Source organism: Uloborus diversus, unplaced genomic scaffold (assembly GCF_026930045.1).
Source record: "Uloborus diversus isolate 005 unplaced genomic scaffold, Udiv.v.3.1 scaffold_12, whole genome shotgun sequence".
Lineage (NCBI taxonomy): Eukaryota > Metazoa > Arthropoda > Arachnida > Araneae > Uloboridae > Uloborus > Uloborus diversus.
The window spans coordinates 2165750-2237838 of record NW_026557876.1 but is presented as its reverse complement, the minus strand read 5'-3'; positions in this window follow the sequence as shown (position 1 = coordinate 2237838).

The window sequence follows — 72089 nt, the reverse complement described above, 5'->3', positions numbered from 1 at the left end:
TTGAATATAGAAAAAAAAATACCCTTTTAAGCGGTTTTTGTCTTTTCCGCCCCACTGTGCGACGCCTTGTGTAATAATCGGTATCTTGAGTTTAAATTTCAGGTGAAAATCTTACCATTTTCCGATTCTTTCTGGGCGTTTGCATCTTTTGACTTCATGAAGAGTTATTGAAATTGACTAAAAAATTCACAGTACTTACTATCAAACGAAAAAAAAATCAATATACTAACAAATATTTACAAATTCAAGGAACAAGCTTTAAAAATCGGACTGTATTGAAAAATCATCTTCGGTGTTCTAACGATTCTATTTTTTTTTTTTTTATCTCAATCAGTTCACTTCGAATCAGAAAAGCGGTGGGCGGAAGGAAAAGTTCAAAAAATGAAAGTTCAAGGCTAACCTTGATCGCGACACCTTGTGTTGCTAGTACGAAGGGACTGGCAACTTGCGAGCTGAGACTAGGTTTTGGAGCAGGCGTTGATCTAGAGTTGAAAATGGGGGGGGGGGGGAGAGAAAATACATGCAAAAAAAGTTTCTCCTAGATAACAGGACACACCTCAATAATTGTAGACTTGTGGATAGTAATATGCTGAAAGAATTTTAGCTTCCTATTTCAAATGAAGGAGGGTACTCAACCGCCTCCCCCAAACGTCATAAGCATGGGGAGGGGGGGGGGGTAAAAAATACATGGAACTGAAAAAACTAAGCTGCATATTATAATATACAAGAGTAATATGGATATACATTGCAATAAAATAAATACTTACAAAAAAAAACAAGTGGGGAAATTGAGTGTTTCTAAATGTGCGGCATTTTCTCTGCTTCTGCTCATGTTAAATGAAGGGGTCATTGTTGACCCTCTTAAAATTGGAGTCAGAAGCTAAAACTTTTGCAGCATAATACTATTAGTAAGTCTAAAAAAAAGTTTCTCCTAGATAACAGGACACCCCTCAGTATTTTTCGACTTGTGGAGGGTAATATACTAGAAGAATTTCAGCTTCCTATTTTAACTGTAAGAGGGTGCTCAACAGCCTCCCCCAAACATCATAAGCATGGGGAGGGGGTGGGGAGTTTAAAAAAATACATTGAACTGCTTGAAACATTGAAAAACAAAGCTGCATATTATAATATACACGATTAAAATGTGAATATGCATTACAATAAAATAAATATTTACAAAAAAAAAAAAAAAAAAAAAAAACAGGTGGAGAAATTGAACGTTTCTAAATGTGCGGCATTTTCTATGCTATGGCTAATGCTAAATGCATACTTCATAGGATCATTTCTACTGTAGGATTAGCGACAGGGGTGCCCATCCCCCCCAAGTTCAATGGCGCAAATCCCCCCCCCCCCCAAATTTCTCTCAACCATCTTTCCTTTTTTCTATGTTTTGGCTCTCTTTTTTTTAATTTTTATTTTTTTTTATTATTTTTTATTTAATTTCTTTAAAAAAAAAATTTTTTACTTTATTTTTTTAAACATTTTTTATTTAATTAATTTTTTTTAAATAGTTTTTTTATTTATTTACTTTGAATTATTATTATTATTGTTATTTTATTTGAAAAGTTCTGTGCGAAAAAGACACATACACACACAAAAATGGGGAAAAATTGAAAGTTTATGAAAAAGTGATAACAATAAACGAAGACGCTGATTACAATATCCCACTTTTTAAACGTGTGTTAACACACAAGTGTTCCGGGACTTTGATTCTGATAACATTAAGCGAATGATAACATTAACCGTGATCACATTAAGCGGCGCCTACTGTACCTGATTTTTTGATTATGAAGGTTACTAATTGCTATCTTTTGCGCATGCGCAATGAAAAAATAAGTGCTTTAAACGTTCATATTTCATTAAATTTTCAATATTTTTACTTCAAATTTTGTTATTGTGTTTCTCTAATATGCATGGCTTACCCGAGCACGGACCATATACAGCAAACCCTTATTAATCCGACCCCCATTAGACCGGACTTCACTCAATCCGAACAGTCCTTAATGCTTACACTGTGTTCATTAACCCTTTCAGACGTGGCGTCCGGCATACCGGACATGAACTTTAAACAGCTGCTAATCATTTATTGATTGATTAAATTTTTCGATTTTTATCGTATTTAACTCTTTACAGTCTGCTTATTATTATCTGTGCAAGAATTTTTCATTTTGGGATTGACAACATTAAGATATAGGGATGGGAGAATGGGACTGTGGCTCATTTTCCCAAACCACGGATTCTCGTTGCAAAAGTGGGTTTTTTTTTTGAGCAATCACGATTGCTTATTGCTTTCATTTGACTGTTTTGATGTGCTATCATTTTATTATTTTCCCGCCAGCACCCTCTGCAGCATCACCGTCGGCCGGCTCCTCGCGATGCTGCTCCTATAGCGGAAGCCGTCTCCAGGTTGCGTCCATATCATACACACACGCGCATGCTCACACACGCCTCTACACACGCATACACACACTCATGCCTGTGCACAGACACAAACACACATTCCTACACACACACACATACACACCCTCATGCCTGCACACAGACACAAACACATATGCCTACATACATACACACACGAACGCCTACACACACAGCACTGCATACACAACAAGCACACACATGCATACATACACACATACACGCACCCACATACATGCGCTTACACAAACACACACGCGCATTCGTACACACACACGCTCGTGATTGCGAAAAACATAATTTGAATTCAAGATGCCAAAAATTCAAATTAATATATATATATATATATTATATATTATATATATATATATATATATATATATATATATATATATATATATATATATATATATATATATATATATATTGTTTTGCTTCCTCAAACCTATCCGCCTCCTTTTTTTTTATTTTTTAAAAATATATAATCTTTTATTAATCATTTCAAATGCTAATATTATGTTTTATTCTTGTTTAGAGAATATTTTGCAATGAAGTTTGATGTTTCATCGTTTTTTTTTATCTGAAATATGCATTTCAATAATATTTGTCCGGGCGTGTCATAACTCTTTTAATTTTTCACTTATTAACTTGAAATTTTGTCTATAAGATGCTGTTAACCACTACACTATCTACCAAATAAAAAGATTTTTGGTTAAGTACTGTTTGACCGCGGATTGTATGTAATTTGGCAATCTGCCAAGCAAAGACGATTCCATCTGAAGGAATCTAGCAGGGGAGAAGGGAAAATAACGATGGGATTTTGATGCACGCGTTTTATAATGTCACTAGTGCCTTACTCATTTATTGCATTCTCTAAAATAAAATAAAGGAAGTCAAAAATGGTTACCATGGAATCAACAAAAAGAAAATACAATATTTTCATTTCGTTCAGCAACGTAAAAGCAAAATAGTAAGCTCAAAACTTTGTTGTGAATAAATAAATCAATTCATTTTTGCCATGAGAATAGAGATCGAATATACTTCAGATTAAAAAAATGTTGCTGAGACAAATTTTAATTTTTACAAAACTGTGGCTAAATAATAGAGAGGCAAAAGTGCACATTTGTAGCAAATCAACTACCACCCCTATAAACTAATAGATACGTCCATTTCCGCCTATAAACCGGATATTAGTCTTTCCATGTAATCGATGTACTGTATTTCAAAATTCCGTCTGAAAAGGATTAACGGCGAGTCAGCGAAGTAACGTATTTTTGTAGGCCGAATTTTGTTTTTTTGTAATGTGATTTTGTAATTTTCTCTATAAATAAACAGCTATGAAAAATATTTTATAGCTTTGACACAAGATCTTTCATTTGCTCATAGGCCTTAAATTGGGCTAAACCCTCCTGAAATTTGAAGCCCAATTTAAGGCGCATGCGCGAACTAAAGATCTTATGCCAAAGCTATAAAATATTTTTTTAGGTTCAAACTACGTTATATACTGACAATTTACGGCCTGTTGCATTATGAAAAAATACAAAATAACTGATTTTATTATTTTTTGAAAGATTCAATTTTTAGCGTGGATTTTTTAAACTTTTCAGTCTTATGCGCGAACTGAAGATGTCAACTTAGAATTTTTTTTAAAATTATATTTCCCCAATTGAGAATACCAAACTAAAACTTTTGGGAGGTGACGCGATTCCGAAATTAAGAAATCGTTTTTTACTTCCTTTTACAAAAAAGGTAGTAAAAAACGCCATTCGCGAAAAAATTTTCACTCAAAAATCGGCTTTCATTTCCATTTTTCTCACCCCCGAATGAATGTCGAGTTTTTTTTTTCGACCCGACCACACGTGGATATATGCCTAGCAACCTACAGACACCCGAAATATCCATTTTGACGACCACCGAGTTAATTACAACGAATTTTCTCGTGACGTCCGTATGTGTGTATGTATCTCGCATAACTCAAAAACGGTATGTCCTAGAAAGTTGAAATTTGGTACGTAGACTCCTAGCGGGACCTAGTTGTTCACATTCAATTCTGGTTGCATTCGAATGTTTTTAAGGGGATCTTTTGCCCCTTTTTGGGGGGAAATCATTGTTAATTTCAATGTAAACTCAATGGTGTTATAATTTGTCGGACACTTGGCAATATATCGCCAGTCTTTAGGTCGCCAAACTTTGTCGCCAAGTTGGCGACAAATTTGGCGATTTTTTTTAAATTCTAAATTTGATTTTAATTTGGCCACTGTTGGTGATATTTAGAAAGTAAACAATTGAATCCCATTAAAACTGCCAATAGTGAGAAAATGACATTAAATTGGAGTAAAAGGAAGTCATGTGATGTACACATCAGCTCTTTTTCGAACCACTCCAATGTAAATCCTTTCATGGAAAATCTCGCCACTAAATGGGCTTGATACCAGTGGCTCTGTTATCCGGCACAGCCCATTCCGCAGTGGGGCAGCGGTCAGAACGCGTGGGAGGACACGTGCCCCCTCCGCGGCCCCCTCGAAGGAAGGTCCTTGCCCCTGCCTAACCAGGTGTGCCCTCGGGGGCACGGGAGAGGGGTTAAAAAAACGACCACTTCACGGAGAAGGGGTCGCGTTAGAACGGGGATCCTTTCTTTTTTTATCTGGCTGCGAGTTCGTTGGCCCGGGAGACAAAAAAAAATGGCGGTTCGGGGGGTGAATGAAGGGATGGGTTTTCTTTTTTTCTGTCTTCCTTCCGAACGGGGTGGCCCGAGGAAGCGGGTTCGTGAGAAGGGGTTTTTTTAGGCAGGCGATTTTTTTTTCTCTCCCCGCCACTGGGAAAGGGTAGCACCTGACGGCGATCCGGTTATCTGGGTCAGAGGAACGAACGGTTCGGGATTGTGTTCCGAGTTCCGAACGTTCGCCGCAATTAATAATCTTCACTAATAAGCAGAGCCGAAAGTCTGTGTGTCTGGATGTCTGTGACGGGCATAGCGCCTAGACCGTTCGGCCGATTTTCATGAAATTGGGCACAGAATTAGTTTGTAGCTTAGGGGGGAGCACCTCGAAGCGATTTTTCGAAAATTCGATTCTCCTTTTTTTCAATTCCAATTTTAAGAGCATTTTACCGAGCAAGTGATCACAACGTGGACGAGTCAATGACCAAATTATCATACCTTGGAACCAGGCTTGGAGTCAATTACGAGGGAATGTAATCGATTACGATTATGATTACGGGCCCAAAAAAAGAGGGATTACAATTACGATTACGAATATAATCCTCTGGCAAAACGTAATTACGATTACAGCAACTATCCGATTATGTAGAAAATGTAATCGATTACGATTATAATATGCCGATTACGATTTTGATTACGATTACAGGCTAATATTATAATGTATATATATCACTCATTTGCAATCAACATTGTGATAGTTGAAAATTATGATTTTTGAATATTAAAGAGATAATTGCAACTACCGTGTAGTATTAACTTAAAAATTATTTATTTTGTATTATTGAGCTGTTGCAGGAAAGGAGCCTTATATGAAAGATAAAAAAAAACAACATCTAGAAAATTCAAATTGTGTACATTACATAATGCTACAACGACTGTACAGGTATAGGCACACTCTTATTCAAATGTATACACACTGCTTATTGTTTTTGACTCGGCTGTTCATTATTATTTTGCCATTGCAGTAGTTCTGCCTTAGCCCTGGCTTAAGGGCAATGGCTTACTGCTAAACTGCTCAACATTTTAGAGCTTTTTATTTCTGAAAATTGCGTGGTATATTTCAGCATTGTATTCTCAATTATTTAGTATATTATCTGTTACTTTAAAATGCAGCTATTTAAAAAAAAAGAACCTTATATGGGGCAATGTTATAAAATACTCAGAAAGTGTAATAACTAAAAAGATACGGAACTAAACAATTGAAAATTAAAAAAAAAGGATAAATGCATTTAAGTGTAATTAATACTTCAAAGATGTCTTTTTTTTTTAAATTTATTAATTTTTTTTTCTCTCTCATTCTTTGAGAAGTGAAAAAATTTCCAGCAATGATAAACAATCATTGAACTGGAACAGATGACGCAGAAGTGAAAAAATACTTGGGTAGTATTATTTTTAGCAAAAAGGATACTTATGAGTGTTAGACCCCTACAACTCTTACAGGATCAATTTTATGATCATTTGATAAGCTATTTGCATATACTTTGATTTCATTCTTGATTCAATCACGCATTAAAGAAATTGCACTTTTACAAGTACTAAAAGGTTTCAACTTAACACTCAAAAAAATATAAGATTGGGCATAACATGTTTTGCTATGATTTCCACTTTTTTGTCATACACCTTTTTTTTTGCATAAATGAGTATTTTATAATAATATTTATACATCGCAGTTTTAATGCAGCAGTGAAGTTCAATTTTTCTCACTTTAAAAATGTGGCTTAAAAAATAATAAAATTTCAAAATTTGTGTTAATTCCTTGATACAATAAAACGTAAACAAACTTTATAAAATCTGTCAATGCAAACTTTTTACTTTCATACATACGGATCAATTAGAGATAATATCAGTTGTAAACATATAAACATACATTTAAGATGAAACTATGCGAGGAATTATTTTGAAAACATACAAAAAAAAATCTCATTCACCAGGGTTTGGATTAGATGTCATGTTGCAAAAAATAAATGCAATACGTGTAAAAGGCAAGAGAGTTTAAAGAATCACTGAGAAACAAATGCAAATTCGATTTTCTTTTGACAAAATCTTTTTTCAGTCTCATTGACTATTTTCTCATGAAAGTATGTATAAAAAAACCAAAGCTTTTTGTTGCGCAAAACTTAGTTGTACTTTTGATATCATTGTACTTTTTCTGCTAAAATACGATTTTGAGGCGGCAATGTGCTTCGCTTGATTGTCTAACATTGACAGATGAAAGGGAAACTGATGAATGATCAATTGGAAGGATTTGGGAAGACGTTCCCAGGAAGCCCTGAAACGCAAAAAGGCCCACAGGGTACTAATTGTACTAAACACTTAAAATAGGGCTCGATTTATAACTCTCGTTTGCAAACAGGGACGAGTGGGAACGAGCACTGAATAGGCCATTAAAGAAGTCGTTTTCTATGTTACTATTGAACTATGTTATCTTTTTATACATTAGTAAAAGCGCAGCTTTAATGTTTTCACTTTTAGAAAGTCAAGATTACAAGGGGAAATTACGGATTATTTTACTTAGATTACAGTTGCGATTACGCATGAAAATCCTGATTATGATTTTGATTACGATTACGGCATTATCCCATCGACAGATTACGATTATGATTATGATTACGCAAAAACGTAATCGATTACTCAGATTACGATTACGTAATCGGCGATTACGCCAAGCCTGCTTGGAACCGTATCACAGGCGAGCGAATGGGCGAGAAATTCATCATAAATTATTTGTATATATACAGGTGAATCAAATGACCTCTTAGTTTTCTGCTAAGGGCAAAGCCGTGCGGGTACCGCTAGTTATTGTATAAACCGATACAGAACTTGATAAATATAAAGAGCAATAAGTAAGTAAATATCGACATTCAGATAGGTATAGAGAATAGAGACATCGATGAATATTGATACAGGGATTGATATTTACCGAAGTAGAAATGGAAATTATTTTCTTGAAATTAATATTGAAGGAGGCAGATAATGATTGATAAAGGGAGAGAGAGAAGTGGGCGGGCAAACGGCAGTATCTGCAGAAATGAGAAACGCGTTTTGGATTCTATACTAAAAACAGGGAAATGTTGGAATGAGACGTTTTTTCGAAGGAAGCCATTTTAGCGAGCTTATATACCACTAGCGCAGCCAGAAATACCTTCTGGAGGGTTTTTTTAAAATTAAAAGTACCTTCTGGAGGGGGGTTTTGATCAAAAATACCTTGGGGGGGGGGGGGTAATCGAAACAATGTGTTCTGAAGGGGATTTTTTGATCAAAAGTACCTTCTGGTAGGTTTTTTTTTTAACCAAAAGTACCTTCTGGAGGGGGTTTTGATCAAAAATACCTTGGGGGGGGGGGGTAATCGAAAAATGTTTGTTTGTGTGTGGGGGGGGTATGTGTATGTAGGCATGTGTGTGTGGGTAGTTGTATGTTTGCGTGTGGGGGGTGTATGTGTAGGTGTGTGTATGTGCAGGTGTCTGTATGTATGCGTGTGTATGTGTAGGTGTCTGTATGTATACGTGTGTGTATGTGTTTGTGTGTGTAGGTGTATGTATATATATATATATATATGTGTGTGTGTGTGTGTAGGTGCGTGTATGTATGCGTGTAAGTGTAGGATATGGATGCAACCTGGAGACGGCTTTCGCTCTTGGAGCAGCATCGTGAGGAGCCGGTCGACGGCGCTGCTGCAGAGGGTGGCGGGAGGAAAATAAAATCATAGGACATCAAAACAATCAAATAAAAGCAATAAGCAATCGTGATTGCTCAAAAAAAAAAAAAAAAAAAAAAGTGAGAAAAATCCTCGATACCCCCCTGCACGAGTGTAACTGCTGGGCATTCAAATAAAGAGATCAGCAAAGATGGAATGGAAGACAAAAAAAAAAAAAAAGAAAGGGGAAAAAAACCCCTGCCTAACCCTTAAAGCTTTACCCCTACCCCATCCTTTTGCAACTTTCTCATGGCCTTGTGGGCCAAAAAATCGTCTGCCAGGAAATTCCTTTTTGCTGCCGGAACTCGGGGAAGGGCGTCCACCCCGACGGCCCCTACCCCTTCCACGTCAAGGGCAGAGGAAGGAGGGAAAAAAAATCCCCTACCCCTCAGAGACGACAGCTGATTTTTTTTAGACTGGGGATGAAGACTTTTCGTCTTTTAATAAGAATCCTCGATCGTGGGTCACCGGAGCGTCTGGCAGGGTTTGCCGATTATCGGATATCATGATATATATCACGATATACATCTGATATTTATTTTGAAAATATCATGATGTATTTTGATATTTTCGATATTTATTTGAAAATATCTTCATGTACTTTGATATTTTCGAAATTTATTTTTTCAACTAGGGTATTTTCAATATAAAAATTACATTAATTTGAATTTTTGGCATCTTAAATTCAAATTATGTTTTTCGCAATCACGAGCGTGTGTGTGTATGAATGCGCGTGTGTGATTGTGCAGGCGCATGTGTGTGTGTGTTTGTGTAGGCGCATGTGTGTGTGTGTTTGTGTAGGCGCATGTGTGTGTGTGTTTGTGTAGGCGCATGTGTGTGGGTGTTTGTGTAGGCGCATGTGTGTGGGTGCGCGTGTGTGTGAGTGTTGTGTATGCAGTGCTGTGCGTGTAGGCGTTCGTGTGTATATGTGTATGTAGGCATAAGTGTTTGTGTCTGTGTGCGGGCTTGAGTGTGTGTATGTGTGTGTGTGTGCAGGAGTGTGTGATTGTGTCTGTGCGCAGGCATGAGTGTGTGTATGTGTGCGTAGGCGTGTATGTGTTGGATATGGACGCAGCCTGGAGGCGGCTTTCGCCAGAGGTGCAGCATCGTGAGGCCGGTCGACGCGACGGTGATGATGCAGAGGGTGCTGGTGGGAAAATAAAATGATAGGAATTCAAAACAATCAAATGAGAACAATATGCAATCATAATTGCAATATTGATTTAAAAATTTGCCTTTTCGGTTAGTTTTCTGCAATCTGCCGGGAAATTTTACCGAAATTTTTTAAATACCTTTTTTGTTCAAGCCTGATTGTTGAACACGCATCGCTTAACATAACTTTTATTTTCGAAGTAGGCCGAGCAGAGCCGGGAAATGCAGTTAGTATGTTTATACAATAGAGATATGCTAATAAATTCTAATTCCTTGAAGGGTACCGTGAATCGGAAAAGTTTGGGAACCCCTCTTTCCAGATCGCCGAAGGAACCCGCCATCAAAATGTTCTCCCGCCACTATCCTGCAGAACAATGAAAACAAAAACCAGATTCGGGAGGAAGTGTATGTGTGTGTGGGGGGGGGCAACAAACGGGAATCCTCGCTCATTAATAGCGAACATCATTTCGGGGAAGCCCAATTCATTTGCGGAACAAGCCTCCACCTTGCGTAGGCCCCCACGAAACACTGTAGAACAAATGGAAGGAATTGAGAATCGAATCTCGATGACCCCGAGTCGACGTTCGCGATGTGGACCGTTTTCAGAAAGTTTTATCATAAAAGGGTTATTGTTGACAACAGTGGTGCAGCAGGGTGGAGGGGGGGGGGGGTGAAAATGCCCCCCGAGCCATTGGTTTTAACATAAATGCAAATTCTAATACAGTAGTTTATTCATATGAAAGGGCTGTTTTGATCAAAAAATCCCCTCCAAAAGGTTTTTTGATCAAAAAATCCCCTCCAAAAGGTTTTTTGATCAAAAAATCCCCTCCAATAGGTTTTTTGATCAAAAAATACCCTCCAAAAGGTTTTTTGATCAAAAAATCCCCTCCTAAAGGTTTTTTGATCAAAAAACCCCCTCTAAAAGGTTTTTTTTTTATCGAAAAATCCCCTCCAAAAGGTTTTTGATCAAAAAATCCCCTCCAAAAAGTTTTTTGTTCGGAAAATCCCTTCTAAAAGGTTTTTTTTATCAAAAAAATCCCCTCCAAAAGGTTTTTTGTTCAAAAAAATCCCCTCCAAAAGCTTTTTTTGATCAAAAAATCCCCTCCAAAAAGTTTTTTGTTCAGAAAATCCCCTCCAAAAGATTTTTTGATCGAAAAATCCCCTCCAAAAGGTTTTTTAATCAAAAAATCCAATTCAGAAGTTATATTTGAACAATAAAAGCCCTCCAGTAGGTATTTTTCATCAAAAATCCCCTTCAGAAGGTATATTTGATCAATAAAACCCCTCTAGAAGGTATTTTTAATCAAAAAAACCCCCTCCAGAAGGTATTTCTGACTGCGCTAGTGTTTGACAATAATGGCGCACACTTCAAGAGTTTTTCAAGGAGGGGGTCGTGAGTCGAAAGCTGCCCATTCTCGTACTCAGTGGCGCCCACAGGAAATTTTCCAGAATTAAAGGTCCACTATTCTTATACCATACCGCAACATGCATCCATCCATGTTCGTTTTATTACATCGATTGTGTACAAAAAACATAAAGAAAAAAAAATAAATACTGAATCAGTGCCGTATATATATATATATATATATATATATATATATATATATATATATATATATATATATATATATATATATATATATATATATATATATAACTAGAAAATAATTTCGGGGACGGTTTTAAAACTTTTAATCGGAGCTTTGTGCTAATGTTCAAGTCGTCGGGTTATCTGTTATGAAAGCGTTTTTGCAATTAATATACATATGAAAAACATTTGAGTTTTGGAACAATATTTTTTCGACATTTTTTTTTTTTTTGCAATAACAAAAAAAAAAAAAAAACCTTCCAAAATACTGAATTTGATATTAAATAATAGCAAGACATGAAACATATGAGTCACAAAAATTCGTCTTGAGAAATATGCTACAAAAGCGCGAGAATCATGATTTTTGCATTTTTTAAGCAGGATGTAGGGCTCGGCCCTCGGGGAGTCCCCGGCTCGAAATCGGCATAGTGTATGTTTTATAGAACTTTCCAGACTCGGAAAGATACAGAAATTAATAGAACATTCGAGAAATTACGAGAAACAGTAGAAATGAAATTTTAGTAAAATTCACTTTGTCCTAGTCGGGATTTGAACCCGGGTCGCTCGCGTGGGAGGCGAGAATTCTACCACTGAGCCGCCGTTATCCATGGATGGAAAGTGCGAATTTCGCTATACAATATTAAAGGATAATATTCAGTCAGAAATAGTGAGTGTCGGAGGGTTACCTCCTGGAGTTTTTTCAAAATTGAAGATATGAAAACGCAGTTTTAGACTGTATTTTAAGTTGGGGAGGAAGGAGAGAGGAGGTCCAGGAAAGTAAAGATGAGACGGGCTCAGCCCGGGCTCGAAGCGGGCTCGGGGCTCTAGAACTGTTTCGTAATTGAAGCACTAAAAGCGGGATTTATGACGTTTATCGATGGTGTTGGCGAGAGAGAGGAGTTTTCTCTCGAAAAATTTTCGATCTGTAGAAAAGGCAGTTTTAGAAGATTTTTGGTAATGTTAATAGGTGGAGAGATTCGGAGTCCAACACCTGGCAAATTTTCAAAATTGAAATTCAGTTAACGCAATCGTGGGCAATTTTCAATACTGTTAGAATAGTAGGGGGTTTAAGAGATCTCCCCCGAAAAATTTTCTGAAATAAAGCCTTAACAATGAAATTTTTGAGGAACTTCGGTAATATTAGGAGGAGGACAAGTTCGGGAGACCTTAGGATGTTTTTTTTAATTAAAGTCCAAAAGACGGAATTTATTCCATCTTGAATAATGATGAATGAGTAATTGAGAGAGTTTTTATCAGGGGTTACGTTGGGAGCACTCTCAAGGTTTTTCGATATTGCAGTCCTAAATACTCATGTGTAGTAGGCCATCTTTAATGACGTTAGGCCTGGGTGGTGTTTGAAAACGCTTTCCTGGAATTTTTTAAAAACCTAAGTTTTAAAACTCCCATCCTTTGGGCTTTGGGGCTTTTTTTTTGGCTTTGGGGACGTAAAAAGAAATGTTTGGAGTTCATCGCTCTTCCCTCATTTTGCTATATCCCAATCTTCATTTTAAATTTTAATTATTGATAAAAATATTGTATCAAGACTTTCTTTCAATTTTCCTTCGCCGAAAACGATTTTTTGCTTCAATTTTCCGTAGTAAAATTTTCAACTTACAGCCTAATAATTTTGTTTCCTTGAAATACCTGAGTCTGCGGCCCCAGAAAAAGAACTTTTAACATTTTGAACGGATGTGGTAATTTTTTGCGATGCCTTAGGCCTTTATTCCACTTCATTTTATTTTAAATATGACTCCTGCATCTCTTGATTAAGCTTTGATTTGCTTACGATTTTTACATTCAAGCATTTAGAACTTCTAGTGGGAGTATTCATTGCAATACTTTTAATCTCTCTCTGCATTAACTGTTTTTTTTTTTTTCTATTGAAATATATTTCGGCGACCCATGCATTTTTCTCCACTTAACAACGATTTGCAGGACATATTTTTCATCAAAAAAATTACATATGGGAATGCTTCGGCGGCCCCAATGAAACTACCCTATTTATTTATCTTTTTTTCAATGAAAACTGAAAAACCTTGGTTTTGTATAACCAGGGCCGCCGAGAGACAAAGCATGAACCACGTTAGTTTTGTCGCCGATCCTCCCTCTCATTATGCTAATTTTACTCTATGCACTATACTTTAATTTGGGTCGGGCCCATAGTTTCCGACTAGCCGGACATACCCACTCTGCGGCCGCAGCCTAGTGAATAGTGCCCTGAATACTTTTTTTGAGTTAAAAAATGTTCGAAGCGTACATTTCTGCGGCCCTTAGATACTCTTAATAAAAGTGGTTTCATAAATATTCCTAAATTGTATTTTAAGATGACATTTTCTATTCAAATTTTCATAAAAAATGCTTTTTGTCACTATTATTTTAATTGTTTAGTTATAATTATTATATATTTTTAAACAACGAAGAGTTTCCCTTTTTCTTTGTTTTTTGCATTGCAAAAATGAAATTGGCGGCCCCACCTCTGAAAAACTGGGAGGGTGCAGCCCCCCCCCCCCACACACACCCTTGGCGTGGGCCCTGCCCTCAACCCCAGAATCCTTATGCATTTCGTAGCAACCTTTAGTGAACATAATTTTCTCCCATAACCTTTATTTTTCATGAGACAAACAGTCTAAAGAGGGAAAAAAATCTACGAATGTCTCGAAAAAAAAATCGATATATAGAGATTTTTTCGATACAAACAATTTTTCTAAATAATGAGCATAGAAATTTGCTGGGATTTTAATGTATAGAAAATTTCGACATGTGGAAGTTCGATATATGAAGGTTCGACAGTAACTGTCCTGAATTAATTCTGATGTTTTTGTTGTATGGTAAAAAGGAAAAAATAGTACAAAGCGTTGAAACGCCGTTATTCATATAGAAACACCCTCTGCATATAGGCAGATAGATATGTGAATAGGTAGAGAAAGAAAACAGGGGGTTATTTGGTGCCTTTTCTACGAAAATTAATTCTTCTTTCACATAAAATTGGTCAGAGCTCTATTTAGGGGGTTTAATTATTGGTCAGTTTCATTTATTTCTTATTGGCGTACCGTTATTTGGAAGATTTTCGAGTTCACACCTGGTGGAGAGATGGATAAAAATAGAGACATAGATGCATGGATAGATATGGAGATGGATGCATAAATAGATACATCGATAAAGGTAAATATAGAGGCAGACATAGGTAGATATAGAGATAGATACATATGTAAGTTGTAAATAATAGATACGTAGGCAGAGGCAGTGGCTTAGCCATAAGGGGGGATAGGGGTTAGAACCCCCCCCCCATGAGCCCCCAAAAATTTTATGTATATATATATATATATATATATATAGATATATATATATATATATATATATATATATATATATATATAGTGAAGCACCGTTTATACGTTTCTCTTTTGTACGTTTTTATCAATTATATGTTTTTCAAATCGGTCCCTGCATAGTCTAATACACAGTAACGTATACCAATTATACGTTTTTTCATACAGTCCCTTCAAAAACGTATAAACGGTGTTTCACTGTATACATACATACATATATATATATATATATATATATATATATATATATATATATGTGTGTGTGTGTGTATAAACTTGAGGGCATAGCTTTACTTTAAACTTCAGAAAAAATTAACCCCCCCCCCTCCCCAAGGATTTTTTCTCGCTACGCCACTGGGCAGAGGCGTTCACAGAAATTTTCGGGCCCGTCGCAAATGACTTTCCCGGGCTCCCTAGATATTGTTTACCTCTATATTTCCTCCTTATATTTAAAAATATTGGGCCCTCTTCAGGCTCGGGCCCGGGCCAACAGGTGTCCCTTCTCCCCCCCCCCCTGTGCACGCCCCTGTATAGAGATAGATACATAGAGAGAAAGAGATAGATAAGTAGATACATACATCAATTTTAAATTTTGGAAAAAGGGATTTTATTTGAGCAATCACGATTGCTTATTGTTCTCACTTGACTGTTTTTGGCGTCCTATCATTTTATTTTCCCGCCAGAACCCTCCGCACCATCACCGTCGACCGGCTCCTCACGATGCTGCTCCTATAGCGAAAGCCGTCTCCAGGTTCGTCCATGTCCTACACACAGGCACATACACACACAACTGCACACGCACGCACATGTCCTACACTTACACGCATACATACATGCACCTACACACATATACATATATACACCTACACACACATACATACACCTACACATATACATATACACACCTACACACACATACATATATACACCTACACACACATACATATATACACCTACACACACATACATACACCTACACACATACACAAACACACACACACCTACACACTCACATACACACAACTACCCACACACTCATGCCTGGACACAAACACATATGCCTACATGCACATCCCCCCCCACACACACCTGCACACAACTACCCACACACTTATGCCTGCACACAGACACACATACACATACCCCCTACACACATACACATACCCTTACACACAAACACACATACCCCCTACAGACAAACACACATACTCCCCATAGATAAACACACACGTCTACATATACACACACACTCGTGATTGCGAAAAACATAATTTGAATTCAAGATGTCAAAATTCAAATTAATTTTTTTTTTAAATTATTGGCGTTGTACTGTTATGAGTTTCGTTTCTTCATGCGGTGGGTTTTGCACCCAGCCCTCCATCGTGACGTCACGAGTATTTATTTTCTTAGCAGTGAGTCACCTGGCGGCCGACCCCTTTTTACGGTGCCTGCCTCCGGAAGCCGTTTTTTGCCTCCTTACCCACGGGGCCAACGAACCCTCTCCCTCTCCCCCCGGGGCCCCCCTCCTCTCCGAGATGACAAGATAGAGTTGCGACATTTCTCCCGAACCTCGGCGCATGCGCGCGTAATGTCCCGTTACTACGTTGTAAACGGAATATCATTCGTTGTAAAGGAATTCGAGCGATGCTGTAGAAATTACATCGGAGCTGAAAATTTACTTCGCCATAAAGGATATTTCGTTAAAGTGGCAGTGGCGCAGCGAGGAATGGGGAAGGGGTGACCCCCCCCCCCCCCCCCCCCCCCCCAGAGGTATTGGTTTTAACATAAATGCGTATTTTAATACAGTAGTTTAAACTTATGAAAGGACTGTTTTGATTAAAAAATTCCTTTAGAAGGTATTTTTGATTTAAAAAACCCTTTCAGGAGATATTTTTGATTAAAAAAAAAAATTAAGTAAAAAAAAAAAAAAACAGACAAACCAAGAAGGTATTTGTGATTAAAAAATTCCCTTCAGAATTTATTTGTGATCGAAAAAGCCACTTTAGAAGGTATTTTTAATCAAAAAAACCCTTCTAGATGGTATTTTTGATTTAAAAAAAAGCCCCAAGAATGTATTTTTGATCAAAAAACCCCCTCTAGATGGTATTTTTGATTAAAAAAAAAGCCCCAAGAATGTATTTTTGATCAAAAAACCCCTCTAGATGGTATTTTTGATTTAAAAAAAAAAGCCCCAAGAATGTGTTTTTGATCGAAAAACCCCTCTAGAAGGTATTTTTGATTAAAAAAAAGCCCCAAGAATGTATTTTTGATCAAAAAAACCCCTCTAGAAGGTATTTTTGATTTAAAAAAAACACTCCAAAAGGTTTTTTTGACTGCGCTAGTGTCTAGGGATATTCGTCGTAACAGGATTTCACTGTACTATCAAACCTTGCTTATAACGAACCCTAATTTAACGAAGACAGCAGAAATGCAGTGAGGTTCCATTACAACGCATGCCAATGCAACGTAACATCCGTTTCAACGAAGGACATTTTCAGTCTCGATTTAATTTCCATTACATTGCTTGAATTTCATTACAACAAAATTTCCTGAACAACGAACGAAATGTGTGGTCCCTCGAAGTATGTTGTATCGGGATTTCGCTGTATTTGGCAAGTACAGTAAAACCTGTAAAGTTGACCACTTGTCTAAGTTGATCGCTTTTGTCAGGAACGGAATTAGTCCTATCTTATGCAATGAAGGAAAACCTCTGTAACTTGACCACCTGTCTATCTTGACCACTAATATACACCAGCTTTGGTTTGGAGTATTGTAAAAAAATCCTTTGTAAGTTGATCACTATAGGCAAAAGCATTATTGTACTAGAGGTTTCCTCAGTTATGCCTCAAATAAATAACCAGACATTTTAGAAAACCCTATGAATATTTGTTTTCATCGAAAAACATCGGGCTGATGTTATGTCCCAGAAAATGCGCCAAACTTCAATAAGGAGTTATTTTGCTGAAAAATAGATTACCATAGTTACAAATGTTCAAAAATAAATAAATAAATAAATAAATAAATAAATAAATAAAGAAAGAAAGAAAGAAAGAATTTGAGTAACTTTTGACTTACGAATTTTTAGGAATTGTTAATATCAAGTAAGTTGTTTTTCATTAGTAATGAGGCATTTTTTTTTTTTGGATCGATTCACAGAAATTTTAAATTTGTATGATACTTTACGAGTCATTCTGGTAAATAATCTCTAAAAATATTTAAACAACATTTTTTCTTATTGTTTTAAAGTAATGTTAAACAATGAAAGTGAGTTTAAAGTATTCCAATTAGTTAAAAATGAATGCATGGGATAAGAAATGACAAAAAAAAAAGTTTTCATTACTACCTTCTATAAGTTGACCACCTGTCTAAGTTGACCACCAAAGTGCTGCACCGCAAGTGGTCAACTTACACAGGTTTTACTGTATAAATTTTAGTCTATGGGAGGGTCATTCGTTCTTAACCGGAGCGAACTCGAGTCATATTTTAGAGGCTCGTAAAAATTGTATTGGCTCACAGTTAATTGCTGGCGAGGTGGCGTAGAGAAACATTTGAACTTGTGAATTCTCACCTCCGTGGTATGTCACGTAACTGGTGTTACTGTATATATTGCTTAAGTTACTGTTAAGTTACTGTTAAGTATATATTGTATATATTGCTTAAGTACTGTTAAGTTACTGTATATATTGCTTACAGTGCCTCAAAAATGACCAAACGATCAAAAAAAGTTTTATTGCTTATTTCAAAACTAAACACTAGTCCAAAAACAGGGGAAAAGTTTCGTTGCTTTAGTTCAAATATTGAAAAAGTTATGAATGGTTTTAGGTCATGCTCGTCATGTGTTCTTATGCAAAAAGAAAACTTTAAATTGATTTTTCTCGATGATCGTTTTTTTTTTTTTTTTTTTTGTGTGTGTGTGTTTTCGTGTCATAAGAATCCCTAAGGATTTTTTTCTATTAAAGATACAGCTTTAAAGTAATACTTTTTACAATTAAGATAGTATATTTAACAAAAGTGTGCATTGGATAAGCATTTTATAAATGACTCAAATGTTTAGAGCATGTTATACCTTTAAAAACCAATTTTTTTTGAAAAAAAATTACGATTTTTTCCGTAATTCATCACAGAAAATTTTCTAGTAAGCACAAAAGCAAATGAATGCACAGATTTTTAGAGATGAATATTGTGATTGCTTAGCAAAAATCTTTTTTTAAATAAGTGCAAAAGCCTTAGGGATTTTAAAAAATTGAAATTTCCCTATATTTTTTGAATTTTTAAAAAATGTGGGCAATGTTTTAAGATTTTGCAAATAAATTGTTGGTTTCAAAAAGAGTGCATATGTTATGGTTTCAAAAAAAAAAAAAAAAAAAAAAAACACAATATGCATAAATTTAAAAAAAAAATTTCAAAAGGTACTGTGACCCCTTAACGAATTATTTAAACAGTCAAAAAAAATTTTTTTTTTTTTTTTTTGTTAATTTGAGTTAGGAAATATTGGATTGTTTTCCGAAAATATTGGATTGTCTTTGACGGCCGAGGGGACAACCAATGAATAGCGATTCTGATGCAGAAAGCGATAATACTCCCATTAAGACTTGTTTTTTCAAATGCTTTATATGGCCTGGAAACTAAAATCAGATCTCGTGCAGCAGGCTGTACGTGACACAGTTGTCGAACCTCCATATATCGAAGTAGCAAATTGCCGGAAAAAATTCGATATATAGAAATTTCGATATATAGAAACGATCTTATTTTATCCTAAAAGTCTCCTACAACATTAAAATTAAAGCCCATTTTCGTGCATGAAACCCAATTTCTAATGTATACGAGCATCGGACTAAACGAAAGTTAATAACTGAAAAATTAACAGAAATTACATTTTTGTGCCTTCATACATCTTCATTCTTCGGCAGTTCAGCTTGATCCGCAACATGAGGGGATTTTCGTTTTGACAAATCGAGAGAAAAGTAAAAAATCATTTTACCTAACTTGAATGATTTTTACTGCAGCTAAAACGACTAGGAACGATATTTAATAGACAAAAAGAATGACTTGAAACTGATTTTGCAGTGCTACTGGTTAAAACAAATATTTGAAATAAACTTATGGGAATTTAAGATTTCCAGAACGGAACAACGACCTATCTACGCACTCCTCAAACCCAGATTTCTTATGAGTTTCTTAGCAACCTTTAATAAACATAATTTTCTCCCCTAACCTTCATTTTTCAAGAGACAAACAGTCTAAAGTGGAAAAAAAAAAAAAAAACTACGAATGTCTCGAAAAAAGTTCGATACATAGAGATTTTTTCCATGCATAGAAACAATGTTTCCATGTAATGAACATTGGAATTTGCTGGGATTTCGATATATAGAAAATTTCGATATGTGGAAGTTCGATAAATGGAGGCTCGACTTTTTTTATTTTTTCCATGAAGTCAAAAGAGAATATTTCGAGTCAAGTATCAAGGAAATTGTCAAATATCTATTGAGTAACAGATGCTTAAAATTTCAAATTCACTAGTGTGTAATCAGTCGTGGAATGCTGAAAAAAAGTGCACACTTTCTGATTATGGATATTTTTGAGCAGTTGCTTGTTAGTGCTTTTAGATATGGTAAATGAAGTGTTTGTGTATTTTTTCTCACACCCCGATGTTACGAAACACTCCGATTATGAAAGTTTCGGTCCCAATGAATTAGTTAAATCGGGGCCCGACTATATATGCTTACAGTCGAGCCTCCAGATATCGAACTTCCATATATCGCAATTTTCTATGTATCAAAATCCCATCAAATTTCAATGTTCATTACATAGAAACATTGTTTCTATGTATCGGAAAAATCTCTATATATCGAAATTTTTTCGAGACATTCGTAGATTTTTTTTTTCCACTTTAGACTGTTTGTCTCATGAAAAATGAAGGTTCGGGGAGAAAATTATGATTACTAAAGGTTGCTAAGAGACTCACAAGAGATCTGGGTTTGAGGGGTGTGTAGATAGGTCGTTATTCCGTTCTGGAGTTCTTAAATTCCTTCAAGTTTATTTCAAATCTTAGTTGTAACCAGTAACTTTGTAAAATCAGTTTCAAGTCATCCTTTTTGTCTGTTGATTATCATTCCTAGTCTTTTTAGCTTCAGTAAAAATCATTCAAGTTAAGTAGATTGATTTTTTACTTTTCTCTCGATTCCATTGTCAAAACGAAAATCCCCTCATGTTGCGAATCAAGCAGAATTGAAGAAGAATGAAGATGTATGAAGGCACAAAAATGCGATTTCTGTTAATTTTTCAGTTATTAACTTTCGTTTAATCCGATGCTCTTACAAATTAGAAATTGGGTTTCATGCACGAAAATTAGCTTTCATTTTAATGTTTTAGGAGATTTTTATGATAAAATAAGATCGTTTCTATATATCGAATTTTTTTCCGGCAATTCGCTACTTCGATATATGGAGGTCCGACTGTATTTATTTATCTGTCTTTTAAAAAAAATCTCGTGGGTGTAAATTCACCTCCGTGAAATATTCCTCGCTGCCCCATTGTCTCTCACTCTGGAGCAAAAAGAAAGTGGAGGGCTAATTGTGAGGCGCGAAATGAATCTTGAGTTCCCACAGAGCCGTCCCCCCGCATCGTCTGCCCTTCGCTCTACTTTCTGCTCCAATCCGGGATGCACCACTTTCTTTTAAAGGGCCGTTCACCCCCCGAAGCACCAACCACCCCAATCCATCTCCTTTCCGCACCATGCCCTCATTAGCAGACGATTCGACAGGTCCTCGCAACCCACATCGAATTTCTTCGATTGAGTCGGGATCGAATGATGATCGACGCAGCCCGGAATGATTCGCAGTTTGGGGAATCATGAAATCTCGTGACCGTCGATTTTCTTCGTTTCAGTCGACTTGATGATGGTCACCGTATCCTGAAACGAGTGGACTATTCGCAACTTCGTTCGATTGACTTGGTGATGGTCAATGTATGATTCGTGGATAATTGGTGATAGTTGGTGATTGAATGATGGTCAACGTAGATTGAGACAGTCGGACTATTCGCAATTTGTGGACTTGTAACTCCCATGAAGTTGATTTTTTTCGTTTCGATTGACTTGATGATGGTCAACGTGTGATTCGTGGATAATTGGTGATAGTTGGTGATTGAATGATGGTCAACGTAGCCTGAGACAGTCGGACTATTCGCTATTTGTGGACTAATAACTTCCTTGACCATCGGTTTTCTTCGTTTCGATTGACTAGATGATGGTCAACGTATGATTTCTGGATAATTGGTGATAGTTGGTGATTGAATGATGATCGGGTTTGTGGTCTGAAGCGGGTACTTCGCCCATGACAGTCCATTGTCTTCATTTTGATCGACGTTGTGATTGGATAATGGTCAGCTAAGCAACTACTACTGGTGAACTATTCGCAGCAGGTGCTATGATAGTGCAAGCTATGGACTAACGATCTACTACTTAAACAGGTGTCCAGCCTCCGTTCGTTTGATGCATATCTGATGCGCTACCACGAGACGACACCACAGGTGGTTTGTGTCCGAATTGCTCATAACCAGCGATTTTCTTCCTGACGAATAGCCTTCATAAAAACGAGCAAACTTCCCCGAAAAGAAGAAAGAGTGCATTGCGTCATACGGGACTCGTATTACGACCTTAAATATTAGAAAAGAGTGGAATGAAATCGAACAGAGTTGAAATCTTCGTTATCTTTGTAATCCGAAATGATTTAACCCGACTGCGCTGCGACATTGCCATTCGGAAGTAGGTTCGATTGTGTTCATCCAATCTTTTTATGACAGTGCTTTTTAACTAATAGGAACTTTCTTAATTATGTTAAAGGATAAATAATTATAATAATATAAATAAACACTGTGTGGCATTACCGTTTAATCGTGAGGAATTCGGTATGCATGTTGCATCTTGAATAGTTCAATCCCATGTTTATTTAATGGACTTCAAGAACCTTGAGTAACTCAATAATACATCTCGATTGAAGCTTTCGTTTCGTATGGCCCCTTCCTATTAAATGTGTATCGATTGGCGCTTATGTTTTGAGTTTTCTGATTGTATACCTATCCGATTGAATTTGCATTTTGGTCAGAGTTCTTGGTAGAAAGACTTTGAAGTACAAGTGGCTGTGAAATTCTCCGCCTGGAATGTTTTGAAGAGACACTAAGAAAGCGTCTCGTGGGGATAATAACCCGTTGCGATGCCAAATTCATCATGGACGTAACTGATGATTATTTCGTCGACCCCTTCAAACCATGAACGATTCTTGAAAACAATTGACAGCAACCGAATCCTCTTCAATCAAATATCGGTCAACGTTGGGCATTGTTTTCTGGAGACTCGGTCAATGTCTGTGTGCCTTTGAGTACGATGCTGTCCGTGGACACGTGACAAAAATTAAGCTTCTTGGTTGGACGTCCGAATTCTAATGATACTGGGGTAAGTCGTTTTGTTTTAATATCGAGTCATTGTTACTTCCTTTTACAAAAAAGGAAGTATTGTATTCGCAAAAAAAATTTTCACTCAAAAATCGACCTTAATTTCCATTTTTCTCACCCCCAAATGAATGTTGAGTTTTTTTTTCGACCCGTTCACACGTGGATATATGCCTAGGAACGTACAGACATCCGAAATATGCATTTTGACGACCCCCGAGTTAATTACAACGAATTTTCTCGTGACGTCCGTATGTACGTATGTATGTGCGTATGTGCGTATGTATCTCGCATAACTCAAAAACGGTATGTCCTAGAAAGTTGAAATGTGGTACGTAGACTCCTAGTGGGGTCTAGTTGTGCACCTTCTCTTTTGGTTGCATTCAGAAGTTCCTAAGGGGGTCTTTTGTCCCTTTTTGGGGGGAAATCATTGTTAATTTCGATGGAAATTCAAGTTGTTATAATTTGGAGGACACTTGGCGATATATCGCTTGTCTTTTGGTCGCCAAATTTTTTCGCCAACTTGGCGACTAATTTAGCGATTTTTTTTTCTCTCTTTTAAAATTTGGTTTCAATTTGTCCTACTGTTGGTGATATTTAGAGAGTAGACAATTGAATCACATTAAAATTGCCAATAATGGGGAAATGACATTAAACTGGAGTAAAAGGAAGTCATGTGATGTACACATCAGCTCGTTTTTTTTTTCTATGCCAAGGAATGGGTCTAAGTATTTCATTCATCAGTATTGTGCAATGAATGTCTTCACTGTGCCCAAAGCCTGACTCTTATCTGGTCCTCACTTCCTTTGCGATTGATAGATTGCTTTCACGTGATATCGTCATGGCTAATGAATTTTAATCTAAAATTTTGTAATTTGTGGCTTTTTTATTCCGTAAAATTTTCTTCTGAATTGGGTATTTTTGTTTGTTATATTTTTCATATTTTGTTTTTGACGCTTAAGGGGACGGTGGACCTTGAAAGCTTTTTTTTTTTTTTTGAAATGTGAAACTTGGCATGGGAGTTAGTAAGTTTATTAGCATGTAGAATAACAAGCAAAAAAAAAAAAAAAGCAACAAAATAAAAATTTAATTAAAATTGAAATTTTGAAATTTAGAATAAAAATTCTAGAATGCTCCACGCGACTCAATTTTTGCTTTTTTTTACAGATAATTTGCATTTTGTCGGAGAACAGAACATTGTCAAGAACTTTGGGTATCCATTTAAGGATTGGTCTAGTATTAACTGCACAGTATTTTTTTTTGTGTAAGGCAATAGTTTTTGTTGCGAATATTACATTAAAACAAAACGTTAATATTTTTAAGCAACATAAAATTCTCTTAAACCTTAATGCATACCCAGTTTTATTAAACTACTACCAAAGTAACATATTCTAAAATGTGAGCCATATCTTACAAAAATGAAGTCGCATGGAGCTTTTTTCAGTATGTGTCAGCATCGAATTTTTCCAGTCCGAGATAAATGACGTTCAAATCTAATTTCACCTACCTGTCATGATCTTCATATTTTAATACCTCCCGAAAGATATTTTCACAATGACTCAATATTTGACACTGGTACCAATGTAAGAATTTATTGAAACTTAGTTTACATGTTTGACACTTAGTTTTTCGACTTTATTTACAAGTTTGACAGCCATCTTAATCGAAAACACGCTCTGTTTACTATTTTTTAAACGCATATAACTTCGCGATAAAATATCGGATCAAGAAGCGGTTTTCTTTTCATACGATTCAGCACATTTCATACATTGTTACTTTCTCAGAATAAAAAAAAATCATATTTTTGACCGATTTGAACTATTTTGAAGGTCCACGGGGGGGGGGGGGGGGGAGGGGGTTACCGTCCCCTTAAGGGAGCGGTAATTATTAAAAACATTTCTTCAAACCATTTTTCTTTCTTTCTTTTGTTTTCATTAGCAATTTTTTTCGAATTTAATTTTCTTTGTATATTATTATTTTAATAATTATCTTTACTCTTAAAAGAATTCTTGAGTAAAATTGGATTTAAACTAAAATTATTTGAACGAATTTATTTGAAATATGATCTTCATTTTCACTTAGTCTCCTTTGAAACCTGTTTTTACTTGATTTTGATGTTACAATTTTTTAATAGGATATTTTATACAATAGCGGACATTTCCTGCTGTATACATAGCTTCCTACATAAGTATACATACTAATATAAGATGTTGGATCAAATTTTACTTGATTGTAATAAAAGGAAGATATTAAAAAATAACTTTTACCCGCAACAGTAATATAAATGCAGTGAAATCCTGTTACAACGGATACCAATGCACTGAAATATCCATTTTAACGAAATACTTTTTCAGTGCCGATTTAAGTTCCATTATATTGCTTGGTCTCCATCATAACGAAATCCCCGTTACAATGAACAAAGTGAGCGGGTTCTTGAATTTCGTTGTAAAGAAGTTTTATAACTATTCGCAGTGCTAAATCTGGAGTGGCTTTGGGATTTGCCAAAAAGAGAAAAATGTTTAAGCAAAAATATTTTTTTCCTATTTTTAATATTTACATCAATCTATAGTGCGATATGAAATGTTACTCAATTTAAAAAATAAAAAAATTTCAACCATAGATTTGGTGCCAATAAAATTTTGGTGCCCAGGTCCATACTGTTATGTACCTTATGACTTAATCTGGTCCTGTAATAATATTCACTCGCTCATGATGACCTATCAGAGTTCGGACTTTCACCATCCTCAGAGCAACAGTAAGATAGATATTGTTAAAGGTTCCGGTGCGACTTCCACTTTCTTGAAAGGATGATACAGTCTTGAGAAAAACACAGGAGATTAATTTACACTATGTACAGGAAAAACTCGCCAATTGGCTTGTTTACGGTTCCACGTTATGATCATTTCGTATCTCGCCAATCGGCTTGTGCCCATGTTACGGTTCCACGTTACGATAATTTCGTAATTTACTCGTCCATCTTATGATATTTTTGTTCTTAAAATTGAAATAGAAAAAGAACCATATCGAATTTTCGACAAATCGCTTCGAGGTACACACCCCCATGCTACTAACTAACTTTGTGCGAAATTTCATGAAAATCGGCCGAACGGTCTGGGCGCTATGCGCGTCACAGAGATCCAGACATCCAGGCAGAGAGACTTTCAGCTTTATTATTAGTAAAGAAGATTAAAAGTCATATTACAGATAATTTTGATCTTTACGGTAAACTTGCAAAGTTTAACCGCATCTGATTTCTTATATAATTATCGTATAACTATCGTACTCTTTGCTACTTTTTAAATGTTGTGATATGAGGTATCACCAAATTTAACAATGGGGTGTGGTAATACGCAATATCTAAATATTTTATAGCCCAGTGTGTTCAAAAATCTTAATCGGACCCTAGAGGGGCCCTGAAATAGAAATGTGCCCCATGTATAATGTCCAGGGTTCATACGGGTCATGGAAATCCTGGAAAGTCATGGAAAAAAAATAAGTGAATTTCAGACCTAGAAAAGTCATGGAAAATTGAAATTTCCATTAAAAGTCATGGAAATTTATTTCAAGTCATGGAAAAATGTCCTGGATAGAGATAAAATAACAATAACTAATAGAGCATTACAAATATTGAGAGATTAAATGATGAAGACAAAAAAGAATAGTTTAGTTTTTTAAGTGTACGCTTATATTTTTTCCATTACGAGTAAGTGCTTCAATGAGGCTGTGGCATTCCTGTAGGCGTTTTGCTAAAGCTCATTTCCAAAAATTAGCAAGTTTGAGATTAAGTAGTGTTATTCTCTTCGTAAACAAGGTCATGAAATTTTTTATTAAAGTCATGAAAAAGTCTTGGGAAAAGTCATGGATTTTTTTCATCCAAATAGAGTATGCACTCTGAATGTCAGAATGATCGGGCTCTGAGGGGCCCAACAAGGGTACTACCATCCACACAGAATTTTCCCAATCACAAGCGGTCTTTTGCTTGCGTTTCATAATCCCATAATAACGATGTTCACTGCGAAATAAAGTTTCATTATAACAAATCTTTCTCGGTGCGTCGATTTGTTTTGTTATTACAGAGCACTACCTCTCCCGAGGGCAAATGCTCGTTGTCAGCCGAGTCGAACTGCTTTCTGGAAACGGAGAAACGTGACCGTTTAAAGACGCGCAACAAATGTAGCAGGAAGACGTCATTTTTCTCTCGGAAATGACAGGGACGAGGGCCATCCATATTCATCGGGACGGACCCGTTCCATTTGTCAGGCGGGAAATAAATGTCGCAAAATGAGAGAGGGGGTCGAGGCGAAAAATGACGGATTTGTTTGGATTGTTTTCGATTCGGACGTTAATCACCCAGGACCCACTTGGAATGATCACGTGGTAAGTGCCTGACAAGTGGGCACTGTAAGAAAATTCCGAGGCATAATATGCACTAGCTGCATTCCCCGACTTTGCCCGGTCTAACTTGAAAACAGTGGCGCACACAAGGGAGGGGTCCAGGGGGTCTGGACCCCTCCCATAGGTCTTACTTTTTTTCCCCCGATTGATTATGATTCTATGTATTTTGTGCCTAAAATAATTTCAAACAGAAGGTAACAATAATTTCAACTTTAATAAGTGAAAAAATAAAATCCTCATGTTAAAAGATTTTTAAAAAAATATTGAGCACTTTTCCTATAACAAATTGCCTATAACAAGCACAATGGTGATTATAAATGAATACACTGTAATAACCATGTTTTTAGTTTTGTAATAACAGGTCATATTAAGTGACATTTTATGAACTTCTTTAATCATATGGTGCTTCTGCAACGATGAATTTGCTTTGCTGAATCATTTTTTTTAATTATGAGAAAAGTTAAAGCGTATATTATTTTGCTTTTTGGTAATGTATTTAAGTATAGTTCATTAATTAATGCTAATTATTTATTCAATAGTTTATTTTTTACTGTTTTTCTTTCTCGAGAAACGATAAAATCAAGTCAATATGTTTGACGGCGTATTGTGGAATGATATGAGAATGAGGCTTTCGATCTTGGACCCTCCCCTTGCAAAATTCCTGTGTGCGCCATTGATTGAAAATAAAAATTGTGTCAAGTGACGTATATTCAAGAATCAGGCATAAAAAATAAATAAAAAAACGTCATGATTTCCCTTCCAAACAATGACGACAGATATTAAAATACGTTTAAGTCATTAAATCCAGAAAGATGGATTTAAAATGCGTAACCATGGAAACACAAAATAAAATAAGTTTAAGGAATTAAAATGCGGAAGAAAATGGTTCACAATTCGAACGGAATCGAGATTTCTTAAACTTGATTAAAGAAAAGGCTTGTAACTTTTTTTCCTTTGGAGATAAAAGCTTTTTTTTTTCGACCACAGGTCGAGTTTGATCCGTAGTAAAAAAGGTCGCTTTTTACAAAGGCGTCAAAAAGAAAGCTGTAGGACAATTCCTTCACTTTTTATTGATTTATTTAATAAAGAAAGTAGTACCTAAATTTCAGCTAAGTCTAAAAAAACTCGAGATAAGAACGCAAATAACTCCCGCCGTAATAAAGTTAGAGAATTGAAACAAATTGCGTAGAACGCGGAAAATTCTACCCTTTCTAACTATATGTAATATTAATATGTTCAAGTAATTTTTCACCCCCATATTTGAGAATTTATGTGAAAATTGGACGTAAATTGGAATAAAAAAAGAACTATTCATCGAATTTTATTCGAACTGGTCTGCAAACCTTTTCAGGACTTAAAGGAACAAACTGTGAAAATTTCAGCGCAATCGGTCGGGTAGTTCTCGAGTTTTGCGAGTTCAAACACACAGACGCTTTTTGGGGACTTCATTTATACTATGTAGAGATACCGATATTCGGACGGATCCAGAAATTGTTTAAGGAGGATGCGGATGATTTTTTTAATTACTTCTTACTATGTATCTGATTTATAGTTTAGGAGGGTAGGGGGAGGGAAGCCATATGTTTTTTATCTAATGCAACTAAAATATAGAGATTATCCGAGGTCTTCGAAATTTCTTTCCTTTTCCGTTGTAAGGGGTAAAATTGCGTTTTAGAACTTCAGTTTCGTAGTAATTCCGTGGAATGTTTCAACACATTTTCCCATCAACATGATCCAAAGTCGTCTAAAATTGACCTTTTTTGGAACTTCAATTTCGAAAAATTACCGTTAGAAAGTCACTAAACCCATTCTTTACCCTAATAACACCACTTGATGCCTACAACCACGTCTTTAAGACTTAAATTTTACAAAATGCCCGATTTTACAAAATGCTTCACATCACCAAAGATAATCTGAAATCGCCTTTTTGAAACTTCAATTCGGAAAAGTTTCCGAGAGGGAGATTCAAAAACCATTCCTTTCCTTAACGTCGTCAAAGCACTTGAGTTTTAGAACTTCAACTTTAGAAAATTGCCGGTGCGGAGACCCTCGAGGGAGGGGCGATCACCCCCATCGCCCTTCCCTTGTATCCGTCCTTGCATCGGGCTGGAATAATCAATAGCAGAGCTGTCACATGTCGTCTCATTGACGCTGAAAAAGGGCCAACAAAATCAAGAACTTCAATAACTTGAAATCAGCCTCCAGCTTGGCTATTGACTTTTCCAAACTGATGAGTCTAGAACGAGGACGAAACTCCAGTCTCTGGATTTCATAACAGGGCTGTTGGCATATTACATGATGTTCAACCAAAGCCTGGCTTGAGGGCGTGTCTTATTGCTTACATTCAGACTAATTTCTGGCGATTTTCCGAGATCTTCATTGATTTAGAGGACTTTTATAGTATTAGTCCATATTAACCTTATTAATGAAATTCTACTGTGTAATAATAAGAATTATTTTTGTATCCAATCCAAAAAATGGCGGATCCAGGAAGTTTTCAAGGAGGGGGCGATTTTTGTTAATTACCCTTTTCTGCGTTTCCTTCTCTAACGTCATGGAAGATAGTCTGAAAAAACTTTTTTTAGTCCAATTTCTGCAAAATTTCCTGAGTGCTCTGAACTCTATCTCATACCTCAACATGATCAAAAGTGTCCTAAGATTGCGCTTTTTAGGCTTCGATTTCGAAAAACTTTCGGAGGAGAGCACCCGAACCACCGCTAATATCACTTAAAATGGTCTAAAATTGAGCTTGTGGAGATTCAATTTCATGAAAACCCCCGTAGAAAGCTCAATTGTCTACCCCTAAAGTAATCAAAGATCAGATGCAATTGCTTTTTCAAGACTTCAATTCCGAAAAAAATACATGGGAGATCCCCTTTACTCCCGTCATCATATAAGATCGTCCGAACTGCTTGTATAACTTCGAAATCGAAAGTATGCCGCGGGAGAGTTCCCGTATCTCGCTCGGATCAAGGAGGGGGCGATCGCCCTCCCTTGAATCCGTCCTTGAATCTAAATAGAACACAGATTCAAAAAAAAAAAAAAAAATAATTTGAATTTGGATATCTTGAATTCAAATTATGTTTTTCGCAATCACGAGTGTGTGTATGTAGGCGTGTGTGTTTGTGTGTGTGGGGGTATGTGTGTTTGTGTGTAGGGGGTATGTGTATCTGTGTGTGTAGGCATGTGTGTTTGTGTTTGTGTGCTGGTATTAGTGTGTGGGTAGTTGTGTGTATGAAGGTTGTGTGGGGGGGGGGGTATGTGTGCGTAGGCATATGTGTTTGTGTCTGTGTGCAGGCATGAATGTGTGGGTAGTTGTGTGTATGTGTGTGTGCATGTTTTTGTGTGTGTATGTGTGGGTGTCTCTATGTATGCGTGTGTGTATGTGTTTGTGCATGTGTGTGTATGTGTTTTTGTGTGCGTGCGTGAGTGTGTAGTTGTGTATGTGTGCGCGTGTGTGTCTGTGTGGGACATGGACGCAACCTGGAGGCGGCTTACGCTATAAGAGCAGCATCGTGAGGAGCCGGTCGACGGTGATGCTGCGGAGGGTGCTGGCGGGAAAATAAAATGATAGCACGCCAAAAACAGTCAAGTGAGAACAATAAGCAATCGTGATTGCTCAAAAACCCGAGTTAACGAGTGTGGGAGGGGTTGGAAGTGTGAGCTACCTTATTAATTTTTGAGGTTCGTTTCTATTCCTTGATTTGCCACTTTTCCGTCCGAGCGAGGAATCAAAACGAACGGACTATTTCGCAGAAGTTCTTTTTGAGATACCATCAGCCGATTTTTTTTTTTTTTTTTTCCTGCTGCGGTCATGCTTCTGCACCACTTCCGAGAAAAGAGCGTTCGGTGGGTGGCGATTCGAATGTTAAACACATTCGAAAAGGAGAGCGTCGCGGCGCAAATGGCCGTTTTCCGTGAAGGGCTCCACGCCCCGCTCTGTGTGCCGTAGTCACGTTTCTTGGAACGCTTCTTTTTATATTTAATTTCGGGATCCCGAGAAGAGATTCGAAACGCCCACCGACTCGGACACGCGTCTTTATTTAGAACGTGTCCGTTACGGTCTTTCTACTTTTCCTTTTCGATCACTATAATCTGGGCCCGTCTAACTAAAAATGAGGCCCTAGGCCCACATTCATTTCGAGACCCCCTGAAGAGTCTATAGCCCAGTCGGAATGCATTCTAGAGAAAGGTCTATAGTCTAACTCTATAGTCTAGAAAAAGGAACTGAGGTTTTAAAATTAAGTTTTGAGAAAATATGTTTGAAAAGTAAAATCCAGTACATCCCTGTCCCGTCAACATTTTGCACATAGAAAAAATGAAAAGTATTTTTTGAAAAGGTGTTAAAAGGGGAGTCTTAAATACTTTCAAAAATTTGATTTCTTGATTTTTATATGTTTTAAACTCCATTTCAATATCTTTTTAATGATACAAACTTCTTGATCGTGCTCATATTAGAAGTAAGTTAAAATAAGCTTTGAAAAAAAATCTAAACGCATGTTGATAAGGTATGATTTTCCCCTTTAAATTGCAATATCTCGAAATGGTATTTTTGAAACTAAATGTTCTTTTCTCTCAAACTAAATTGTGTTAGGCTTCGAAATTTTTATTACTTATTCCATACATCTAATTGCATTTACTGAAGTAAAATCTTTCTCATATTCCAAAAATATTTTTTTATAGAGCTGATTTCGTGTTACAAAATGGCATTTTTTGAAAAAAATACAGTGACTTACGCATTAAAATTTAAAAAAAAAAAACTAAGCTTCTTTTCTGCAAAATGTTACTTCAGTATAGGGAAAAGAGTCAACTTAAGGTACAGAAAAAATTTCATAAATATATCTTAAATAGATTTTTAGAAAAAGGTACATGAACCTGTGCAAATTAACATTGACGGTATAGGGGGTACTGACTCCCCAAGACCAGAGCCCGACTTACTGAAAGTGAGGCCCTAGGCCCTTTCATTTCGAGGCCCCCTGATTGCTCTTCATCTCGAATTACGATAGGAGACATTAGTAGAAACGAGAAACCCGACGAATAGGGTCCTATCGATGATTTCCAAAAACTCAATTGGACTTAAAAACGTCAAAATTCAAATAAATGCCAGGGGACGAATGCTGTTAATACTTGTGGGTTAAGACGTCAAAATTCAAATAAATGCCAGGGGACGAATGCTGTTTATACTTGTGGGTTAAGACGTCAAAATTCAAATAAATGCCAGGGGACGAATGCTGTTTATACTTGTGGGTTAAGACGTCAAAATTCAAATAAATGCCAGGGGACGAATGCTGTTTATACTTGTGGGTTAAGACGTCAAAATTCAAATAAATGCCAGGGGACGAATGCTGTTTATACTTGTGGGTTAAGACGTCAAAATTCAAATAAATGCCAGGGGACGAATGCTGTTTATACTTGTGGGTTAAGACGTCAAAATTCAAATAAATGCCAGGGGACGAATGCTGTTTATACTTGTGGGTTAAGACGTCAAAATTCAAATAAATGCCAGGGGACGAATGCTGTTTATACTTGTGGGTTAAGACGTCAAAATTCAAATAAATGCCAGGGGACGAATGCTGTTAATACTTATGGGTGTGTGATTGTGTGCAGGAGTGTGCATAAGCGGAAGGGACACCTGTTGGTATCAAGGAGGATAGAATCTATTCTATCCTCCTTGGTTGGCCCGGGTCCGAGCCTGAAGAGGGCCCTTGATTTTTAAAATCAGGGGCTAACAATATGGAGGGGTGTGGGGGTATAAAAACTCATTTATGACGGACCCCAAAATTTCTGTGCATTCCCCTGTGTGTGTGTGTTCTTATTTTCGGGGAAGTATAGAGTAAAGAAACAATGCTAAAGAGTTACCGGTTACGAAAAAAAAAAATAATTTGAATTTTTGGCATCTTGAATTCAAATTATGTTTTTCGCAATCACGAGCGTGTGTGTTTGTGTAGGCGCATGTGTGTGGGTGCATGTGTGCGTAAGTGTATGTATGTATGTGTGTGAGTGAGTGTTGTGTACGCGTGTGTGCGGTGCGTGTAGGCGTTAGTGTGTGTGTGTGCGTAGACGTTCGTGTGTGTGTAGGAATGTGTGAAGTCGTGTGTTTGTATGTGTGTGAGCGTGTGTGTGTGTAGGACATGGACACCTCCGTCTTCTCAAAAAGAAAGAAAGAAAGAAAGAAAAAGGCAAGATGTGGGGGGGGGGGGGGGGTAATAAGAGACGGCTGTTGATGAAAACAAATAAAGAACATTGAGCGTGAACAATTTCGAATTCGTGTGGCTCAAGGACGGGCCCGTTAATGGCGGAGGTGAACAGATAGTTAAGTGGGCGCATTTTCGAAAATGATGGGGAGGAAATGGAAAGGAAATGCCGTCTGGGCAAGGAATTCGGTGAAACCGCAAGTTTTTTTTTTTTTTTTTTTTTTTCTCCCCCTCTTCATTCGGCAGAAAGTTTTCTCTTTATTGATTTAATTCTGATCGTTTATCTATCCTGCGCACAACCAGGGCCGCAGATAGCCAATACGGGCCCCTTGTCAGTTATGTCAGATAAAATTCGATAGTGTTCAACTGAAGACTGAACTTGTAATACTTTTGTATACACACGATAATTCTTTAAATATGTGATCAAAATACAATTTTTGGGCAAAAATTTATTGTTTTGTATATGGTCGGTTATATATATACATAGTGGAATACATACAGAAAAGTATTTTAGTTGAATATAAATTTTTGAAATAAATACCCAGGTAAATACCCATTTTGGGTATTTACCCGTGTATATACCCTGGGTATTTACCCCTAAAAATAAATTCCCGGGTATTTTACATCACTAAACGTAGCTCAAAAATTTCGTTAAGGACCGCAGCGATGTTAGAGGTGTGGATTTAAGTGGAAAACATCCCATATCTCGAACCGAATCTGCCACCTGCGTTCTATCCGGGAGGCATCTTAAATCAGGGCGACTCCCGACGCCCCCTTCGCGCACCTGCTCGCCCTCCGAAGAGATGGAACACCCTTAGACCACTGGTTTCGGTGGCGATGCTGAAAAATATCGTCTGTTGTGGTTTACACTAGAATTACGGGAGGGGTCATTTTCTAAATGCTCCTTTGTATTTTCATAATAACCTTAACCCAGGGGTTCTTAAACTTTTTTGGCACCATTTTAAGAATTAGAACTTTCTCACGGCACCCCAGTCCATCGCTATTATATAACGTAAGTGCACCAAATAAGACCGTAAGACCACCCTGATTCTCATAATCTAGGACTCACTCATTGACCACAAAAAAAAAAGAAACAGTTCTCTACAGTCACAATATCCGACTGTGATGGCAACACATTTTTTTTTTTTCTGGAGTATTTAAATCAATGGTAGAACCCATAAAATATTTTTGCTACAAAAGTATCAGAAATCAAACTAGTGACTCATAGAACAATACATTTCAGACGATAAGCGCATGAGCCAATTACTGGGGAACTCAAAACTGAAGCACCACTAAATGGCATCCACCATTTCTTCAAAAACCCAAAAAGAGACAAAAATTTTCTTCTACTCACTCAAAGTAACACTTTTCAACTAAACAAAACTTTTGACAACCAAAATTTAAAATGAATTTTAAGTCGGATTTTAATGGATGCTTCCCTTAAGCCGCAGAAGTAGCTTTTGCAACAAAAATGGCTGATTCGACACAAGCCACAATTGTTTCTCTTTTATTTAGTAACATGAATTCAAGTTATAATCTTTAAAGTAAATGTACATTCAGTTGATATATAGACTTCTACTTTCGAAAGATTGGATATGAATCTTATTTTATGTCATTTATGTTGGAAGTGCCAATTACTGGTGACCTGCCAACTATTAGGGGTGTTACCCTATATGATTTGATAACCGATAGTCTTGTCAACAGGTTATGTTATACATAAAGAATCTTGCATTTACCTTACGTAACAAAACAAATGCAAAACCAAGTTGATTTACAATTTATTAAAGTTTTCGATGAATTTTGATTTTAAGAACCTTTTTGCGAAAGTCCCAAGCAGTTCTTATAATCTAGTGTGCCTATTTTTTAAAGTTTTAGTGCATATTTTATTAATCTTTAGAGCATATAATCTAGTAACAATTGACCGGACGAAGAATTGAGCATCCCTTGTTCAGAGTCTACCTATAAAATTGACTTCGTGAGGAATCCGAGAAGTGCTCATTATCTGACGAGAATCCTCCTCCCCCCGAGAAAAGAGGTGCCATCTTTCTTTCACCGTTCCTCGCAACTGCTGCCACCTGCAGGATGCGGTCAAGTGATTACAACCGCCCATCAACCCTTTCGGGAACGATCTGGCCGTTCTAACCACAAGTCGGCTGCTGCTAATCCCCCCCCCCCTCCCGCCCCGCGTGACCACGGAACGAAAACAACCGCTGGTTTTTAGTTGACCCAGAAAACTGCTGAAAACCGCACATGCTATGTGCCCTTCCATCTGGCGACCACTGAGTCCAAGCATGCGCATTCGTGGTTTATTATAACACACATACAGCAGTGGCCTACCTATAGCATGGGTGACACCAGGGGTGGTCACAGAATATATATGAAAAAAAAAAAAAAACTTTTAATATTCTATGTAAACATGAAATTCATACAATTTTCAGAAGCAAGTACATTTGTGTCTTGTTCACAATTAATTTTTGTAACGAAATTTTAAGTGGGATCATGGGTGTCCACCTTGGGAGGGGGAAGGGGGAGGGGGGCTTGCTTTTGGAGGATCTTTGCGATATCAAGAAGGTTTGCCCTTGCAATTTGGGGGTGGGCACACTTGTGTAGGATAATGTGTAAAACAAAAATAAAAACAATGAACGCTTTCCGTATAACTTGCCCTGGACTCATGTGTGCGTAGAGAGCTCAAAACAGTAAGGGGGTGTTTGAAATGGATGGTTCCTTAATTATTTCAAACATAGGCAAAGATTTCAGGTTTTTGGTGTAAGAGGAATTCACACCCAGATCTAAGTATTGACAATATGAACCTAGTCCTGGATATTCACTCCATGTCCGGGGGATTTCCTCCCAGAACATTTTCAAATTTGTAGTCTTAAAAATGCTTTTTAGCTTCATATTTTTAAAAACTTGCAATTCCACTTTGGGTGTCACTCCCAGACGGGCGTCATTCGGGGCGGTCTGCCCCCCCCCCCCCCCGTAGCGACGCCACGGCATACAAACAGTAAAACGTCCTTTATTCGTCTTTTACATTTGTACCGTCGTTTTCATCAAGTCCCGATTCATTACCGCTGGATAACGTACCGTAAATCCTCATTTATTCGGACCCTGTTAAACCGGTCTTCGCTTAATCCGGACAGCCACACAAACTGCATACATAGAAGGCTAATGAGCGCAAAAATGCGTTTTTGCTCCACCGTATTTTTGTCATCTTCTCTTACACAGTTTCCTATTTCATTCTCTCGAATTTAAAATACAATTTCTGTTGTGTACAGCAGTTTGTTTGTCTGTTAGTTCTGATCTATCAGGTTCTACTGTATTAAGCATTCATGCTTTATCAGGAATGAAATTGCTTTGTTAACGTTATAAACTCAAAACGAAGACCACTATTCCGCCGCGTGCAGGTAAACGGCAGTATCTGCAGAATGAGTTTTCGAGATATTTGAAGAAATGTGTGGTGGATTGATTCAATACTAACAGTAGGGAAACGTTGGAATAAGACACTTTTTTTTTTCGCGCCTTTTTTTTCAGCGGAAACCAAATCAGCGAGTTTGTACAATAAAGATAAAGTACACTTAGTGGCGCAGCAAGGGGGGGGGGTGAAAACAGCCCCCCCCCCAGAGCCATTGGTTTTAACATGCATAAACTACTGCATTAGAATTTGCATTCATGTGAAAGGGCGGTTTTGATCAAAAAATCCCCTTCAGAAGGCATTTTTCTTCAAAACACCCCCTCCAGAAGGTAATTTCCATCAAAATAAAAACCCTCCAGAAGGTTTTTTTGATCAAAAAACCCTCTCCAGAAGATATTTCTGGCTGCGCTAGTGCGTATTATGAGGCTCTGAGAAGTTGAGCTCCGACCCTGACAATGTTTACCTCTGTTTCGGAAAAAAGGGTGGGGTAATTATCGCTAAGTTGAGTTGAGAATCTTTCTTAGTAGTTTTTCAAAAATCTCTTACATAATTAAAAACTGAGCGTATCTATGTAAGTCCAAGCTTCTTCTCCCGAACCACAGTGAACTGACCATCGAACCAGGTATCGATGGATTCGTCATTTTCCCGTCTTCAAGTTTGGTTATTTAACATCATCCTCCGGTAATAAGTAACGGAGATATCCATTAAAAACTATTAATCATGACTTTTAGATTTCGACGTAAAATCCTTATTTTTCGAATTCTTTCCTCCATTCAAGTGATTATTCAGTGCTTCATCTCCACTTTCCGCAACAACGCTTTTATTAAAATGTATGGCCTGAAGAAAATCATTGAGACGAAAGATCTGTTGCCATTTTTTTTTCTCGAATATGAACAGTTAAAATTCTTGTTTTTGTTTTAAGGCTTTTTCTGTAATCAGGGGATTTAAAATGTTTACTTTTTGGGGGTTTTCCGCAATCTGCCGCAAAATTTCACTGACTTTTTTTTGTTCAAGCCTGAGCGTTGAACTCGCGTCACTTGACATAACTTTTATTTTCGAGGTGGACCGTGCAAAGCCGGGAGACGCAGCTAGTATTCCAACTAAAATCCGAGCCAACAACGCGTCTATTTTTCACTAAACTCCCCTAAAACATGTAAACATAGTCAAGGTCACAGCTCAACTAACAAGAGCTGCACTATGCAATAGATGAAAAAATGCAAAAAAAAAAAAAAAAAAAATGAGAAATGAAAAATTTGCAGTTACTGCCCCTTACCGGTACACGGTAGTATTGTGCTGAAACAAGAGTTCAAATAGCCCACTCGGCTGATCCGAACTTTCCGGAAATCTGAACTGGGCTCAACCCTAATCAGCTTTTATTTCAGCGGCCTCCGTATTTCGATCACTTAAAAATAGACTTGCCAGATTTTCTGAAATGCTCAACCGGGACAACGACCCCCCCCCCCCCCCCAGCTTCGCAGGAATTCTAAAGTGCACATTCTTGGTTGGTTTCTTAGAGTGGTTCAGTGGGTAGTTTTAAAAGTTAATAAAATAAATGGTTACTAATTAAGAACCTAATCCAGGGGCAATAATAAATTATTTAAGCATATATTTACACATTTTATTTGGAACATGTTGATTTTTGTTAAGTTACCTGAGAAAGAAGAAACAGTTGAAATGAATAAAAATTTGACCATGATATTCACATGTACTTTTCGTTGGCTAGGACTTTTGTTAGAAAGTCTTTTTACTTCCTTTTACAAAAAAGGAAGTATTGTATTCGCGAAAAAATTTTCACTTAAAATTCGGCCTTCATTTCCATTTTGCTCACCCCCGAATGAATGTTGAGTTTTTTTTTTAACCCGACCACACGCGGAAGTGCCTATAGGAGCATACAAACACCCGAAATATCCATGTGTGTATGTATGTCGCATAACTCAAGAACGGTATGTCCTAGAGAGTTGAAATTTGGTGCATAGACTCCTAGTGGGGCCTAGTTGGGCACTTCCCCTTTTGGTTGCATTCGGGTGTTTCTAAAGGGGTCTTTTGCCCCTTTTTTTGGGGGGGGGGGAATCATTGTTCATTTCGATGTATACTCAAGTGGTGTTATAATTTGGCGGACACTTGGCGACATATTGCCAGTCCTTCGGTCGCCAAGTTTTGTCGCCAAGTTGGCGAAAAATTTGGCGATTTTTTTTTTTTAAATTTTAAATCTGGTTTCAATTTGGCCACTGGTGGTGATATTTAGAGAGTAAACTATTGAATCACATTAAAATTGCCAGTAATGGGGAAATGACATAAAAATTGGATTAAAAGGAAGTCATGTGATGATCAGCTCGTTTGATTTTAACATTGTTGTAAACATTTTCACAAGTTAATCTGAAATCATTTGTACGCGCCATTGTTACAAATGCAAAAGGAATAATGCTAAATATCCCATTTTTAGATTTTTTGCTCACCTGTAGTCAAATTTATCATTTTCCGGGACTTGCAGTAAACCGGCCGGGATTTTGTTTGAAAACCGACCGGGACGTCTGGCCAGCCTACTTAAAAAGAAGACTAATTAGACTGATATTCGAGGTGGATCGGTGATTTCCAGGTACCGAGGAGTCCGAGGACTGTTCACACCTATAATCATTCATAATTTCCTCCGAGGAAAGAGTCCACCGAAATGACAGTGATCCGAGTTCTGTTCCGAGAAAAGGCACGCTTATCATTTGCCCTCCCCTGCGACCCCGCTGTTTACGGAAGCCCCCGTAATAACGGACTCCGTTTTTCTTTCTTTTTCTCCGAAGTCGCTCCGTCGTTACACCTTTGCCCCAGGTCGGGTTGGTTCTCGGTCGCCATTTTGGATCCCTACGAGGCAGTGGCGCACACAAGAATTTTGCAAGGGGAGGGTCCGAGATCGAAAGCCTCATTCTCATATCATACCCCAATTCGCTGTCAAGCATACTGACTTTATTTAATCGATTCCCGAGAAGGAAAAACAGTAAAAAATAAACTACTTAATAAATAATTAACATTATTTAATGAAATGGGCTTAAATAAAAAACCAGAAAGCAAAATAATTTACGCTTTTACTTTTTTTATAATTAAAAATGCATTTAAGTTCATAGAATGTAATTTTAATCTGTAGTTACAAAACTAAAAATGTGGTTATTACATTGTATTCATTTATAACCCCCATTCTGCTTCTTAGAGACCATTCATTACAGAAAAAGTTCACAATATTTTTTAAATCTTTTAACATGAGGATTTTATATTTTCACCTATCATTGGAACTGAAAATAGTGTTTCCTTTGTTTGAAACTATTCTACGTACAAAATAGAAAATACATAAAATCGTAATCAATCAGGAAAAATATCAAGACTTATGGGAGGGGTCCGGACCCCCTGGACCCCTCCCTTGTGTGCGCCACTGCTACGAGGAAGTACCGTGAGACCAGAATTTGAAGTTTAGCATAGGGCGTCAAAGTCGAACTGACTTCGGGTAAAGGAGTCGGAGTCGGTCATTTTTTCTCCAAGTTCACAACTCTGCTAGTGCTTTTGAAGTCAGAGTCGAACTGATTTTAGGGTAAAGAAGTCAGAGTCCACAGTCGATTATTTCCCCTCCGATTCCGCAGCTCTGCTAGTGCTTTTGAAGTCGGAGTCGAACTGATTTTGGGGTAAAGAAGTCGGAGTCCAGAGCCGATTATTTTCCCTCCGATTCCGCACCCCTGGTTTAGCGTCATTGGTACCAAGCTTTTTTGCTTTAGTTGCCGAAAAGTTTAATAAGTGGTTGTCCACAAGCTATATCCCTCTTTTTTTTTTCAGCATATTACCCCCCCCCCTCCAATTCTTGTTCACAAAGTGTCACAATTCAGCTGCCCCCCCCCCCCCCCCGCTGTCAATTCTCATACTGAATTATTTGAACGTATTACTATTAAAAGTGCATATATTGCTACCGATCACTATCGCAGCCATGAAGGGTTTTTTTGGTTCAAAAATACCTTCTGGATGGGGTCTTTTAATGAAAAATACCTTTTGGAGTTTTTTTTTTTTTAATCAAAAAATCTTCTGAAGGGGATTTTTTTTATCACATATATCTTCAGAAGGGAATTTTTTGATCAAAAATTCCTTCTGGAGGGGGTCATTGATGAAAAATAGCTTCTGGGTGGATTTTTTTTTGATGAAAAATACCTTTTGGAGGGGGTTTTTTTGGATCAAAAAATCTTCTGAAGGGGATTTTTTGATCACATATATCTTCTGAAGGGAATTTTTTGATCAAAAATTCCTTCTGGAGGGGATCATTGATGAAAAATATTTTCTGGAGGGATTTTTTTTTTTTTTTTGATGAGAAATACCTTCTGGTGTATTTTTTTTTTTTTTTTTGATCAAATATGTCTTCTTGAGGTGGTTGTTTGATCGAAAAACCATATTAAGGGGATTTTTAGATCAAAAATACCTTCCGAAAGGATTTTTTGATCAAATCGGCCCTTTCATATGCATAAACTACAGCATTAGAATTTGCATTTATGTTAAAACCAATGACTCTGGGGGGGGGGGTGAAGCCCCCCCCCTTTCGCTGCACCACTGCTACCGATATATAAGATGCCCAACTTCTTGTTTCTCCCACGCTTTCCCCTGTTGCAAACGATTCAACAGTCCTACGCCCCTTCAAAGTGTGACATCACTTGTGGACTAAGGAATCATTTCAAAGTAAATCCTACCAACTGCTAAGTGGTGCTGCAGTCATTTATTTGTTGTAATTTCTCGTTATATCTTGCGCTTTTCTTGTGTCTCCAGAAAAAAGAAAACTCTTCGCTTTAAATTGGTGAATACTGAAGTAGTGGAAATATTATTTTCTTTCTCATTTTCGCTTCATCGAAGAACGGATAATATACATCTTTTAATCATCTGAACGCGTTGCAGTTCAACCAAGAAGTCGTTTTTCGCTTTCAGTTACGAAAAAAAAAATTAGCTTATTAATCTTTGAACAACCTATGAGCCTATGACTAAGCTCTTTGCAATTGTCAGAAAAAAAAAAAAGAAATTAATCTGAATTTCGTCATCTTGAATTCAAATAATGTTTTTCGCAATCACGAGTGTGTGTATGTAGGCGTGTGTGTTTGTGTGTGGGGGTATGTGTGTTGTGTGTAGGGGTATGTGTATGTGTGTAGGCATGCGTGTTTGTGTCTGTGTGCAGGCATACATGTGTGAGTAGTTGTGTGTATGAATGTGTGTGTATGTGTGTGTAGGCATATGTTTTTGTGTCTGCTTGCAGGCATGAATGTGTGGGTAGTTGTTTGTATGTGTGTGTGTATGTAATTGTGTGTGTCTGCATGTGTAGGTGTCTGTATGTAATTGTGTGTGTGTTTGTGTATATGTGTAGGTGTATGTGTGTGTTTGTGTATATGTGTAGGTGTATGTGTATGTATGTGTTTGTGTGTAGGTGTATGTGTATGTATGTGTTTGTGTGTGTATGCCTGTGTAGGTGTGTGTGTGTGTTTGTGTGTGCATGTGTTTGTGTGTGTGTAGTTGTGTATGCATGCGCGTGTGTGTAGGATATGCATGCAACTTGGAGACGGTTTTCGCTGCAGGAGCAGCATCGTGATGAGCCGGTCGACGGTGATGCTGCAGAGGGTGCTGGCGGGAAAATAAAATGATAGCACATCAAAACAGTCGAGTGAGAACAATAAGCAATCGTGATTGCTCAAAAAAAAATCCGTGATACAGCGTTAGAAAACTGAATTGTATATAGTTACTTAGCTTTCGCACTCCACCTCACATTTCGATTTAGATGTTGTTTTTTGCATCAAAGCGGGTTGTCGGACATCCGAAATATCGGATATCCAGATATCGGACAATCGGTGTTCCTCTGCATGTCCGAATCCATTGATTAAGCCGACCGGGCCCAAAGATGGTGGACTAGTTAGCTCGTCTCTTCATCCCTCCGCCACTGGGTCACCCACTCACCTTGAGAGCCTCCCCCCCCCCCCCCCAGAGCAGCGGTAAAAAACCCGTTCTGCTCAGAAAAAGGGTTGCGGTCGGGATTTTCCCCTTTCGCCCCGAAATTGGTTCTTTTTCTGGGCGACTGTTTTGCAGATGGGATCGGGATGTGGTGCACGGTGGTTGCCTCGAAGTGACGATGCCCCACGCATCAGGTAAGGTCCTCCTTTTGATGGATTGAATTTCTTTTGACGACTCACTTCTTCGCGCGACCCTTTTTTGCTGTGGTGCCCAGGGCACGATTAGGGGAAGTTCGGTCTTCATTTGTGCCCCCCCCCCAACTCTGCAGAATGGTTTTTCTAAAAAATTTACTCACACATTGAAACAAAACTCACTGATGCTGCAAATTTAATTTCCAAAAGTGGCCCAGCCAGTGTTGCCAGATGGTCAAATCCAGATTTCCCCAATTCCCTTCCAACTTTTCCCCAAAAAGCGATGTTTTCAATCAACATTCCCCAAATTCAAAAATTATTTTTCCACTAATATTTTCATAAAATGAATCGACTTCCTCTGATAATTTTGTCGCTTGAATTTTTTTCCCCCCACAAATAGTCAAATTTTCTTATAAAATTCCCCAACTTTTTTTTTCTTCCCATTTTCGCTTTTTTTTTGTCTTCTTTATCTTTATCTTTTTTTTATCTTAACTTATAATAAAGCTGAAAGTATCTCTGTCCGGATCTCTCTCTGGCTGTCAGGGTCTCTGTAACGCGCATAGCACCTAGACTGTTCGACCGATTTTCATGAAATTTGGCAAAGAATTAGTTTGTAGCATGGGGGTGTGCACCTTTAAGTTATTTTTCGAAAATTAGATTTTGTTCTTTTTCTATTCTAATTTTAAGAACATGTTCCCGAGCAAAATATTCATAAGATGGACGACTAAATGACACATAGTGGAATGATCATAGTGGAATAAATGACACATAGTGGCGCACACATAAATTTTGCAAGGGGAGGGTCCAGAGTTAAAAGTCCCATTTTCATATCATACCCCGATATGCCGTCAAACATATTCAGTTAATTTTATCCATTATCGAGAATAAAAATGTGAAACAATTTAAATATATGTTTAATATTAATTAATGAAAAAATATCAATAGATATTTAATTAAATTTCCAGAAAGAATATGAATTTATGCAATTACTTTTCTTATTATTCAAAAATGAAAACAGCGAAGCAAATTCAAGTATAAAAAGCACAAAGTCTGAAGACCAAGAAAAATCTCATTTTAATCTGGAATTACAAAGCTAAAAACATTATTATTTCAGTGTATTCATTTATAGTTACCAGTCTGACACTATAGGCTTACAAAATATCGTATAATATATCGTATCATAATATATATTCGATTTTATTTATAATTTACTCAGGTGTATGATGGTGACTTTGCTTGAATTCAACAGTGCAAGAATCCCTTAAACTTTCATTATGCATAGAACTTCTCAAGTATATTTTTATCCTTCTCAAAGTCGAGAAAGATCTCTCGCTAGTGCAATTTGTTACAGGAAAAGTGCACAATTTTTAAATATCTTTTTACTACAGGATTTTATTTTTTTTACTTAAACTGAAATTATTGTTCCCTTTCTATGGAATTATTTTACGTATAAAATACATAGAATAGTAATTGAAATAATGCAAGAGCTATGGGAGGGGTCCAGAACCCCTGGACCCCTCCCTTGTGTGCGCCACTGAGCCCGAGTGATATTGTCTCGGACCAGTGTCGCACACAGGAATTTTGTAAGGGGAGGGTCCAAGATCAAAAGCCTCTTTCTCATCTCATACCCCAATACGCCGTCAAACATATTGACTTGATTTTTTTGATTCTCGAGAACGAAAAGCAGTAAAAAATAAACTATTGAGTAAATATTTAGCATTGTTTAATGAAATGTACTTTAATAAATTACCAGAAAGCATAATAATATAAGGAATTACTTTTCTTATAATAAAAAATGGATTCAGCAAAGTGAATTCATCTTTACAGAAGCACCATATGGTTATATAAGTTCATAGAATCTCAGTTTAATTTGTAATTACAAAACTTAAACCATGGTTATTACAGTGTATTCATTTATAATCACCATTCTGCTTCGTATATCAATTTTTTATAGGAAAAGTGCGCAATATTTAAAAAAATCTTTTAACATGAGGATTGTATTTGTTCATTTAATAGAACTGAAATTTTTGTTACCTCTGAAATTATTTTACGTAGAAAATACATAGATTCGAAATCAATCGGGAAAAAAAACAAGACTTACGGGAGGGGTCCGGACCCCCTGGACCCCTCCCTTGTGTGCGCCACTGTCTCGGACCAAAATCCGAGCCCGCCCGAGCCCGAAGGAAACTTTCTTGTATCAAAAACTGAGCCTTCGACAGTCGGACATGATCTCTCTGTTAATGAAAAATGTTACGTCAACTGTTCTTCATTAACAGAAGTTTCTAAATTTTCTTGTGATGCTCCACTTCAAATGCATTACTGTGTGACATACAGCAATGAAAATCGCAAAGAAACACTATAAATAAGCGTTAATTAATTAATTAATTTTTGGGGGGGGGGAGGGGGGTAAATTTGACATTGATTGAACTGATTTAAAAGTGCCTTTCATTTTCTCATAGTAGGAAAATTTTTATTTGCTTTGAATTTGTATGGAGATTGGCGATTGAATATCTGTGCTTGAGCCCGTGCTTCATTTTTGCGACCCTCCCCCTTTGGTTAAAGGATAATTTAATATTATTTCCAAAAGTAACCCAGCAGATTTCAGATTAAAGTTCAGCCCTCCCCCCCCCCCCCGACATATATAACCCCTTGAGACCTGGTGTCCGGTATACCGGACATACACTTTAAACAGCTGCTAATCATAATTGATTTAATTAGTTGATTTTTTATAATTTTTCGTTTTGGAATTGACAACACTGACATATAGAGAGTGGCTCATTTTTCCAACCATGGATTTTCATCTGAAAAGCGAAGTTTTCTTCCTGATTTTTTAAAAAATATATAATCTCTAATGAATCGTTTCAAACGCTTATATTATATTTTATAATTGTTTGTAGAATATTTTATAATGAAGTTTATTTGGTATTTCATCGTTTTCGTATATGAAATATTGATTTCAAAAATATAAGTCCGGAATATTGGACGTGCCATAACTCTTTTAATTTTTCTCCTACAAACTCAAAATTTTGTTTATAAGATACCCTTTACCATAGTACACTGTGCACCAAATATCAACATATTTGGTCCAATATTTCGTAATTCCGACTGAAGGGGATAAATTTGATAAATGACATACAATTCGCCGCAGTTGTTGTTATAAAGGCGATGGTTCTCGCCGTTTCTACCGATTACAAAATGAAGTCCGCTTCGAGATCGACCACCATCTCACAGTGGTCAAGCTATGACACAGTTGGGTCAAATCCCACATTTGAAAATAGCTTGTTACCTAAGTTCATCGAAAACGTCTTCACTTTTTAAAATGCTTCCAAAAAATTTTATTGAACCAGTTCTGATGTTTGCAATACATATCTTTAAAAATGCATTTTGAAGCAGAAACTCAAATTTTGAAGTTTTTGTTTGGACCCCCCTGAAAATAAGCTTTCTTGCGGTTCCCGCGGGCGTGAGAGAGCTGATTAATCATCAGTTACTTGCAGCGAGGTGGCGGGGGGGGGGGGGGGGGGGGGGGGGGTTAAATGTACATTGCAACACAGTTGGGCCAAATCTTACCTTTGAAAATAGTTAGTCTTATGAAATGTCCTCACTTTTTAAAATTCTTCCAGAAACTTTTAATAATAATAGCAATTTCTTTCGAAATACATTTAAAAGCAAAACTCAAATTTTGAAGTCATTTTTAGGCCCCCTGGTAAAAATTCTGATTGAAAGCTTCCCGAACCTTTTGGGGTAGTCATCAGGGCATTTTCTGCAAACCAACTCGTCACAAATCTCAAATAAACAAGGCATATTTTTTAGAAATTAACAGGTTTTACAAACGGTCGGACAGAAAACCAGAATAGGATGTACAATATTTTCATTATCTTACAAAAAGTTTAATATTTCTTACTTGTACACAGAAATAGAAAAACAGGCAACATAAAATTCAAAGAACTGTTCTGATTAAGCTGGAATTCAGTAAAAAGCGATTTAAACTACTTGAGGTTCTACACAGTGGCGTAGCGAGAAAAAATCTTTGGGGGGGGGGGGGTTGATTTTTTTCTGAAGTTTAAAGTAAAGCTATGCCCTCGAGTTTATAGACACACACATATATATATATATTTAGGCTCATGGAGGGGGTGGGGGTTCTAACCCCCCTATATCCCCCCACGGCTACGCCACTGGTTCTACAGTAGTTTTGCATAACAAAGTGAAATACAATAAAGTAAAATGTAAAAAAAAAAAAGTAGTAATTAAGTAGAAGTAACTTTGCCATAACTGCTGGTAATCATGGAAACTATGAAGCTTCACCATTCTTGGATTTCGTTGTCTTTTTTACTTTTCTTCAGAAAACGCTGAATTTTCCATCCTTTTTTACCCCAAGACAATTTTTGTGCTTTACCCATATACTTACACAACAATATGCTACATGCACCCAATTTTCCCTAAAAAAAAGACAAAAAAACCTGCATTTCTTTTTAAAAAAAACCCAGCTTTAGTTGGGTTTTTTGGGTTTTATTTTAAAAAAACCCAAAAAACCCTGGATCCATGGGCTTTAAAAAAAAAAAAAAAAACCCGTGTTTTTACCAACTCTGGTAGCAGGGGCGCCGACTTGCAAAAATCATTGGGGGGGCTGGCCCAGTCATCACCGGGGGTTTAGGGGGTTATGTAATCCCATGGAGGTTCCCCCCCCCCCAAATAAAGGTCGATTGTTGTGCCTTGAAAATGCCAATTTACATATTTTCTGGTGTGTATAATTTAAAAAACAAACAGTATGTGGCATGGCGTTTTCAAAGTAAAACAATCCAAAAATTGGTATACAAATTTTTCTGGTTCAACTAGATCATGTCACTTGTCTTAGTAAGAGACATTTTTTTGTTCTATTTTATGGGGAGTCATGCAGTGCCGTATAGCTAGGCATGGAAAAGGTAGGGCGCTTGACTTGCATTGAAGGGCACTGCCAGAGACGCCGACTTAAAAATTATCGGGGGAAAGGGGGCATGCCGCAGGAAATTTTCTAAATTTGAGATGAAAAATAGTGAGTTTTAAAAATTTTTTAAAATCATATAATCAACATTAGAACCTCGAGAACTCGACAAGCCCGACACATATTTTTTGGCTTCGAGAAACGGAAGAAATAAATACAAACACACACAGTATTTTTGTAAAAAGGAAATTTAATTTACGCATGCTTTTTAAGACCAGTTGTTTTTACAATAGTGACATCGGCTAACATATTCAAGTGTAAATGCAGTCTCTCAATGTCTAGGTCATTTTTGAAAAACTCAGTTGATTTTTCAAAATGTTCTCTTCTCTTTCACCTCTGTTTAATAAAAGCAAGCACTCTTGTTCAACTGCAATGACCTGTGTGCGTCCAGTTGATGTAAATCGCCCAATAATGCAAAATTGCACCATTTTACAAACCTCAATGTATATTGCCTTGTAGTACAGTCAACTCCCGTCTTACGCGAGGGATGCATTCCAAGACCTCTCGCGTAGGTCGAATTTTCGCGTTGTGGAAAAGGGTATGTGTAAAAATTTTTATAAACGTACCCAATTATTTTAGACACTTGTAAACACCCCCTCAAACTGTTAAAAACCGTCTCTTAACTAACTGTACATTACTGTCTCTTACATAAAGAACTGAATGTTTACTTGTATTTAAAAAAAAACGTTTTATTCAACATAAAATACTGCTACGATGTACAAAATCAATGATTAATGGGAAAGAAAGAAAAAATAAACCGGTATACGGTAGACACAGTATATAGTAAGAAAAGCAAATGCATCTTTAGTTGTACTGTACAGTCGATCAATTAATGATATTCGTACACAATACATGAGCAGTTTCCATTTTCATAAATTTTTGCAAGACACTACTCGGTGAAATTTTACGGATTTCCTTTTCTTTACTTGTAATTGTATGTACGGAAGAATCACTCATACCTAATTCTCGTGCTACCTTCAACGCATTTTTTAGTTGACCATCAGCTTTTCAAGAAGCTCTGGCTTTTCTTTAATTGTCATGAAACTTTCTCCTTTTATCTTCACAAACTTTAGATGAAACAGCGCTCTTAAGGTGTCATTATATTTCATTAACTTTCGCATTTAAAATGAAAAGGGAACTTCTACTCTCAGCGATGGTAAAAGGATAAAGATACATTCATGAAAAAAAATTTTTTAGTAACCAATAACAAAGCTGATACGAACACACCACGATTCCCTTCCGAGAATTTTCGTGTTGCGGTGAGGAATTCGCGTTAGGTCTGAATACTGGAGAAAAAATCGTGTTATAGCTATTTCGCATAAGTAGCGCGAGTCAAATGTTTTCCTTTGGGATTTTGAAAGTGTGCGGTGAGCTGCCTTCATTGTTTTCATACTTCTTTGGTACACGTCGATTCCGAGGAAGGGAAGGATCATCATTTTGTGAAGGTTTTCTTTTAAACACGATTCCCAAAAGTATTCAAAACTATCACGCCTCCCATTTTATATACAAATCAAACTCTCATATATATTTTTCCAGATCAGCAACACTTAGGTGAGCGCGCCGCAGCGCTGCACACCGGCAACAGACTTGACCCGTAAGTTCGCGCACTGGAACAAATTTTTACAGTACTCGCAGCACTGTAACACTATCATCATTCGGCACCACTCATTTTCAGTTAACCTGCTTACACAACCGTAATAATTATTTGTTTTAACTCATTACTGAATATATTTTACAAGGTAAACTATCTTCAAACAAGGAAAATAAAAGATAAATTTATGAGTTTAGAAAGCATAATGTAACTTATAATTTTCTTGACTTATTGGGGGGGGGCTCTGCCCCCTCAAAAATATTTTTGAGGGGGCTCGGGCCCCCTCAAGCCCCATGGAGTCGGCGCCACTGTCTGGTAGTCATTCCATCAGGCCCTGGCAGAGCCTGATTTTCGAGATTCGACTTAGGTTCGCCCGCATCGAGTTTCTTCATAAGCAATGTAAAACTACAGATAAAGACATTACAAACACAATGACAAAGGGTTCTCTGAGCAAAATTAAGCAAATCGGTTGTCGCTATTTGAAATTTCAATAATTAAGCAACTCTTCCGATTTTCCGCTGATATCTTCAAACTAAGAACAAATTTCGCAGAAATCTGTAAACCCTTGCAGATTTCTTACCGATTTTGTAAAAGCATCACATTTTTTTTTCCTGCGAAAATGTCGAGTTTTCAGCCGAATAAGCGTCATTTGTGGAAAATTTAGATCTACTTCTAATTAAAAAAAAATAATAATAATAATTTGAATTTTGTCATTTTGAATTCAAATTATGTTTTTCGCAATCACGAGTGTGTGTGTATATGTAGGCGTGTGTGTTTGTGTGTGGGGGGTATGTGTTTGTGTGTAGGGGGTATTGTGTAGGCATGTGTGTTTGTGTCTGTGTGCAGGTATGAGTGTGTGAGTTAGTTGTGTGTAGGTGTGTGTGTGGGGGGGGGGTATGTGTCTGCGTGTGTAGGCATATGTGTTTGTGTCTGTGTGCAGGCATGAGTGTGTGGGTAGTTGTGTGTATGTGAGTGAGTTTGTGTGTATATGTGTTTGTGTATATGTGTAGGTGTATGTATGTATGTGTAGGTGTATATATGTATATGTGTGTAGGTGCGTGTATGTATGCGTGTAAATGTAGGATATTGACGCAACCTGGAGACGGTTTTCGCTAGAGGTGCAGCATCGTGAGGAGCCGGTCGACGGTGATGCTGCGGAGGGTACTGGTGGGAAAATAAAATCATATGACATCAAAACAGTCAAGTGAGAACAATAAGCAATCGTGATTGCTCAAAAAAAAAAAAAAAAAAAAAAAAGAAATCTGCAGATATTTTGAAGATTCCAAAATGATTTTGTAGATACCGGCAGAAAATCTGCACAATGACTGGATTATTAAAATTTAAAATCTTCCCTGTGATTTGCATAGTATTTTTATCTGCATTTGTATGTATAATTTATGAGGAAACTCGATGAAGGTAGGTCTACATAAGTCGAATCGTAGGTTGTTTATGCAGAGTATGGAACGTTTGCTTGATCAGGGCCCGACTTGATTTCGGGCACAAACGTTATTCGTCGACCCCCGATCTCTTTCGCTTATAAAAGTATTTAAATGATTTTAATTCTTACTTGTTCTCGTAACCAAGCCAGTTTTGACGATATCTTTTACAGCAATATATATTGTCTTGTATAATACATGTACTATAAGCTAATATTTTATTTTTGAAGTGAAAATTTCTTTAGACGCTTTGAGCATTTTTTGAGATGAGAAAAACGATGTTTCTGAGTCACTAAAATTGATAGAATAAGCAACAAAAATAAAATAAAAGGGAGCCAGGAAAAACTTTTATTTTCCCAACAGTTGTTTGTTATCTAATTTTTTTTAATGTCTGATTTTGGAAATAAGGCGCGGTTCAACCACTGCTCCCGCTCTCCGTCGACGAAGCAGTGCCCACCCAGTAAATTTTTGCTGTTTAAAATGTAGTGTTTAAATTTGTCGGTTTTGCATTTGTACTACATCTTCAAGTTCTTGCATATCTTGTTCAATTTTTTCAATTTGTTGTTATTTCGTTACTTTACACTTACTTCGTGCACGCATGCATAACACCAAATATTTAAAATACATTTAATGCTTTAGCCGCAATTATGCGCTGGTTGAGTGTAGAATGTGTTATTTTTTGCATTCCATATATATATATATATATATATATATATGTATTTAACACTTCACTTATTTATATATTCTAGAGGGGAAATTGCAACCTGTGTTCCACGGTGGTTGTTGTTTTTCCGAAACTTTTGACCACGGGCCATATCGGGCATCTGCCCCATTAGCGGTCACCCCTCGTGGTCAGTTCCCCTCCACTAATGTCATTTTTTATCCCTCTCCCCCGGGGGTGCTCTTGGGTTCCCCTCCGACCATTAGAGGGGGCCCTGATCACCTTGTTTACATCGTGTGCGCCACTGTTCAGGGCTTTGTTAAAATCCCCCCCCCCACACACACAGAGAGGAAGGGAGATCAACCCCTTCAACCGCAATCTTCTGGCTTCCGAAGATGGATCTTTCAATTTGTATTATCGCAAAAAATGACTCTGGTGATCAGTGATTCACCTGATTTTTAGACATGTGACTGGTTCTTGATCAACTTTTGCCGCCAGTCCAAAAATGATCTCAGTTTTAGTTTATAAAGGGTGTCCCAAAATTAACGCAAGATTTGAATTTGCCACCATTTTTTTCCATAAATTGTTGGCAGCCATGAAAAAAGAACAGTTTGACAGTTGAGAGTTTAGGGTTAGTAAAAATGGGGTGTTATTGTACCATACAGCTAGAGAGAGTGAAACATTTCAATGACTGCATGAGGCATTTCCTGGTCTCATTTCGGTCATCAGAATTGGCACCCTAGATCGTGTGATTTAACAGCATTAGATTTCTTCTTATGGGGTTATTTGAATTCAAAGGTCTATGTCAACAAGCCCACAACCACCCGTGCATTACCGTGTTGCGATACCAATAACAGTAACTGCTTGACCAGCCTCAACTTTCACTATTTTTGAAACAATTGTTCAATAATGAAAGCGCGTTATTATATCGTATAACGCTCCATTTTTGATTACCCTAAACTCTCAGCTGTCAAATTGTTCTTTTTTCAGGGTTGCCAACCATTTATTGCAAAAATGGCGGCAAATTCAAATCTTGCGTTAATTTTGGGACACCCTTTATGTATATATATATATATATATATATATATATATATATATATATATATATATATATATATATATATATATATATATATATATATATATATATATATATATATATATAAACACTTCACTAGACTACCTTTATAGACTACCCTTATAGACTACCTTTTACTGCGTGAATTGATATCATATTTCTCGAAACTTTGAATTAGAAGGGGGAAGTCTAGGTGCAAGGGCAGATCTAGAAAATTTTCTAGGACGGGGCGATTTTTATTAATTAACCTTTTCTACGTTTCCTTACATTCTTCCCCTAACGTCATGGAAGATCGTCTTAAATTACTTTTTTTTTATAGATTTTTTTCTGCAAATTTCCTAAGAAGTGCTCTAAACTCTATCCCATACCTTAACGCATTCAAAAATATTCTACTGTTGCTTCTTTTAGACTTCAATTTCGAAAACTTTTCAGAGGAGAGCGCACGAACCCTCTCCAATATCATCTCTAGATGGTCTAGTTGAGCTTTTGAAGATTCAATTTCGTAACAATTCCGGTAGAAAGTTTAATTCCCTGTCCCTAAAGTATTAAGAGATGGGCTACAAAATTGCGTTTTTTAGACTTCAATCCCGAAAAAGTTCCATGCGAGAGTCCCTTTCTTCTAACATCATAGAAGATCGTCTAAAACTGTTTTTAGTTCTTTAAAATCGAAAATATACGTACAGTATATTCCCGATTATCCGTGCTAATCACCGGGCGGCGTAGCACGCACAATCGAAAAACACGGATAATCCGAAAAATCATTTAAGGAATATGCAGGGTAACTATTTAAGGGGAAATTAGAAAAAACTATGTATATACTTACACAAACCAGGAATTTTTCTTCGAAATGTATTGCTTAAAAAAAATTGGTGATACGTTTTTGTTTTCTTTGTTTGTTTAAATTGTTGCGCATGTCCGTACGAATATTTTTTACTGCAATTATTTCTCCGTAATCGTAACTTCTTTCACTCATGTAATCCAATAAATGTTCCACAGATTGTAGAGCATTAGAATGTGAAATTGTATTTTCTTCATCTTCGTTTTCGGTATCATCACTTGCGTTTGATTCAGTAACAAGTTCAATGATATTTTCGTCAGTTAGACATTGAAATCCTGATTCACATTCGTCGCTTTTAAACCACTCTTCGACATTTTCAGCGTCAACTGATTCGAAACCTTTGATTTCTTTAACTTCCTCAATAATGTTATTGATATTATCGGTAACATCATCGAAGCTTTAGAAAAGTGTGATTCCGAAATGATGCACGGATAATCCGCAAACCGGATAATCCGCACACGGATAATCGGGAGTATACTGTATATGTCGCGGGAGAGTTCCTGTATCTCGGCTCAAGGAGGGGGCGGTCGCCCCCATCGCCCCTCCCTTTTATCCGTCCTTGGTACAGTGACCATCCGTCCCGATTTTTAAGGACACATTCCACATGTTTTGGAAGGTCATTTAAGCAGCAATGATAAAATCCAATAATGCAGCTCAATTTTACGAGGAAAAAAAACAGCTTCAAGAACTCTGCCCCTAACCCCCACAATTCTTTTCATCCCCCGCTTTTTTGGTGCACCAGAGCCGCCTATGGCACCAAGTTCGGTAGAGTTGGATGTTCAAGGTCGTCGATGTCTTCCGCAAAAGAGTTGAAACATACAGTGTTGCCAGATGGTCAAATCCAGTTTCCCCAATTCCCTTTCAACTTTTCCCCAAAAAGCGATGTTTTCTATCCTAATTCCCCTAATTCAAAAATTATTTTTCCACTAATATTTTCATAAAATGAATCGGCTCCCTCTAATATTTTTGTCTCTTGAAAATTTTTTTTTCACCCAAATAGCCAAATTTTCTTATAAAATCCCCCAACTTTTTCTTCTTCCCATCCCCCCCCCCTTTTTTTTGTCTTCTTTATCTTATGTTTCTTTATCTTTGTTAATAATAAAGCTGAAAATCTCTCTGTCTGGATACCGTCAGGATCTCTGTGACGCGCATAGCGACCTAGACCGTTCGGCCGATTTTTATGAAATTTGGCACAGAATTAGTTTGTAGCATGGGCGTGTGCACCTTTAAGCAATTTTTCGAAAATTCGATTTTGTTCTTTTTCTATTCCAATTTTAAGAACATTTTCCCGAGCAAAATTATCATAAGATGGACGAGTAAATTACCAAGTTATCATAACGTGGAACCGTAACGTGGGCAAACCAATTGGCGAGAAATTCATTTGGAAATATACAGGGGAACCAATAGACCTTTTAATTTTCTACTACGGGCAAAGCCGTGCGGGTGCCACAAGTCATAAATACAAACGCCCGACCGAAAGATAAGAAATAACCAAATATATTTTTTTCTACTCGCATTTACTACTCTGCTTCTGTATGTACATTTAAACTATGATTTTTGTATATATTTATCCAAGAACATTCTTCATCACACTTATTTTTACCTTTTTTACCTATCAACCAGTTACTCACGCAGAATAATGATGCGAATTCCATAGCATAATGTTTCACATAATGCGAATTCCATAAAGTTGAGCAAAGCTAAACCAACGCTGTTTGATACAAACAATGTAACTACTACTTCTTGACGCGAATTTAAATACGAAAAAAAAAATCTTTTTTCCTGAGGTTTTTTTTTTTCCCCCAGGATTTCCCCAAGAATAAAATTTTTACCCATAGAATTCCCCTCAAAACCCATTTCCCCAAAATTTCCCCAGAGAGCACCAGATTTCGTCCAAAATGGGGAAATTTCCCCCAATCTGGCAACACTGTCCCAAGCACGGGTTTCCCATATTATATATTTCATATACGCCGTATACTCTCCTACATTTTCTAAACATATAGCGTATAACCTTAAGCTTCAAAAATTTTAATTTATAATTTTGATTTCCTCATCGCATTTTAAAATTTTCCTAAAGCAATGAAATGATTTAGATACCGGTTGCAATTTTTACCAAGGGACCCTTATAGATGGCTATAAAGAACTGTTATTAATCTTTACAGTGGTAGTTCATTAAAGTTAATTTTCGAAACAGAAGGGAAAATATGAAACTAATTTTTCCAGTTTTTTTCTTCTCTCTTGAAAACCGGCACCAAAGAAAAGGGGGCACCAAATTTCTGTCATTATTATTATTATTATTTTTTTTTTTTTTTTGAGCAAAAAGACAGAGTGCAAAAAGACAGAAAAAATTCCAAAACAGTTTTATGATGGACAATTTGAAGAAGTCATATTAGACTCTAAGCAAAGTTTCAAGGTTTCCTGTTTTTATGTAATCTGTGATGATTTGATTACAAAACTAAAATTCAGAATGTCAGCCTAAGATGGCAGATTAAAAAAAAATTTTTGCTTGTTTGAATGCGACAAGCAAAATATTCGAGAAAGTGCAAAAGATCTTTAAAAATCTTACTCCTGTGATTTGGAATAATCTTTCCCAGATGAATTTATTCATATTAGTTCAATCATCGGAATAGAAAGTTTAATCACCGAAAAGTTAAAAAAAAAATCCATAAACTTGGTGAATGGATACTTTTGCCAATGTAGATACAGCCCTGAAATTGTTTTTGACTTTGCTAATCTCCAATTGTAGTGGAGAACGATCATTTTCGCTATTGAAGAGAACTAAGTACTCTCATTTCTGATATTATCTTCATTAGCTCTTTTATCAATAGAAGAAAGTTTGACCGCAAAACTTGGTTATAAGGACATTATAGATGAATTTACTACAAGAAAACAAAGGGGAAAACAAAGGAACGCAGAAAGCACATTATGATTTACCTTAAGCATCACAGTTTCTCCATCTGCGACTGTAAAAAATTTTCTTACATGAAAGTCTGGAATTTATTTTAGAGTTTTCTTTCCATCAAAATAATATCCAAAAATTACCTTCATTTTTTGGAGGGGGGGGGGGGGCACCATATTCGTCAGTGCCCCGGGGCACCCAGATGTGTAAATTGGTCCTTGATTACTGTGAGTATACCCTCAGAAAAATTGATGGGAACATCACTGGTCTCAAGTCCAATTAGCAGTTTCATCAATCTCACAGGTCCAATGTCCTTAAATTCATTTAGATAACCATGTCTTACATTACCTGGTATCGGATTTGTAACTTCCGGCAAGTTTTAATCGCCAATAAATTATGTCCAAGACGTATGAGTCCTCCAATTATTGAGCAGCTTCGCCCGGGGCCTCATCGCGAGCCGAGGCATCAAAGCGGAGATAATGAGGGGCTAGGCGTGGGGCCCGGGGCGCGGGGCGGCCACTTGACACATTAACGGCAGTGTACGTCCGGGGGCACGTGCGATAATCGCTTCCGATTGGGGCGCGTCGAATCGCGGAATGGGCCCTGGCATTGGTCACGCCGAGGTCCACATCGAAGGGGACACCTGCCCGCCGTTGCACATTCTGATGCGAATCGTCTGCCCCCCGAGCGTCTGATATAATTGCCCTGTATGTATGATATCGGTGCTTCAGTTATTAACCGTTTTGGAACTTCGGGGAGGGACCGATGAGTGTCAGAATGGTGCTGCAATGTCGCGTCAGAAATGCTGCGGGGTGTACATAGAAACATCAGAAATAACCATAGACTAATAATAAGAATAGACCGAGCTATGGCAACCCTTTTGCTGCTCATAAACCAAACCATGTGACTGGTGGATAGCCTAGCAACAGCGGGCGTTGATCGTAGCAGACGATCAACGGACGCGAGAAATAAAATAAATAGAATTGATGGAACACGGAAGAATGATCTTTTATAGAGTCCGATTTGTAAATTTGTTATTCTAAGTTGTAAATATTTTGTTAATATAGTGAGTTTTTCGTTTAGATAGTATTATGCATTTTCTTTAGTCAATTTCAATAACTCACTAAGCAATTAAAGATGCAAGCGCCCAAAAAGAATCGGCAAACGGTAAGATTTTTACCTACAATTTCAATTTAAGATACCGATTAGTACATTTTCGCGTTGACGCAAAACGTTTACGCCATTACGTTCACGCCAACGCTGACGTAGCAGTTCCAAATGAAATAAAAGTTACTGAAAACTGTGATCATAAACTAATTACTAATGTCAAAATAATGCGTAACTAAAAGATAAACAGTTCAATCTCTGCACCTGGAAAAAAATTATAATGAAAACCCATTACGTCTTAAAATACATGTCGAGAGCCAAACGATAGATAATGTTGCCATCTAGCAACCATGCTGCCAAAGTGTTCGCCAAGTCACCCACCAGTCACATGATGTATCCATGAACCATTTTTTTCATCAGCAAGTCTGGGAAAGCTCGGTCTACTCTTATTATTAGTCTATGGAAATAACAAGCCGCCGTATGCCGATTAATACTCGTTTTAATCAGTGGCGGGTTTCTGTATTGGCAATGATGGCCGCCGCGGCGGCAAACTTTCACGAGGCGGCTCTTTTTCAACATGCTTTTATTAGCTTCACCTATATGTAAGTATGTATGTACATCTTGTAACGGAATCTCGCAGCTTAAATTTCGCCCACTTCCTGCGATCGGATTCTTTTGAAATTTGGCACGCGACCTCAGACCCGATGACAACGCAATATTCTATTATTAAATTAATTAATTAACTCTTTTTATTGTTAGTTTCCTCATATTTAAATGCATATTTTGGCATACATCCAGCAATGTGAAAAAGGAAAAATTTAAAAAAAACATTAAAAAATGCTCGCAAAAATTATTTTAAAATATCTACAAAAACCTTTCATTTTTCTGCATCAGATAACATTTGTTCCAATGTTCCAAGGTAATTAGAACATGAAATATAATTGTTTTAAACTAATTTCATGCCAAAATTTAGGTGAGCCTTCAATTGCTGATCAGACCATTGTTGAACAAAACTTTTATTTAAACGCATCTCAAATTTTCAAATATAAATATGATTTCCAAAAACATACATCAATGACTCACAGTAGCTTCCCATCGGGGCGCCCTTGTTTTAACTTTTAAGATATTACCTCGCACTCGTTTTATAAATAATTTTGTCGCCTGATAATTTTCCAACATAAGACTAAAAAACAGAAAAATAAAATAATAGTTTAAAAAACTAAAAAAAACACGCTTTCGTAGCAAAAGGAACTAAAAAGTGAAAAATAATCTTTGGATGATAGTAGTTGACTAATCACTTAATTTTAATGTAATATAAAAAAGCGTGGGGGGCTTCTTATCAGTTGTCTTGAATTTCTTCCATTTCTTGTCCAAGCAAAAATGTAAATAGACAGTACCCCACGCTTTTTTGTATTCCATTAAAATTAAGTGATAGGTCAACTACTATCATCCAAAGATTATTTTTCACTTTTCAGTTCATTTTGTTACGAAAGCGTGTTTTTTTAGTTTTTTAAACTATTATTTTATTGGATGCTGAAATTTCTTCGGCGGCCATTACACGGCACTTCCTTGTTCCATTTTTTAGAACACTTTGAAACACACTTTTGGGGACAGTTTTTGCAAAACGCTTCTGAGAACAATGTTCATAACTTATATTTGGCTCAACTTATCCTTTTAATACTCTTAGGAGGGTATTTGCGCGTGTCTACATCTTTTACAACACCTCGTAGCACACTTTTTGCAGCACTTACGAAGCACTGATTTTATTCAGGGCCTCATTAATACACAGGCCTATTAGGCCTGGGCCTGGAGCAACATCTTCCTAAGAAGCCCAAAATTACTTACAAAATCATGCATAACATTACAACTGTATGTACTTTTTAAATGATAATCAAAAATTATGACATGTTGCTTGTAAAAACTTCCTCATTAGGGTGGGCCGAAAAAAAAAAATTTTCGAAAAGCAACTCCTAATAGCAAAAAAAAAAAAAAAAGTTGTGTATTGCCATCTTAAACATGGGAAAAATAATGAAAAAAATTAATATTTATGTCTTCAAATCGCGCATTGGCAACAAAATTTGAAAAAAAAAAAAAAAAAAAATTAAAAATATGGTCAATTTTCAAATATTTTTATAAAAATCCAAATGTTCGAAATTTTTGTTCTAATACCGTTTACATACTTCCTTTTAATACTTTCTTCATGTATCTTTGAAAATATTTACATTCCTTTAGTTTTTAGTTCGCTCATAAACCGCAAAGTTTCGTGAAATGAGTCAAAAATCGACGTTTTTAGCTTATTTTGCACATTGCTGTATTTCTTCTTTTAGATTGCAGTTATATTTTTTTTACAATAAATGTGCAATGTACAACTCTTTGTTGGAAATTCAATGATATTTTACTGAAATTTACCTAGAACCCACCACAAATAGGTGGTTGCACTTTGTGTTCCACCCTGCCCGAAGTATTTTATGTACCACCGTGTACTTGACTTACAGCCTCCTAATACACACTTTTCTGCGCGCTTGATCATTTTTGGATTATTCTTGTTTTTCGATTATCCGTGAACACCCTTGCATTAAGAAGCACAGATAATCGGGCGTACAGTGTATATTAGTTTGGAAATTCTAGTTACACGTTTGGCTGAAAATGTCGCCAAACTTGGCGATCTTTGGCGATTTTACGCCCAATTTGGCGACAAAAATGATGTCAACTTGGCGATAGCTGCTTAAATTTCTCGCCAATGTAGACATACGACATACCCAATGTTAAATGGAGCATAGCAAGCAAAGTCATCACAGAGGTAAAGTAAAGAACTAGGTAAAGTAACTACAGCTTGACCATGGATTGTATGTAATTTGGCAATCTGCCAAGTAAAGACGTTTCCATCTGAATGAATCTAGCAGGGGAGAAGGGAAAATAACGATGGGATTTTGATTCACGCGTTTTATAATGTCACCAGTGCCTTATTCATTTATTGCATTCCTTATTCGTTCATTTCAGTTATACTTCGTTTTCATTTATACGTTGTTTTACCGGGTTACCCCTTGAGGGATTCCCGCTCAAAGATGCCCAATAGCCGTCACAACCCGTGATTCTAATGAGCAACAGATGTGCTTTGAAATGAAATATGGAGGACAAACTTTAACTCTTCTGTCAAACATAATAATTTCATTTTTAAAAATGAATTTCTTGTGCTTTTAAATTCATTAAACAAAGACCATACTGTTTTACCGCGGATTGTATGTAATTTGGCAATCTGCCAAGTAAAGACAATTCCATCTGAATGAACCTGGCAGGGGAGAAGGGAAAATAACGATGGGATTTTGATGCACGCGTTTTATAATGTCACCAGTGCCTTATTCATTTATTGCATTCTCTAAAATAAAATAAGGGGAAACAAAAATAGTTTCCATGGAAACATAAAAAGAAAATAAAATATTTTCATTTCGTTCAGGAACTTAAAAGCAAAATGGTAAGCTCAAAACTTTGTTGTAAATAAATAAATCAATTAGTTTTTGCCGTGAGAATATAGATCGAATATAATTTGGATTTAAAAAATGTTGCTGTGAGCAAATTTTCATTTTTAAAAAGATAAGGCTAAACAATAGAGAGGCAAAACTGCACGTTTTAAACCAGGGTTGGCAACTTTTTGCCGGGGGCGGAAAAAACCATGGAAAAAACCACGGTTTTTACCGCTCGGCAAAAATAGGTTTTTGCCAGTTTTTGCCAAAGTGGCAAAAATAGATTTTGTGTTAACAAGTTACGGACAATTTTTTTTCCTTTTATATAAAAGTAAAAGTATGAAAAGATTTTGATAAAAGGATTTGCCATTTTCTGTAGAGTGAGCTAGTATCACTTAAAAGTAGAGTAAATATAGAATGTACAAATTGATCAGCTTTTTTTTCCTTCTTTTTAAATTCTTCTCATGGCTATACATTTTCCCAGTAAGTGAGAAAAAATGCATTATTTCTTTAGTGAGGAAAAGTTAATATTTTTCTATATTCAAGTAAATATTCTGTTATTAATTAAATAACTTAAAAATCTTAGTGGGATCAAAAAAAAAAGTGATTAATTATCTCTCTCTCTCTTTATATATATATATATATATATATATATATATATATATATATATAATTAGAATTCAATTTTTTTATTAATTTACTAAGCTTAAGTAAACATTCTTTGTTTTAGCATTGACGGAATTGGCTCATTCTCAAAAAATTGTTTTAGCAAACATTTAAAATCTTAAGTTTTGCAATCCCAACATTTGTTTTTTACTTATTTTTCACCTTATAAATTAGAAGCAACATGGAGAGACATAACTAAAATATTAAAGTGCATTATTTGTATTATATTGTCACTATTTCTTGATTCACACTATAATGCTACTTTATTTGCTATTAGGTTTTTGCCGTTTTTTCCATTTTTGCCGGTTTTTTCCATTTTTGCCGGTTTTTTCCATTTTTGCCATGGTTTTTTTCCACTGGCCCGGCAAAAATAACTTTTTGCCGGCAAAGAACCCAACCCTGTCTTAAACAAACCAACTAACATCTTTATAAAACTAATAGTTGTGTCCATTCTCGCCTATAAACCAGACATTAGCCTTTCCATGTAATGAGCCACAATACACGGGCCAAATTGAGCCCGATTACAACAAATTAATTACATTATAAGCATGACATGAACAACCTTAAATATCTGAAACAATATGAATAATTGATGCCATAAATTTGCTGAATTTTCCGGAGTAAAATGAATTTTTGTGGTTGATGAATGATATAGAATGTCCACCTTGTGCTGTTTGCTGATTGTTTGTTTTTGCTCCTCCTGTAGGGAAGCAGAGAATCGGAAGAACATGGAGCCGCAGAAGTACACCTAGACACGAGTAAGTATACACTTTTGCCCTCGATATACAGTGAAGCACCGTTTATACGTTTCTCTTTTATACGTTTGTATCGGTTATACGTTTTTTAAATCGGTGACAGGTACGTACCCCTTCTCGTCTTCGAATGTCATTATTGCTAACTCTAATTACCGGATATATTAATTACCAGGGTTCGGAAATATCCGATATTTTGATATAATATCCGATATTTTGATATAATCCGATATTTTGATATACAGTGAAGCACCGTTTATACGTTTCTCTTTTATACGTTTGTATCGGTTATACGTTTTTTAAATTGGTCCCTGTAGAGTCTAATACACATTAACCTATACCTATTATACGTTTTTTCATTTGTACGCTTTTTTCATACAGTCCCTTCAAAAACGTATAAACGGCGCTCCACTGTATATACCGTATTACCCCGCATTATCCGGCATGCGCAAACTTCGGGGTTCACCAGATTTTCAATTACACTTGCCTGGTCCTTTCCGGCATGCCGGAAAAATCGAGGTTAGAAAAAAAAATTAATTTGAATTTCGACCTCTTGAATTCAAATTTAATTTTCGCAATCACGAGTGTGTGTGTATGTAGGCGTGTGTGTTTGTGTGTGTGTCGAGGGGGGGGGGTACGTGTGTTTGTGTGTAGGCATGTGTGTTTGTGTCTGTGTGCAGGCATGAGTGTGGGTAGTTGTGTGTATGAGTGTTTGTATGTGGGGGGTAATGTGTATGTTTGTGTAGGCATATGTGTTTGTGTCTGTGTGCAGGCATGAGTGTGAGGGTAGTTGTGTGTAGGTGTGTGTATGTGTAGGTGTCTGCATGTATGCGTGTGTGCGTATGTGTTTGTGTATGTGTGTGTAGGTGTATGTATATATGTGTATGTAAGTGTGTGTAGTATATGGACGCAACCTGGAGACGGCTTTCGCAAGAGGAGCAGCATCGTGAGGCGGTCTGTCGACGGTGGTGCTGCAGAGGGTGCTGGTGGGAAAATAAAATTATAGCACATCAAAACAGTCAAATAAAAGCAATAAGCTTTTATCTATATAATATTTGAGCAATCGTGATTGCTCAAAAAAAAAAAAAAAAATATTAATGCTATAAAAAATATATGTTCGGCTTAAAAATAAATATAAGTTCTATACATATCTTAATAGTATTAATAAACAATTTAATTTTGTAGTTATTGGCATACATGATAACGATAAAGGTACTACTACTGTCTGACTAGATGCGATGTCAACTTTTTAGCGATGTCAACTTTTGCAGAAGTAGAGTTCCATTCAAATGAGCGGAATGCGCACATTACATTTTTACTTTCCCCCTTCATTCAGATAGATTCGCCTCATCTGGACGTTTGAAAATTCCATACAATCCGTGGTTGGACAGTATAGTTGAAGCAAATCTAAATTAGTAGCATTGTGAAGGCTAAGCAGATCCTAATCACTGCATAAACCTCGCTTCCACGTTAGGTTTACCCCCACTATAGAGCAATGACACTGAAGAAACTTGATGCTTGCTTCAGAGAAGCCTCCATTCAAAATTATCACCACAATTACTATTAATGTTATTGCTGTATGGCACCAAATTGTTGAAACAATGGGTTTTATGTTTAACCATTTAATAGGGAAATTGCATGAAATTTACTGTTTTTTGACCATAACTTTTTTCCTATAGAACAAATATGGTCAAACAAAGTACTGGGGCCTAAGTTGAGCCACCCCCTATCCATTAAAAGAAGAATCATCGAAATCGGTTCACTAGGTGAGACGCTGTGAGTGGACAAACAAAAAAAAAAAACATACATACGGTACGAATTGATAACCGCCTCCTTTTTGAAGTCGGTTAAAAATATTTACTAACAATGTTCTTTGTTATTTCAACAAGAGAAATATTGTTTAATAGCGAATAATTTTATAAAAATTAAATTGAAACTCAGTAAGCAAACATTTAAGTAGAAATAACTTAAGTGACCGCCCCTAAACCACTACTAAAGAATTTACCATATAGCTATTCAATAAATGAAAAACTTGCCTCTCTAAAAAATTTCCCGGCATGCTGATCAACCTCGCTTTTTTCCGGCATACCGGATAATGCAGGGTAATGATATATATATATATATATATATATATATATATATATATATATATATATATATATATATATATATATACACACATTATGCAGTGAAATTAAGCTAAGGTTGGATCTAAGTTAGAATTTTTTGAATGTTTATCTTTGTCCAAAAGTGTACACGTATATTAAACAGAGTTGGAATAAAAACCGTTTTTTTTTAACAGAAGAAAAAAAATAATAATTAATTTGAATTTTGACATCTTGAATTCAAATTACTGATTTTCGCAATCAAGTGTTTTTTTGCGTGTGTGCTGGCATGTGTGTGTGGGTATGTGTGAGTGTGTGTGTGTGTGTAGGTGTGTGTGTTTATGTCTGCGTGCAGGCGTGTATGTGTGTGTAGGCATACGTGTGTGTATGTGTGTGTGTGTAGTATATGAACGCTACCTGGAGACGGTTTTCGCTATAGGAGCAGCATCGTGAAGAGCCGGTCGACGGTGATGCTGCAGAGGGTGCTGGCGGGAAAATAAAATGATAGCACATCAAAACAGTCAAATGAAAGCAATAAGCAATCGTGATTGATAAAAAAAAACCCGGTTTTTTGGTTTAAACACTATTTGTAAGAAAAATGATTTTATTTATTTTAGGAAAATCATTTTTAATATTCACATTTTTAAAGGAATGTTTAATATTCACATTTGTACCTAATTTCTTCGCAAATAATTAAGAGTAAAATCTTGTCATTTCATTTCCTCATACACAGAGATTTCTATAGGAGAATATTGTTTGGAAATCTGTAACTATTATAAAAAATAATACGTGAATGGGTCTTGGTGTAAATAGTCAAGGAAATAATTTAAAGTGATAATTCAGTCATTATTAATTACAAATAACCATGAATAAATTCTTGCAAATTAATTTCCTAATAATCACAGCTATCTACTATAAATAAAAAAAATAAAAGTAAAATTAAAACCATGCATTCTTAAACATGGAAAGTATTTTGAAGTTTCTACAAGTGACAACAATTACAGAAACAGGACAAGTAGATTATGTTTTCCATTGTAGCCATTATTTCGCCTGGTTTAATCCATTTGGGAATACAATTTTTTTTATTAAAAAATTCATTTCAATTAAAAGCCTCAATACAAACCTTAATGAAAATACTCTCATATTTAAATAATAGACTGTTATAAAAATTAATGTTTATTGATTCTTCCACCATTCATAGATGAGACTTCTTTTATTATATTGGGATCATAAATTTTTTTTTGAAATGTGAAAGTTTGGCATTAAATTTTAACAACACATGAATGTTTTCTGTTTTCATAATTTATATATATATATATATTCTTTTTTTCTTTTTTTCTTTTTCTGACTGCATCGTCTATCGGAGATGCAAGAAGAGTGCAGGTATATGCGCAAATTTATGCCTACGCGACTTGCATTACCTTAAAAAATATAAGTTTCTAAGTTTATTTAATCTGTAATTTATCTATAAAGCTTTGCTAGTCACTTTGCATTCAGTAGATTTTACTCTTTGCAACAATATGTAAAATTTATGAAAGCATTTGGGAGAAATACAATGAAATTTTTCAAAAAGAAAAAAATAATAAAAACCAGCTGATGTGTGCATCATATGATTTTCTTTTACACCAATTTAATGTTATTTCCTTATTATTGCAATTTTAATGAGATTCTCTCTCTATCTCTCTAAATGTCACCAACAATAGCCGCATTGAAGCCAGATTCAAAAAAAAAATAAATAAATTTAAAAAAAAAAGCCAAATTTGTCGCCAAGTTGGCGACAAGGCGACCAAAAGACTGGCGATATATCGCCAAGTGTCCGCCAAATTATAACACCATTTCAGTTTCCATCAAAATTAACAATAAATTCCCCCCAAAAAGGTGCAATAGACCCCTTTAGAAACACCCGAATGCAACCAAAAAAGGACAACAAGACCCCACTAGGAGTCAACGTACCAAATTTCAACTTTCTAGGACATACCGTTCTTGAGTTATGCGACATACATACACACATGCGCACAAACATACGTACATACAGACGTCACGAGAAAACGCGTTGTAATTAACTCGGAAAACTTCAAAATGGATATTTCGGGCGTCTATACGTTCTTAGGTACATATGTACGTGGGGTCGGGTCGAAAAAAAAAACTCAACATTCATTTGGGGGTGAGCAAAATGGAAATGAAGGCCGATTTTTGAGTGAAAATGTTTTCGCGAATACAATACTTCCTTTTTTGTAAAAGGAAGTAAAAACAGCAACATAGTTTTTAAAAACAAACACTTGGTTAAAATCACGGTTTAAACCATGAACCAACGTGGTTTAAACCAAACAACCCTGTTATTAAATCGTACAAATAGTGAGTGCGTAGCGTCGAACCAAAAAATGTGAGCAGCCTTGATTGTTTAAAATCAATTTATATTTTACTTCAGCTGTATTAAATTAATCATTAAATTCGTGCGTTAATATTTCTTAGAATGGAATGAACTAATAAATTTTAGCAGCAAACGATTCTTCAAACAAAACCAAGTGTTGCCACGAACGAAATTATTGTTGAAATAAAACATAACTTTATTTTTAAATGCTGCAGACGATAAATATGAGTTGTTTCGTAACCGTGGCTGCCGAGTGGAGTGGGAAGAAAGGGTTGAGAAGGAACGACGACATTCCAAGAGGGGTGGGCGAACGGGAGGGGGTGGGCGATCGATAGAGGGAAAAAAAGTGTAACAACGGTTTTTAGAAAGAAACATGGAGGGAAAGGGTTAAGCCGCGCGCATGCGCACGGCACCCTTCTCTTAACGATTTATACCGAGCTGGCTCTTTATGTATCGTCATCGATTTGGTATTTTGGAAACCACCTCGCGATGAATTCCAAGATGTTCGAAAGTGCCTTTTGTGTCGTGTTTGAACTGATTCTAAAGACTGAGCTAATTCTTTTTCGGGTTCATGTGGTTCAATACGTCATTTTTTTATCAAGTTCAAATTTCGAGATTCTGATTTTTTTTTTCTTTTTTTCTTTCTTTCATGATGCACCCCTGAATGCGCTGAATTATACTCATCCTTCTCAAGAATTTTTAGTTTTTTTTAACCCCTTCAGACCTGGTGTCTGGTGTACCGGACATACACTTTAAACAGCTGCTAATCATTTTAATAATTGATTTAATTAGTTGATTTTTTTGTAGTTGATTCTTTACATTTTACTTATTATAATCTGTGAAATAATTTTTCGTTTTGGGATTGACAACACTGACCTATAAGGATTGAGAGATAGAGAGTGGCTCATTTTTCCAACCATGGATTTTCATCTGAAAAACGAGGTTTTTTTCCTGATTTTTTTAAAAATATATAATTTTTAATGAATCGTTTCAAACGCTTATATTATATTTTATAATTGTTTGTAGAACATTTTATAATGAAGTTTGTTCGGTGTTTTATCGTTTTTGTATATGAAATATTGATTTCAAAAATATAAGTCCGGAATATTGGACGTGCCATAACTCTTTTAAAAATTTTCTCCTACGAACTCAAAATGTTGTCCATAAGGTACCCTTTACCATAGTACACCGTGTACCAAATATCAACATTTTGGGTCCTATATTTCATAATTCCGACTGAAGGGGTTAAAATCAAATTTTCTTTGAAAGTGGTGTAAGTCTGTTTTTTGAGAAAAAGTTAGGTGACAATAATAACGGATTCAATCAGCTTTGGACTGCTTTAAAAATAAAGTGTGTAAAATAAAAACACGGATTCAATCAGCTTTGGACTTCTTTAAAAATAAAGTGTGTAAAATAAATACACGGATGCAATCACCTTTGGACTTCTTTAAAAATAAAGTGTGTAAAATAAATGCACGGATGCAATCAGCTTTGGACTTCTTTAAAAATAAAGTGTGTAAAATAAATACACGGATGCAATCAGCTTTGGACTTCTTTAAAAATAAAGTGTGTAAAATAAAAACACGGATGCAATCAGCTTTGGACTTCTTTAAAAATAAAGTGTGTAAAATAAAAACACGGATGTAATCAGCTTTGGATTTTTTAAAAAATAAAGTGTGTAAAATAAATACACGGATGTAATCAGCTTTGGATTTTTTTTTTAAATAAAATGTGTAAAATAAAAACACGGATGTAATCAGCTTTGGACTTCTTTAAAAATAAAGTGTGTAAAATCAAAACACGGATGTAATCACCTTTGGACTTCTTTAAAAATAAAGTGTGTAAAATAAAAACACGGATGTAATCAGCTTTGGACTTCTTTAAAAATAAAGTGTGTAAAATAAAAACACGGATGCAATCAGCTTTGGACTTTTTTAAAAATAAAGTGTGTAAAATAAATGCACGGATGCAATCAGCTTTGGACTTCTTTAAAAATAAAGTGTGTAAAATAAAAACACGGATGTAATCAGCTTTGGACTTCTTTAAAAATAAAGTGTGTAAAATAAATACACGGATGCAATCACCTTTGGACTTCTTTAAAAATAAAGTGTGTAAAATAAATGCACGGATGCAATCAGCTTTGGACTTCTTTAAAAATAAAGTGTGTAAAATAAATACACGGATGCAATCAGCTTTGGACTTCTTTAAAAATAAAGTGTGTAAAATAAAAACACGGATGCAATCAGCTTTGGACTTCTTTAAAAATAAAGTGTGTAAAATAAAAACACGGATGTAATCAGCTTTGGATTTTTTAAAAAATAAAGTGTGTAAAATAAAAACACGGATGTAATCAGCTTTGGATTTTTTTAAAAATAAAGTGTGTAAAATAAAAACACGGATGTAATCAGCTTTGGATTTTTTTAAAAATAAAATGTGTAAAATAAAAACACGGATGTAATCACCTTTGGATTTCTTTAAAAATAAAGTGTGTAAAATAAAAACACGGATGTAATCAGCTTTGGACTTCTTTAAAAATAAAGTGTGTAAAATAAAAACACGGATGCAATCAGCTTTGGACTTCTTTAAAAATAAAGTGTGTAAAATAAAAACACGGATGCAATCAGCTTTGGACTTTTTTAAAAATAAGGGAAAACACGGGAGATACATTTATTTTTTGAAATTTCTCTTTCGTGTGTTTGCATGTACTTACGCGGAAAGAAAGCAAAAATATGCACTTTTTCATTTGCATATAATCCGAATCTGGTAATCATGGACTTCCTTTCCATGTGGTACTCATTTTTTACTTCCTTTTACAAAAAAGGAAGTATTGTATTCGCGAAAAAATTTTCACTCAAAAATCGGCCTCCATTTCCATTTTTCTCACCCCCGAATGAATGATGAGTTTTTTTTTCGACCCGACCACACGTGGATATATGCCTAGGAACGTACAGACACCCGAAATATCCATTTTGACAACCCCCGAGTTAATTACAACGAATTTTCTCGTGACGTCTGTATGTACGTATGTATGTGCGTATGTGTGTATGTCGCATAACTCAAGAACGGAATGTCCTAGAAGGTTGAAATTTCGTAAGTAGACTCCTAGTGAGGTCTAGCTGTGCACCATCTCTTTTGGTTGCATTCGGATGTTCCTAAGGGGGTCTTTTGCTCCTTTTTTGGGGGAAATCATTGTTAATTTCGATGTAAACTCAAGTGGTGTTATAATTTGTCGGACACTTGGCAATATATCGCCAGTCTTTTGGTCGCCAAGTTTTGTCGCCAACTTGGCGACAAATTTGGAGATTTTTTTTTTTTGTTTTCATTTTTTTAAAACCTGGTTTTAATTTGTCCACTGTTGGTGATATTTAGAGAGTAAACGATTGAATCACGTTAAAATTGCCAATAATGGGGGAATGACATTAAATTGGAGTAAAAGGAAGTCATGTGATGCACACATCGGCTCGTTTAGAAATATCTTCTCTGACGAAGGGGGAGGTTCTGGGCCGGGGAGGGAAAAAAAAAAACTCTTCAAGGTTCTCCGTGGTCACTGACCGACGTCTTTGACTTTTCTATGAATGGAGCTCAACTAGGTCACATGGGAGAGAGAGAGAGAGAGATCACTGCACCAATCGGAAAAAAATAAACGAGCTGATGTGTGCATCACATGACTTCCTTTTACTCCAATTTAATGTCATTTTCTCATTGTTGGCAGTTTTAATGTGATTCGATAGTTTACTCTCTAAATATCACCAACAGTGCCCAAATTAAAACCAGATTTAAAAAAAAAAGGAACTACCACATTTGTCGCCAAGTTGGCGACAAAATTGGCGACCAAAAGACTGGGGATATATCGCCAAGTGTCTACCAAATTATAACACCGCTTGGGTTTACATTGAAATTAACAATGATTTCCCCCCAAAAAGGGACCAAAGACCCCCTTTGGAGCATCCGAATGCAACCAAAAAGGGTGGTGCACAACTAGACCCCACTAGGCGTCTAAGTACTAAATTTCCACTTTCTAGGACATTCCGTTCTTGAGTTATGGGACATACATACAGACATATACACATACATACGTACTTACAGACGTCACGAGAAAACTCGTTGTAATTAACTCAAAATGGATTTTTCGGGTGTCTGTACGTTCCTAGGCATGTATCCACGTGTGGTCGGGTTGAAAAATAAAGTCAACATTCATTCGGGGGTGAGCAAAATGGAAATGAAGGTCGATTTTTGACTGAAATTTTTTTCGCGAATACAATACTTCCTTTTTTTGTAAAAGGAAGTAAAAATCTCTGTTGAATCGTCAATGGATTGTTCCCAAAAAATGTTAAGTAGACAAAATTTGAATTGTTTTGTACATCTTTTCATCCAAACATATTAATCATTTTTAGTTATATCAGGAACAGTCAACCTGGTTCGATGGTCAGTTTACTGTCGTTCGGGAGAAGTAACTTGGGCATACATACAGTCGAGCCTCCATATATCGAACTTCCACATATCGAAATTTTCTATATATCGAAATCCCAGCAAATTTCTATGTTCATTACATAGAAAAATTGTTTCTATATATCGAAAAAAATCTCTACATATCGATTTTTTTTCGAGACATTCGTAGATTTTTTTTCCATTTTAGACTTTGTCTCATGAAAACTGAAGG